The sequence below is a fragment of the Eurytemora carolleeae genome, unplaced genomic scaffold (assembly GCF_000591075.1).
Source record: "Eurytemora carolleeae unplaced genomic scaffold, Eaff_2.0 scaffold414, whole genome shotgun sequence".
Classification (NCBI taxonomy): domain Eukaryota; kingdom Metazoa; phylum Arthropoda; class Copepoda; order Calanoida; family Temoridae; genus Eurytemora; species Eurytemora carolleeae.
The window spans coordinates 69,489-141,577 of record NW_019396502.1 but is presented as its reverse complement, the minus strand read 5'-3'; the positions used below and the strand labels follow the sequence as shown (position 1 = coordinate 141,577).

The 72,089-nt window shown below is 32.0% G+C and overlaps 3 protein-coding genes across 3 annotated transcripts in view; 2 read left to right on the top strand and 1 right to left on the bottom strand.

Annotated features, from left to right (window-relative positions):
- Positions 1–9,465, top strand: part of LOC111704473 (zwei Ig domain protein zig-8) — a 20,928-nt gene extending 11,463 nt beyond the window's left edge. The window contains exons 6-12 of the mRNA XM_023476714.1: positions 814–938; positions 1,672–1,746; positions 2,987–3,105; positions 3,722–3,781; positions 5,545–5,618; positions 6,341–6,393; positions 8,935–9,465. Coding sequence (XP_023332482.1) covers positions 814–938; positions 1,672–1,746; positions 2,987–3,105; positions 3,722–3,781; positions 5,545–5,618; positions 6,341–6,393; positions 8,935–9,032 — 604 coding nt within the window. The 3' untranslated portion in view covers positions 9,033–9,465. The remainder of the gene's footprint in view (positions 1–813; positions 939–1,671; positions 1,747–2,986; positions 3,106–3,721; positions 3,782–5,544; positions 5,619–6,340; positions 6,394–8,934) is intronic.
- Positions 9,466–36,197: 26,732 nt separating this feature from the next.
- On the bottom strand, positions 36,198–37,196 carry LOC111704472 (troponin T, cardiac muscle-like). The gene is made up of 2 exons (XM_023476713.1): positions 37,192–37,196; positions 36,198–36,720 (listed from the first exon to the last, which is right to left on the bottom strand). Exons 1-2 carry the CDS (start codon positions 37,194–37,196, stop codon positions 36,198–36,200), a joined length of 528 nt encoding a protein of 175 aa, XP_023332481.1.
- A 1,663-nt stretch (positions 37,197–38,859) lies between these two features.
- LOC111704471 (uncharacterized) lies at positions 38,860–68,578 on the top strand. The gene is made up of 20 exons (XM_023476711.1): positions 38,860–38,934; positions 41,020–41,087; positions 41,344–41,460; positions 43,161–43,304; positions 44,662–44,807; positions 45,700–45,894; positions 45,980–46,046; positions 46,088–46,209; positions 47,625–47,681; positions 56,772–56,862; positions 60,033–60,158; positions 60,650–60,763; positions 62,591–62,707; positions 63,437–63,515; positions 64,806–64,948; positions 65,119–65,217; positions 65,646–65,716; positions 66,033–66,111; positions 67,644–67,727; positions 68,312–68,578. The coding sequence occupies exons 1-20, from the start codon at positions 38,862–38,864 to the stop codon at positions 68,576–68,578; spliced, it is 2,259 nt and encodes a 752-aa protein (XP_023332479.1). The 5' UTR covers positions 38,860–38,861.
- The last annotated feature ends 3,511 nt before the right edge of the window (positions 68,579–72,089 follow it).

The following is a 72,089-nucleotide window of genomic DNA, read 5'->3' as shown; positions in this document are numbered from 1 at the left end:
TTGCACTTAAAAAGTTTAATTTCAGGCTACTTTCTAACTATTTGCATAATAACAGCATCAAATACACGTACATGAGACTGCTTAGATATTCTTTTTATTCTACTGTGTTTTGGGTCATACTGTATGACAAAATTAAATTTTAAAATTCTCACTGTCAAATGAAATCGGAAAAAATGACCTTAAGATTAATTTTGTCCTTGCAGTTTTCAATAAAACTATTTTCCTAATCCTCAAGAAATGCATTTATTATCTTCGCACAGGAAACTAATTTTAGTTGTTTTGTCATTTATTGTTGAAATAACAATCATTATATAACGCAATTTATTTGTTTACTTTAAGCTTTATATCCCGCCAGGGGAGTATTTTATATCTTATACTCAGTGTTTTGTATCCTGTATCCTTTATGCTTAATCCCATATTCTTTATTCCATATCCTGTATCCTGTGTCCTGAGTTCTGTATCATGTGTATTTTTTCTTGTAAACTATATCATGTATCTTTTATCCTTTATAGTTTATCCTATATCTTATATCCTGTGTCCTGTATCTTGTATTCTGTATCAATCCTATATCTTGTGTACTGTAGCCTGTATCTTTATCATACATCCTATATCATATTCATGTGTCCTGTACCTTGTATCCTGTATCCAAAATTATGTGTACTGTATCATGTGTTCTGCATTCTATATTCTTTATCCTGTATCATATTTCATGTGTTCTGTATCTTGTATCCTATATATTGTCTCTTGTTTTTTGTATCCAGTGTTTCGTCTTGTATCATGCTGTATCCTGTATCCTGTATCGTGTTTATCTAGTGTGTTGAACAGTGATGATTATATCCTGGAGATATCCCGGGTTGGAAGACAAGATCAAGGATTGTATGAATGTCAGATAAACATGAGACCTCTTAAAGCATTCATTGTCAAACTAATCGTAAAAGGTCAGATTTAGATTTGTCCTCAACTTTCTTGTTAAAAACAACGATTTTACGAGTCATCAAATTAAAACGAAATTTAGACTTTTTTTAAGCAATCATCTATTTGTCTGTTCCACAATTTTTTTAAACTTTGCTTGTCTAAAACATAAAAAAACAATCTTCATAAATTATAGATCAAAAATATATATCTAATCTAATCTAATTTAATCTAATCCGTCTCAGAATTTTAATTTACAATTGGTCACTGAGACTTCAATTATGTCATGACACTCAAACTATTTGAAATAATTAAATAAAACATGTTATACATACACAATTCTGTAAAGGACTTGAGTCTTTGTTACAAACTCAAATTTTCTAATTCTTAGCAATTTGATGATGCAAAACTTTGATATCTCAAACTTAGATTATTTGATCTACCAGAATTCATATTTTGAAATATCTAAGGTCTACGGCATTGGGTTGCAAAGATATAGGAATTAGAAAATGTGAGTTTGGGGCAAAGACTCAAATCCTTTATATTCTCTTTGGATTATCTTGTAAATATTCAAACATACCCAGAGCCAGATTCTTGTTTGAATAAACTCCATCCTAATGGGAGAGAGGTCTACTGCTTGGCCGCTCCTATTAGCTTCTAATTGTATAAATAAATAAACAGTCGGAGACCTTTGGGCTCACAAGAATCAATATTTCGTTTTTAGGAAGCAGATGTTGTTTCTTTATTTTTAATGTTTAGACATTCCTCCTTCAACTGAAGTTGAGAGCACCCAACCTTCACCTATTCTGCCAGGTTTAGAGGTTCAGGATACAGGTATACCAGGTTTACAGGTTCAGGATACAGGTATGACAGGTTTACAGGTTCAGGATACAGGTATATCAGGTTTACAGGTTTAGGATACAGGTATACCAAGTTTACACGTTCATTATACAGGTAAACCAGGTTTAGGGGTTTAGGATACAGGTATACCTGGTTTAGAGGTTCAGGATACAGATATTCCAGGTTTACAGGCTCAGGATGCAGACATACAAGGTTAAGAGGTTCATGTTGCAGGTATACAAGGTTTACAGGTTTAGGATACAGGTATTCCAAGTTTACAGGTTCAGAATACACGTATACCAGGTTTACAGGTTTAGGATACAGGTATACCAGGTTCACAGGTTTAGGATACAGGTATACCAGGTTCACAAGGTTAGGAAACAGGTATAACAGGTTTACAGGTTCGGTATACAGGGATACCAGGTGTACAGGTTTAGAATACAGGTTGCAGGTTTAGAGGTTCAAAATGTTTTAATAAATAAGGTATTAAAGAAACAATGAAAAGATAAAAACATGTTTTTTTAAATTTAATTTTTAGATTAAAAGCAAAGCTCACCTATATCCCTAATAATGTTAATATGATTACATCCAGTGAGAACCTCGGGGTTTGTCATCTCTTTCATGTTTGTTTAATCTTAGAATTCCTTCCGTCACCCAGAAGATAAACAAATTAACTTTCAAAATATTCTACTTACTCACAAACTGAACCTAGAATAAAAATAGTTTAAACTTTTGAATTTTATCGAACTAGACTTTTTAATGTATATGTTTTTCCTTTTATACTTTTTCAATGGACCCTCTATTTATAGAGGGGCATTTTTCACGTCACATTTTCCCTTTAAATCTTGCTCTGATCATTGACAACGGAGAAATCCTTTTATTTTTCGATCATCAGTGAGTGAACGTTGTGAACTCCAAACGATACCATTACATTTTTCTAAACTAGAATAATTAGAACTCTGAAGATTTGTGTCAAGGATGGTTTTTAAAGATTTTGATGAAATGGAGGGTCAAGTGAAATTAAACGCCAACAGTCCCTTTAATAAAGAATTGTAGTAAAGAAACATTTAAACCCCGAAATAAATAAATAAATAAATCGTAAATTTGAACTGTTTGAGGTCTAAACTTGATGTTCTGTTCTGAAAGGTATTCGTCATTTGTAAAACATATTTACGAAGTTCTATTACATTTTTTAAATTTTTCTATAACTTTCAATAAATGACCACTGAACCAGGTTCCAGTACAAGCATCCTGGGAGCTCCGGATATATATTTCCATCCTGGAACCCTGGTCAACCTAACCTGTCTAGTCTCATCTTCTACAGATCCAGGACGGATATTCTGGTATCATGAGGTTAGTTTTCGGTAAGAGGAACAAGAGGAGTAGGATATGAGCAGTAGGATTAGGTTAGGAACAAGAGGAGTAGGTTAGGAACAGGAAGATTAGGTAAGGAACAGGAGGAACAGAGTAGGAACCGAAGATTTAGGTTAGGAACAGAAGGAGTATGTTACGAACAGGAGGAGTATGTTGAGAACAGGAGGAGTAGGTTGGGAACAAAAGGATTAGGTTAGGAACAGGAGGAGGTTAGGAACAGGAGGAGTAGATTACGAACAGGAAGAGTAGGTTACGAACAGGAAGAGTATGCTAGGAACAGAAGGATTAGGTTAGGAATAGGAGGAGTTAGATTAGAAACAGAAGGAGTAGTTTAGAAACAGGAGGAGTAGGTTAGGAACAGGAGAAGTATGTTAAGAACAGAAGGAGTAGGTTAGGAACAGTAGGAGTTAGGTTAGGAACAGAAGGATTACGTTAGGAGCAGGAGGAGTAAGTTATGAACAGAAGGATTAGGTTAGGAATATGAGGAATAGGACAGGAACAGAAGAACTAGGTTAGGAACTTGAGAAGCAGGTTAGGAAAAGGAGAAGTATTTGCAAAAGGAATGAGGAAGGATTATAAGTATTATTTTTTTCAGGATAAAGTTATCAGTTATTATTCAAGTAGACTTGGTGTTAGTATTTACAGGAATAAACAGGTAGGGTTCAATTCACCTACAATATAGGTAGGTTCAATTCATCTACAATATAGGTAGGTACAATTCACCTTCAATATAGGTAGGTTCTAGTCATCTACAATATAGGTAGGTACAATTCACCTACAATATAGGTAGGTTAAAGTCATCTACAATATAGGTAGGTACAATTCACCTACAATATATGTTGGATCAAGTCATCTACAATATATGTATGTTAAAGTCATCTACAATATATGTAGGATCAAGATATCTACAATATATATAGGTTCAAGTCATCTACAATATATGTAGGATCAAGATATCTACAATATATGTAGGATCAAGATATCTACAATATATGTAGGATCAAGATATCTACAATATATGTAGGATCAAGATATCTACAATATATGTAGGATCAAGATATCTACAATATATGTAGGTTCGAGTAATCTACAATATATTGTAGGATCAAGATATCTACAATATATGTAGGATCAAGATATCTACAAGATATGTAGGATCAAGATATCAACAATATATGTAGGATCAAGATATCTACAAGATATGTGGGATTAGGATATCTACAAGATATGTAGGATCAAGATATCTACAATATATGTAAGATCAAGATATCTACAGTATATGTTGGATCAAGATATCTACAGTATATATAAGATCAAGATATCTACAATTTACGTAGGATCAAGATATCTATAGTATATAGAACATTAAGATATCTACAGTATATATAAGATCAAGATATCTACAATACATGTAGGATAAAGATATCTACAGTATATATAAGATCAAGATATCTACAATATATGTAGGATCAAGATATCTACAGTATATGTAAGTTCAAGATATCTACAAGATATGTAGGATCAAGATATCTACAATATATGTAGGATCAGGATATCTACAATATATGTAGGATCAAAATATCTACAAGATATGTAGGATCAAGATATCTACAAGATATGTAGAATCAAGATATCTACAAGATATGTAGGATCAAAATATCTATAATATGTGTAGGATCAAGATATCTACGGTATATATGAGACCAAGACATCTACAATATATAGGTTAAAGTTATCTATTATAAATGTAGTATTAAGATATCTAGATTAAGATCTGCAAGTTGTGTAGATTAAAGTAATCTATAAATATATGTAAAAAAGATTCAATTTATTACATCAAGCATATTTAGATTTAATTCCAATATGTACATTCATTCCTGCTTAATACAAAGGAATTGATTCTTTGCCACAAACTTAAATTGTCTAATCCCTAGCTCGTTGTAACCTAATGGTGAACATCTTAAATATTTCAAATTTAGATTATTTGTACTTACATAGATCATAGTTTGAAATATCTAAGGTATACAGCATTTGGTTGCAAAGATATTGGGATTAGAAAATCAGAGTTTGTGGCAAAGAATCAATTCCTTTAATTTTTACCTCCTTCAAATGTCTTTTCACAATTTTCATTGCATTCAGCTCCAAGTTTTAAGACTTGGATAAACTTTTCAATGCAACCTCTTTAAAAAAGTTCATTTGTAGCAATATATGTAATTGAGAAGAAAAGTTTAAAACACTTGCCATCTACATATTTTCTTGAAAATTGGAAACACACTTGAAACTTTAATTTTCTTTTGCATAAAATTACATTTTCTTTACGCACACTTAAACCAGTTATTTTTCAGCAAAGTTTCAAGTCTATTATCTACTATTTAGACTAGTATGCTAACAGTATCAAGTCTATTATCTACTATTTAGACCAGTATGCTAACAGTATCAAGTCTATTATTACGGGAAGGAAGAAAAGAAGACGAAGGAACGTATATATGCAGGTAATATACTCACTCATGTTTCGAGTATTTTTTGTTTGTTAAGAATGGTTTGGGTTTGTTAAGAATGGTTTGGGTTTGTTAAGAATGGTTTGGATTTGTTAAGAATGGTTTGGAATTGTTAAGAAAGGTTTGGGTTTGTTCAGAAGGGTTTGTTTTTGTTAAGAACGGTTTGGTTTTGTTGAGAATGGTTTGGGTTTGTTAAGAATGGTTTGGATTTGTTAAGAATGGTTTGGGTTTGTTAATAATGGTTTGGGTTTGTTAAGAATGGTTTGTTTTTGTTAAGAACGGTTTGGTTTTGTTAAGAATGATTTTATTTTGCCAAGAATGTTTTTTTTTGTTTATAATGGTTTGGTTTTATCAAGAACTGTTTAATTAAAAGTGTTTGGTTTCTTAAAATTGTATGGTTTTAATGACAATTGTTTTAGTTTTGGACAATTGTTTGGTTTAGTGATAAATGTTTGGTTTTCTGACAATTGCTTGGTTTTATTGAGAATTGTTTGGTTTTGCAGTCATAGTTTGGTTTGGTGACAATTGTTTAGTTAGTAATGATAGTTTGCTTTAATGAGGCTTGTTTGGTTTGATGGAGATTGTTTAGTTTTGTGACGATAGTTTGGTTTTGTGACGATAGTTTGGTTTTGTGACAAATATTTTATTTAAAGATTGTTTGGTTTTGTTCCCAAAGGATTGGTTTGTGAAAGTTAATAGATTAATATATTATATAGGCCGGAGAAAGCATTCATGAAATCTGGAAAAGCAAGATTATTTATTGTTGACGGTAATACATTTATTTCATTTATTATAAACATCATCAATACAGAGATACATTTATTTAGCATTTAGTTTATTATGGGGATCTAAAAAATGCAATTTTTGAAGTTTAGAAAGAATTAATTTGTAATCTTTAAGTTTGACTTATATGGGCTGACTTTTAAGTGTCAAAGCGCCATGTAACCAATTCAAAACGTCTTCTAATTTAAATTATGTAAAAAATGTAATTTTCATTTTAAGTGTTTGTTTTAACTTTTGTGGAATTATAAGAAAGAAAATAAATTTAGATATCAATTTATTTTGTTTAAACGCGCGTGGGATATATTTTAAAATGCTCAAACGTTAAACATTACTAGAATCTCCCAAGAATAGGCTTGTTCATTGGGTGTACTGGTCCCGGTTTGCCTGATTATAGTCCGTATATGTACTGTACTGTTTGCTCTCCCAGCTTAAAAGTCGGCCCGGTACTTGAAGTGAACCAGTGAGGAAAAAGATAATTTTTTTTTTTTGTAAAAATAGGTATTTATATTATATTTTACAAATCATAAAAAATAACAAGAACTTTCTGGGTCAATGTTTTGTAATAAGAAATAAGAACTGGTGAAAGGGGTTTCTTCCACTGAAAGCGTTAAATAAAATGCATACTTATAGTTCATAAAGTATAAATTAGTTCAAAAATTACATTTATTGAAAAATACTAACAGCTTTTTGGTATCTTGTTTCTTTTAATGGTAAAGTAAAATAGATGAAATGTTTTTAAAGGGGGTTAAATTAAAACAGATCATGAAGCAAAATATCTTTTTATGAACAGCCTGGTGGTGTTAAAAACATAAACACATGTTTTGCCGGGATTTGTACTTGTTCCTCTTGTTTAAGATTCAAATTCCCAAACGAAGTCGGAATATAAATATCTTGAATTTAAACCCAAATTAAGTCCGAATGAGTAAAAAATACCGTCCAAAAATGCGGAAAATAATAATGAGAGAGAAAAGAATTTGCAACAAAATAAATCAGAAACCTTTCATCCCATTGGGACATTTCATAAAAAAATATATTTAATAGATAGGACAGTACATAGAAAAACATTTCATTGACGGACATTCATAGATAGGACTTTCATAGATAGTAAGTTTCATAGATAGGACATTTCATAGATAGGACATTTCATAGACAGAGGAAAAATTAAATGTCCTGTATATGAAATGTCCTATCTATGAAATTTCCTATCTATGATATGTCCTATCTATGATATGTCCTATCTATAAAATGTCCTATCTATGAATTGTTCCATCTATAAAATGTCCTATATATCTATGATATGTCTTATCTATGATATGTCCTATGTATAAAATGTCCTATCTATGAAATGTCCTATCTATGATATTCGAATCTATGAAAGGACTTTCTATGAAATGTCTTATCTATGAAATGTTCCATCTATAAAATGTCCTATCNGCGATTCCTCCGCCTCGAGGAAGACCAAGACTGAAACCCAAGTCCTTGCCTTCAGTTCCTCCGCCTTCTTCCGCCACCAAGTTACCCAAGAAGGTCAGGTTCAAGCTAGTTCCCCAAGTTCTTCCGCCATCTATTCCTGTTCGTCGGAACCCTCACAGGTCTTCCAGAGGTAGAAGGATCTGCTCCGCCATACCTCCGCCGTTCCTTCTGGGGGGACTCCTGTGGCGGCTATGAAAGTCGTCTTTCATTTGAAGAACTTCTCGCGGCAAGGATGAAGGAAGTGGGAGTTTGCTAATAGCCACGATATATATTTATTTATTTTAACTTTGTAACTTTAAAATCAAATATAGTGAGTCGTAAGTAAATACTCGTATTATTGCTATGTCCTATATATGATATGTCCTATGTATAAAATGTCCTATCTATGAAATGTCCTGTCTATGATATTCGAATCTATGAAAGGACTTTCTATGAAATGTCCCAATGGCGTAAAATTAGGAGTAAATGTGTGAGATAACAATTCACAATTCACATTTCTCTCAAAATATTGAATAAATTATATTGAACCCTTCTAATAATTATTATTGTACGAAATATTTGTCAAATTCGTGTGTTACCTTTTATTCTAATTTTACATTTTTACTAAAAAACATCAAATGCGTAGGACAGGAAAATGTGAATTGAATAAAGTTTGTTGATGCACCCCCTGCTTTCTTTACAACAATTTTTTATATCTAATAAACTCCGGTATTTCAAGGAATGCATCCTTCTATAAAAATGTGTCTGGCATCTTCTCGCAACACTTTTTATTTTGATATTTAAAGAAGAAACTGATTACTCGCCGCAAACTCTGATTTATGATCTCATTATTTTTTCAAATGAATTGTACCTTTGCTATTTCTATAGTTTGGAATATTAAAGGTTTACAACGTCAGGTGAATACACACCGCGCCGTAGAGGTTTGAATCCTGAATCACCAATTCAAAGTTAGAGATTGATGAATCGGTGATTCAGGATTTGAACCGGCGTTAGGTAGTTCAACGACATCGTCAATTTATTAAATTAATTAGTTAAAGATTACTATTGTTTTTAGGAACAAGATCCGAAGCAAGGAAAACTAGTGGAGCAAACCCAATCTCTCTTTTTTATATTCTTCTTCTATTCTCTCTTTCATCAATATTTATACCCTAGTTCTTATTGATCTCTCTTTCATTCCTTCGCAAGTTGAGGGGAAAACGTTTAAATCCTTAATCTGTGGCGTCAGCGCGAGTTCAATTTTGTTATCCTCTCTGCTGTGGTTTAAACTAAAACGCTAAAATACCTCTAATGGCAGATAAACTTTCCATTTAGATATAATTTTCAAATTTCGTTAAATTGTTAGATAAGATTTGTTTGTCCCCGCCCCCCCCTCTCTTTAATTATCTCTTAGAAACTTCAATGATGACGGCTTTTTCCCAAAAGGAGTAAATATGTTAATTTGTCTGAATATATTTAAATTTTTAAACATTAGAATTTGAATTTATCTCGTGCTCTATGCTGTGTATAGTATTTAATTACTTGTATGTATTAGGATGTACGCAAGATGCAATATTTTAGATTAAATAAATAAACTAGACACCTGGCAGGAATTGACTATTTGAATTTTAGTTTCCAAGTTAAACTAAGAGCTTAATTCTTAGGAATACTTTTGAAAATATTTTAATACTTTATAATTTACAGATTCTTTGTAAATCAACACTTTTCCCTCTATAATATAAACTCCTTAATTCTATATTATACTTTCTACACTATACACTCTACACTTTACATTCTGCATTCTGTACTCTATATTCTACACTACACTCTATAATTCTACAATCTAGTCTACACTCTACGGCCTTAGTTCTAAATTTTTATTTTCTTCATTATACAGGGTGTCCCAATAAACATGGGAATTCAGTGACGAATTACATATCGTCTTTTTAAATAATTCTTTGATTTAGTATAGTGATACCTACTGAGAAAGCTGTAATCTGTAAGAGTTTCGTCTGCTATGGTTCACATTTGTTTGTTTATGTTTTGACTGCATACGGTTGTACTTAGTAAAACAAGAAAATTGCAGTATTCAAAAAGAGTAAACTTGTCCGTCATCACTGATCATCTTGCGGAGACATTATAGACACATCTTTACAGTGTTTTACCCTTTTCATATAATAAACTCTAGCAGACATAACATTATTATAGGTTTTGAAATTAGGTATTACAATGCTAATTCATAACAAAGATATCAAATTCGTCTCTGAATTCCCATGTTTTTTAGGACACCCTGTACAGTACACTCTAGACTTGACATTATACATTCTGTACTCTATATTCTACACTACACTCTATAATTCTACAGTCTAGTCTATACTCTACGGCCTTAGTTCTGTATTTTATTTTCTACATTATACACTCTACAGTCTACACTTCACATTCTACACTCTGTACTCTATATTCTACACTACACTCTATAGTTCTACAATCTAGCCTATACTCTCCGGACTTTATTCTAAATTTTACTTTCAGATTATACCCTCTATACTTCACTGTCCTCTACAGTCTATACTCTATACAATTTACGTTCTTGGTCTATGATATATGTACAGCTTATACATTCTACACGCTACACTTCACATACTACACTCTGTCCTCTACAGTCTATACTCTATACAATTTACGTTCTTGGTCTATGATATATGTACAGTATACAATCTACACGCTACACTCTACACTCTATGGTCTTGTGTCTCTGATATACATTATACACAACACTCTACACGTTACATTATACTTACATATGCTACACTCTACTAACTACATGCTACACTCTACACACTACATGTTACACTCTACACTACATCTTACACTCTATACTATATGCTACACTCAACACTATTTGCTACAATCTACACTCTACACTACATGCTACACTCTACACTATATGCTACACTCTACACTACATTCTGCACTCTACACTACATGCTACACTTTACACTACATATGCTACACTCTACACTACATGCTCTACTCTACACTACATGCTACACTTTACACTACATGTTACACTCTACACTACATGCTACACTCTACACTACATGTTACACTCTACACTACATGCTACACACTACACTACATGTTACACTCTACACTACATGCTACACACTACACTACATTATAAACTTTTCCCATGCACTCTGTACTACTACTATATAACTCTGCACTCTACAGTCTACACTATACACTGAAAAGTTAATGTTTGCGGCCGAGAATCTTGAATATTAGTCAAATATATGTTCGTCCTTTTAAAGCAATAAACAAAAACCTGAGAGTAGAAAATGGACAATAGTCCTTAAGTATTTCTTTCATCTGTGCAGGTTTGTCAACTTTTTTAACCCGCTAGCTTTTAGTGCTTCGCCATGCTTTACCACCGAGATGTTTTCGTACATTCAAACCTCAAGATTTTTCTTAAATTGGCACGTTATGACTCCATATATTTGAGCTATATTATGATTTATCTTGATTAATAATCTGTTATTTATCTGGTTTTATAATTTGCATTTATCTAAGTTAATTCATTCTGTTATTTATCTGGGTTGATTATTGTTATTCAGCTTGGTTAATAATCTATCATTTTTTTGGTTTAAACTATTATTATTTAGCTGGGTAAAAAATTTGTTATTTATCTGTGTGAATAGACTATTATTTATATGAGTAATTTAGCTGTGTTAAAAATCTATTATTTAGCTGGGTTAATAATCTATTATTTGTTGGGTTAATAATCTATTATTTAGTTGTGTTAATAATCTATTATTTAGCTGGGTTAATAATCTATTATTTGTTGGGTTAATAATCTATTATTTAGCTGGGTTAATAATCTATTATTTAGCTGGGTTAATAATCTATTATTTAGCTGGGTTAATAATCTATTATTTAGCTGGGTTAATAATCTATTATTTAGCTGTGTTAAAAATCTATTATTTAGCTGGGTTAATAATCTATTATTTGTTGGGTTAATAATCTATTATTTAGCTGGGTTAATAATCTATTATTTAGCTGGGTTAATAATCTATTATTTAGCTGGGTTAATAATCTATTATTTAGCTGGGTTAATAATCTATTATTTAGCTGGGTTAATAATCTAATATTTAGCTGGGTTAATAATCTAATATTTAGCTGGGTTAATAATCTATTATCTAGCTGGGTTAATAATCTGTTATTTAGCTGGGTTAATAATCTATTATTTAGCTGGGTTAATAATCTATTATTTAGCTGGGTTAATAATCTATTATTTAGCTGGGTTACCAATCATCCATAAAAATCGTCTAGACATCCTGTAATGGTAAAACAACATTAACAGAAAGGAAAAAACCTAGTAATAGTAAATTATCCAGAAGATAATTTTAAGACACATTTATAGAAACCTTTAGAAAAAATGTCTGTTTTTGTTTGTTTTTTGCCTCGTAGCTTTGAAGTAATTATGTGTTGACCCATTTTTTTTAAATCAGAGTACAATAATATGCTGTCAGAGTACTGTCAATGTACTGTTTTCAATAATATGCTGTTAGAGCACTGTCAATGTACTGTCAATATACTGGCTTTGTTTATTCATACGGACACAGTACACACAAATAATGGAAAGTGTAAACATCTAAACATGTCCCCCCCCCCCGATCTTCTGTCTAAAGAACCTTAAACGCCCCTGAAAATGAAGTATGTGATTAAAGTTGGGTGAAAGGAATAAAGTAAGGCATGTAAATGTCGAAAACTCATTTTCTTCAATTCTTACGAGATGCATTTCGAATAATTGAGGCAGAAGCTCAAAGGAGTTACGCTCATGTTGCGTTGAATGACAAGAGAGAGAGAGTGCATGCGCTTAACTCCTTTGGGCTTCTGCCTCAGAGTTATTGTGAACGAAAAACCCCTAAATCTTGAAAAGACGACATCTAGTGTTTCATCTTTGTTATTTATTTATGAAAGTATAGTTTGCTATTTTCAAATAGTACAAAATATTACTTACTGTACACAAAGATAGAGAAAGCAAAAACATAAACACAAGCCAACATTATTTATTGCTTCCTTCAGTTATTTTAAAATTGGGAACAAAAGGAGAAAACTTGTTCTGTGAAAGCGCAAGAACATTGTTAAATATTTTAAAAACAATAAAATTTAATTTTTAATTTAAATACTTTAATATTTAACGATAGCTTCACAAGAATCGTGAGTAGTTTAAAGTAAATCGCGTGTAGGATTGATATATTAAATTTTTTCAGTCATGAACTCCATTTATTAAAGAGGTATTAAGAAGAACAATGTTGTTGAATCTCTAATATTCAATGAAATAAATTGTCTTTCCTCATACCTGAGCAAAAATTCAAGGCTAAAGAAGCTGCGAGGTCGCACAGTCCCACCAGTGATGTCGCACGAATTCTACCTTCTCTTTCTGTACGTATATATGATGTACAGTACTGTCTAGTTAACAATGAGCCAGTACGTATATATGCTGTACAGTACTGTCTAGTTAACAATGAGCCAGTACGTATATATGCTGTACAGTACTGTCTAGTTAACAATGCGTCAGCACGTATATATGCTGTACAGTACTGTCTAGTTAACAATGAGCCAGTACGTATATATGCTGTACAGTACTGTCTAGTTAACAATGAGTCAGTACGTATATATGCTGTACAGTACTGTCTAGTTAACATTGAGCCAGTACGTATATATGCTGTACAGTACTGTCTAGTTAACAATGAGCCAGTACGTATATATGCTGTACAGTACTGTCTAGTTAACAATGAGCCAGTACGTATATATGCTGTACAGTACTGTCTAGTTAACATTGAGCCAGTACGTATATATGTTGTACTGTACTGTCTAGTTAACAATGAGCCAGTACGTATATATGCTGTACAGTACTGTCTAGTTAACAATGAGTCAGTACGTATATATGCTGTACAGTACTGTCTAGTTAACATTGAGCCAGTACGTATATATGTTGTACTGTACTGTCTAGTTAACAATGAGCCAGTACGTATATATGCAGTACAGTACTGTCTAGTTAACAATGAGCCAGTACGTATATATGCAGTACAGTATATCGATATTGGTTAGGATATTATAAAGTACCAGCTTACTACCGTAATAACCATTAACCATGCACCCTTTATATGGTTTATACAACACCTGTTTACTTGAATAATTTTATCCTATTTAAACAAACTGAAATTATGATTAAAGAATTGAATGAATTTAAACTGCTTACATAGTCTCATATATTAGTCTGTGTAGTGTTTAAATCAGCAAACTATTTAAGGAATTTTACATAATATTCCAAAAATATTTTTCAATTCAAATATTTAGAATTGTTGACATTTTTCAATAAGAGAAAGAGAGAGAGAGTCTGGAGAAAGAGATTAAAGGACTGTGGATGTAATTTTAAGTGACTGGCCATTTTAAGAGGGTCAAGTCCAATTTACAACGATACCCTTGAAATCTACATTCAATTTTCTGCTTCCGTATTGCGCAAGCCACCTTCTAGACAAAATCAAATTCAAAATAATCAATTTTTAAAATCATTAACATGGATATCTAATTCATTCTTAATCAGTCAAAGCTTTTAAGGGTACCGTTGTAAATCAGACATGCCACTCTATATACTGGCAAACAGTCCCTAGTTCTAAGAATTCTTGTCATGTAACGGAGCAAAATTAAATGAAGCTGAAGCTGGGAATTCAAGAACAAACGTTTTTTTGTTGCGGTAAAAAGAATTTTGTGAAATGAGGTGCTGAAATACGAGGATTGTAATGCGTGAAAAAGGGGGCGGGAGGGGGGAGGAAGGCCCCGGTGAATACAAGTAGAAAATCCCAACATAATTGTCAAAAGTCTAACATGGGGCGGTATTGCTGACGCGGTAGTTAGAGGTCCTATATTTAAAATTTCAGTTAGTCTTTACTCTTTAGAACCCATTTTTACTCATTTAATGTAGGGTTTTCGTATTTGCTATGTCATACATTTTTGTTGGGCTATGTATTTTGAATATTTAAGTTGGGCTATGTATTTTGAATATTTAAGTTGGGCTATGTATTTTGAATATCTAGGTTGGGCTATGTATTTTGAATATTTTAGTTGGGCTATGTATTTTGAATATTTAAGTTGGGCTATGTATTTTGAATATTTTTTGTTGGGCTATGTATTTTGAATATTTAAGTTGGGCTATCTATTTTGAATATCTAAGTTGGGCTATGTATTTTGAATATTTAAGTTGGGCTATGTATTTTGAATATTTAAGTTTGGCTATGTATTTTGAATATTTGAGTTGGGCTATGCAATTTGAATATTTTTAGTTGGGCTATGTATTTTGAATATTCAATTTGGGCTATGTATTTTGAAAATTTAAGTTGGGCTATGTATTTTGAATATTTAAGTTGGGCTATGGATTTTAAATATTTAAGTTGGGCTATGTATTTTGAATATTTAAGTTGGGCTATGTATTTTGAATATCTAGGTTGGGCTATGTATTTTGAATATTTAAGTTGGGCTATGGATTTTAAATATTTAAGTTGGGCTATGTATTTTGAATATTTAAGTTGGGCTATGTACTTTGAATATTTAAGTTGGGCAATGTATTTTGAATATTTAAGTTAGGCTATGTATTTTGAATATTTAAGTTGGGCTATGGATTTTAAATATTTAAGTTGGGCTATGTATTTTGAATATTTAAGTTGGGCTATGGATTTTGAATATTTAAGTTGGGCTATGTATTTTGAATATTTAAGTTGGGTTATGTATTTTGAATATCTAGGTTGGGCTATGTATTTTGAATATTCAATTTGGGCTATGTATTTTGAATATTTAATTTAATCTATAGTGAGCCAAGTGTTAAGTGAACCCAGCGCATTTCCCGAATCAAATTTAAGCTGGCTGTGTACATGGAGTCTATGTTTTTGCTGTGACCTATTCCCCTCATAACGTAATAATCTTACACTAAAGTAATACATTAAAGGAAAGTCTAAATAACATTAACCCTTTTTCTTTGGAAAGTAAAAAATAACAACAGAAAATCATTAATCTATGTATAAGAAAACAAATATATTCGATCATTTTTTCTAATGTTTCGATTTATTTCTAGAAATTGATCAAATTTTGAATACATTCCCTTTATGCCAATCTAAATTCATTTTGAATCGTTGATATTTCTCAGTTATAATTGAATTTAGAATCTTGATGTTTCATTGAATATTTCAACAATATTGGCAATATTTTGAATATCAGATTAGATTTGCAGATTTTGATTCAATTCTACTTAATTAAAAATCTGTTTTAAAATTTCAAAATTTTGATTTAATTGACATTTTTGGGATTTTTGAAAAGAATATGAAATCTGAGTTTACTGTTAGTAGAGTCGGTGGTTTTAAAGGTTTCTAGGATTCTGCGGGTTTCTGAACTTTCAGGTTTCCAGGTTGCTAGTTTTCCAGGTTTCTAGGTTTCTAGGTTTCTCCAGGTTTCTTTACTTTCAGGTTTTCAGGTTTCCAGGTTTCTAGGTTTCTAGTTTTCTCTAGGTTTCTTCACTTTCAGGTTTTCAGTATTCTACGTTTCTAGGTTTCCCCAGGGTTCTTCACTTTCAGGTTTCCGGTATTCTACGTTTCTAGGTTTCTCGAGGTTTCTTTACTTTCAGGTTTCCAGTATTCTAAGTTTCTAAGTTTCTCCAGGTTTCTTCACTTTCAGGTTTCCAGTATTCTACGTTTCTAGGTTTCTCCAGGTTTCTTCACTTTCAGGTTTCCAGTATTCAACGTTTCTAGGTTTCTCCAGGTTTTTCCCCTTTCAGGTTTCCAGTATTCTACCTTTCTAGGTTTCTCCAGGTTTCTTCACTTTCAGGTTTTCAGTATTCTACGTTTCTAGGTTTCTCCAGGTTTCTTCACTTTCAGGTTTCCAGTATTCAACGTTTCTAGGTTTCTCCAGGTTTTTTCCCTTTCAGGTTTCCAGTATTCTACCTTACTAGGTTTCTCCAGGTTTCTTCACTTTCAGGTTTTCAGTATTCTACGTTTCTAGGTTACCCAGGTTTCTTCACTTTCAGATTTCCAGTATTCTACGTTTCTAGGTTTCTCTAGGTTTCTTTACTTTCAGGTTTCCAGTATTCTACGTTTCTAGGTTTCTCAAGGTTTCTTCACTTTTAGGTTTCCAGCTCCAGGTCTCTTCACTTTTGGGTTTCCAGGTTTCCAGATCTCTAGGTTTCTCCAGGTTTTTTCACTTTTAGGTTTCCAGGTTTCCAGATCTCTAGGTTTCTCCAGGTTTCTTCACTTTTAGGTTTCCAATTAAATTTATCCAATTTATTATGAGCATGTTTGACACAAAAATCAATTATAATTTAGATAGTTACTTCTTTTAAGCTTTAGATAGAGATATTGTGCATGTACGTCAACGACTAAAAAATATCCAACGAGATTTACTAAACCAAAGCTCAAGGCATTGAAACGCTACAAAGTAGGGATTCCATTTTTCCGGAACAAAGTTTCCATATTGGAAATGGAATGATCCGGAAATTTGTTGAGGAACCTTTTCACGGAAAAGTCCAGAACAATTTTTCCGTAAACTGGAACAATATCTAGAACGTTCCCTAATTCCGGAACAACATTCCGGAAATTTCCAGTTTTTGACAATTCGTCCTGGAAATCGTTTCGGAATTCCGGATTTCCTAAACCTTTGCCGAAATGGAAATATTTTCCGAATCATTTGCGTACGTAAACATTAAACCCGGAATTCCGCTGGAAACCCTACAACAAAGTCGATAGCCTTAAAAACTTATGCACAATTTGATTAGCTTTCTGTATCTCTATGAGGTGCTCTTAAATAAAATCATTCAAAATAATCAACTAGTTTTAACAAATACAAATATTTTCTATGTGAAATTTTTTTGTTGCCTGTAGTCATAGGATCTAAATCACTGGTAATATTGTGATCGAAAGTAACAGGTATCAAACCGGGACCAGCAATACTTTCAACAGTTTTATTTTCTTAAGTTTCTAAACTATGAATTTATGTAAACTGTGTTTTTGTTCCAAATTCTGTCATGTCTTTTGTCTTTAAAATTTTAGATAATTGTCACATATTGTTATTGATTGGAAATTTTTAACTTTTTATCCAACTCATTATTTTCAAGTGATTGTTCAAATATTTGAAGAAGAAAGATTTCTTGAAATGTATTTTTATAAGAATAAATGACATTTCTTTGTAAAAAGTTAGATTTAAGACAGAAGAGAAATGCATAAATACGTTTTTACGTTTTTTTTAATTAGCGGGATTCAATTAGAATATTTGCACAAAAAAAAACTGCTTTTTCGGTAAGAACGATCATTACTTTAATTTATTTAAATTTGGTATGCAAAAATTTGCATTTTATTTCACTGATCTAGTGGTTTAAATAAAACAATAAATCATCGTTTTACAGCACTTATTCCACACTTCTTCTTTGGTAGCGTAGAATGAGAACTAAGAAATATATTCTAAGCTAGATAATAAAGACGACATTTAATCAAAATAATTTGTTTTTATTTGTATTGTTTTTTTTAAATCATCAATACATTATATTTTAAAACGAACCCATTATAATTAAGAAAAATAGCTCAACATTTAAAAAAAGGAACCTGTTTTGTATATAAAATCTATTATTATACTATTCTGAAGAATTGAGACAGAAAGGAGTTGAGTTTTTGTATATAAAATCTATTATTATACTATTCTGAAGAATTGAGACAGAAAGGAGTTGAGTTTTTGTATATAAAATCTATTATTATACTATTATGAAGAATTGAGACAGAAAGGAGTTGAGTTTTTGTATATAAAATCTATTATTATACTATTCTGAAGAATTGAGACAGAAAGGAGTTGAGTTTTTGTATATAAAATCTATTATTATACTATTCTGAAGAATTGAGACAGAAAGGAGTTGAGTTTTTGTATATAAAATCTTTTATTATACTATTCTGAAGAATTGAAACAGAAAGGAGTTGAGTTTTGTATATAAAATCTATTATTATACTATTCTGAAGAATTGAGACAGAAAGGAGTTGAGTTTTTGCCACAAACTCTAATCTAATCTCTACATATTTGTAACCCAATGCCGTAGACCTTAGATATTTCAAACTATTAATACTTATAGATAAAATAATCTAAGTTTGAAATATCAAAGGTTTGCACCATAAGGTTGCAAATATATTGGAATCAGAAGAATTTAGTTTGTGGCAAAAACTCAATTCCTTTGTATTCTAAATGGACATCACTTTAGAAAATTGAAAAATCAAGAATTCCTACTCATTTATGCAAACCTTCGTTGTGACTTTTGCCAACTTGAATATTTTATTTTTGCAACATTCGTCGCAAATATTTTGATTGTGCAGACTTGCATTTTAGTTTGAAAACTGTGTTATCTAGAAAGGGTTGTCAGTGTGATTAAAAGTGATCCCATACATGTCTTTGAGTGATCAACGATGGCAGAGAACTTCGTGTGTTTTTTCTAAAATGACGCTTGCCGAAAAAACTATTCAGTAAATCTTAATATTATATAAATATTGAATATAAGTATCAACAATTAAATCAATTAAAGCGTTTCTTTGGATAATTAAGGATAATTCCTTCATCTTTGATCAGTCAAAGGTTTAAAGGGACCATTTTAAATCAGACATTTTACTCTACACATGGAGGGTCACTTGTATTTACATCAACAGTCTCTTTAACATGTTTGGAGAAATTATGATCAAACATACTAACACATCATTTCGGATCGTTAATGGCTCAAAATTCCGATTCTCGGGACTAATAAATAAATTTAAAAAGGATGAATCATTAAAAAAAAATTGACAAGCCCAATATCAAACTCATGCAGAAACACTAGGTTTTTTGAGCATTATGTGCGTATTATAGCGTTAAATTTTGGAGATAATCCAATTTGATATGAGACGCTCTGTATTTCTTACATGATAATCACTAATGCATATTTTACTATATTCAGAGTTGCGAACTATTCGTATACGAGATAATACAAAAAAGTTTTGATGTTTTGATAAAATTTCTCTCTGATTGTTAAACGTTTATTATTTTGTACGTTCAGTCCCTTTGAAAGTGACCCTTCATTTAAAAAGAGAAGAGCATGATTGAATCCCAACAGTGCCCTTTATCTGATCTATAATATGGAAGATAGCGTCGTTTTATTTAGCTTGAAAAGCGACTCTTTGTGAAGCAAACATGACACTCTAGGGACACTTTAGCTTTACCATCTACTGCTATTTCATCTACTGCTGATATAGAACAGAACCATAACCAACCAGCTACTTGGTATGAAGGTTAAAAATTTTGTTTATGAATTTCAAAATTAGAATAATACGCTCATTTTGAGATTAAAACACAATTTTTTCCAGCTTACCTCTCAAAGATACTCCTGAGGCTCAGAATGATAAAAATGTTAGCAAAAAAATTTATCATTTACCTTTTTCTTATATTCTTAGTTTTACTCTCAAAGGTTCTTGGGAACGATGTCTTTTGTATAATCCGAAAGCTGAAAGGATAATTAAGTTCATCATACCAATTGACCAGATTCAGAGAAACAGATAAATAAAAAAATGGATAAAATATCAAAATTTTGGAATTGATACCGCGATTCTGATTTTTGCATTTAGACGAACATCCAAAAATGGTCCCATATTAAAAGAAAACCCGCAAACGTCAATAAATACAACAAAATACAGATGGAGAGTTTCTAGTTAAAAAAATTGTATTATGTTTTATTTAACGTCATACAATGGATCCCAAGGGTTTGAATTTTCTGAGAAAACAAGATATTTATGAGAAATGCATCTCAAATGTTTTCATCTTGGGAAAAATATTTCAAGGAACTTCTTTTCTAAATACTTTCTCAGAAGTATTCAAAACTTCGACTTCATCTTTTGTAATATTTTCAACAACAAAAACACAAGGATTCTTACACCCATTCTTTTCAGATCTGTTTTAAGTTTATTTCTCAAAAAACGTGTCACGTAAAAGATTTGAAGAAAATTGTACCTTGAAGATTGAAATCCTGTATGTTTTCAATTATAACTCCTCTTATTGAAGACGTATTGAAATGAACAAAATTGCACCGAAACTAAAGCTAAAAGCTAGTGGAGCCATGAGTTCACAAAGTCAAACCAGTAATGTAGCATAAAGTTTTTGCTACTCCTATATCCTTAGCAATGTGTCGCAGACCTTTGATATTTCAAACTATGAATTATGTTAGATCAAATAGTCAAAGTTTGAAATATCAAAGGTTTACACCATCATATTACACAGATATAGGAGTTAGAAAATTTGAGTTTCCGGCAAAAAGTCACTTCCTTTGACCTTTTCCTTCAGTTATAGGACTAAATGCATGTACAATACTGTTTGTACCGGCTCGGTTCATGCAACTTTTAGAGTGGGGTTAACGACATAATATCATATCTGGCAAATATTCATTGTTTTTATTTGATTTGGTATTGTGGAAACCAAAGACTACAAAAAGTAATAATTCTGAAATAAAAGGAAGATTTAAAATTCGGTATAAATAGCAGTAAGATAAGAAATATAGTTATTTAGAGATAGGACTGGGTTCAGCAAGATTAAATAGTTTCAACACTGATTATTTCCTAGATAAAGTAAAGACACTTTATTTTCTGTAATTGTATTACATTGACAGGTGCATGCATATTGCATATATTTAGAAAATATTTAGAAAAGTTTCCTTTAGCATCTATATATCTTATATATATACTTTGTTTGTTTGTTTGTCTTTATTCAATCGTCGAAACGGGTGAATCGTTCGGGCCCGATTTTTTTATGACTCTGCACAAAGCTTTATGGACGGTCAAAACTCAAAATATTACTTACGTAACACAGGAAAGCTTTTTGGACAGTAAAAGTTAAACATTTTGACTAGAAAAAAATTTCGACTTTTATTATTCATGAAAATGCGCCAATTTAAACAGATAAATCCCAGAAAAGGAATTGAGTTTTTGCACAAACTTTAATCTTCTTATCCCATTATCTTTGCAACCTGATGGTGTAAACCTTTGATATTTCAAACTTAAATTACTTTATCTATAAGTATTAATAGTTTAAAATATCTAAGGTCTACGACATTGGTATTGAAAGATATAGAGATAAGAAAATCAGAGTGTGGCAAACACCCAAAGCTCCTTTTGGAGACTGATTAGAAAGCCCCTCTTTTTTTTAAAAATCATCTTAAAAAAATAATTATATCCTTCCCTGAAAAAATGTTATTTTTTCTTTTAAACATTAAAGACCGGAAATAAGTGTCTTTGCTGATATTAGCTTTGATTTTTTGTAAATATCTTAATGTTGTTTGTTTAAAGAGTAAAATAAACTAAATATTGAAAGGAGTAAAAACATAAATAATTAAATATTAACCAGAACAAATTTGTTGAATGCTTAAAAATACCTTTTTTTCCAAACGTATTTCTTTTCCACACAAACACATATTTTTTTCGATTTCAGTAAAAATGTAAATTTTGTTGTAAAAAAAAAACCAATAATTCATCATCAATTAATTTATAAATGTAAACAATTAATTTTAAACTTTATATTTTAATCTTTGTTATATTTAAAAAATAAAATATTTATTTGAAATATTTATATATTTATCGTTTCTCCAAGTTGTGAAGGAAATTCTTTAATTTAGATCAAAGCAAAGATTTTTGTAGAAAACTTGGAATCTTGGTTCTCCACAAACTTCATATATGGTTTGAGCAAACATACAGAAATAAAATAAATATAAATCTTTTCCTCACCATACACTTCTTTTCCAGTTTTTCCACTTTTTCAAATCACATTAATTTTACATTAGTTACATAATGTCAATTTCTTCTCGGTCATCTTTTTTTATTCTCTTTTTCTTCCTTACTGCATCTATGTTTACAATCCACGTAATGTTTTTGTTGAGTTTTCCAGCTCTAACTAACTCAATTTTCATTTTTTTACAGTGCTTTTCAGATTTGAAATCAGCATAAAATTTCCAAAAAACGATGAGTAACATGAAATTTTCAAAAAATGTTTTTTTTTCGGTGATTTCTTCGATATTAGATCGTCAATTCGCCAATAGAGTTAACTGTATGGACACTTTTGAAATATCATTTATTGCAATATTTTTACTAAGGAAAACGCAGCAACCTCTTGCGGTTAGCTGATTTTTAAAAAATTGGAAAAAAGTCACAAATCAATTAACCGGTTAATAAGCGCTCTAATAAGTGCTTATTAGTTTTGTGACAAAAAAGTGTTTTTGGGGATACAATTTTTAGCTAGAAAAATAACGTTATCTCCACCATTCTTGATCACTCTTGTGAATCAGACAAAGCCATATAAAGATTAACTTTATATTACGTCTGCAGTACACTAAATATGAATTACGTCTGCAGTACACTAAATTTGAATTACGTCTGCAGTACAATAAATTTGAATTACTTACGTCTGCAGTACAATAAATTTGAATTACGTCTGCAGTACAATAAATTTGAATTTCGGCTGCAGTACACTAAATTTGAATTACGTCTGCAGTACACTAAATTTGTAAACCTCTTGCTTTCTTTTTTTCCTTTTTCATTTTAGCATTCCTGGTCGTTTTTCTGAAATACCCGCCTTAATGTGAATTATTATTGATCTTCCACACTGAATTAAACTTGAACTTTGAAGGGACTTGCGAGCCGTCACATTCAATGATAAAATCTTATTTTTATTAATTCAGTTTTGTCTAACTAAAAAGCTGTAGTTACTATTAAAAGATAAGGAGAATATTGATCTGTATAAGCTTAAAAAACCATGCTGCACGTCCAGCCTCCACGCCCCGCATATTTTTAAGTTAAAGCACTGTGCTCCCTGGTATTCCTGGTGAATTTATATTTAGCTGGGAATAGTTTTGTAAATATGTTGAACCCAGTTCTCGTTCTTTACATTTTCCTTAATTTCTTTACGAATCTCTGACCATTTTCTATTTGCACGTCATAAAACTTGGATACTAAAAAAGTATATTATCTTCTGGAATCTGGAGTATCTTTGAAAGAGAAAAGTGTTTGTAAAAGTCACATTTGTTTTACTTCAACCTAGACAAAAACCTTAATTTGGCCTAAAACCATTCCTTTGGTCAAGATCATTCCTGGTTCCAAAAACATCTTTTGAGCAAATAACCATCTATGTAAAAGCTAAAACCATCCCTTTGCACTACAACTATCCCTTGGGCCAAGATTATTCCGTAGGAGCTAAAACCATCTCTGGGGCCAAAGCGATCCCTTGGACCTGAACCATCACGTGAGCCAAAAACCATCCCTTTGGCGTCGACCCAACCCATGCGTTGTGCCAAAACCATCCCCTGGGCCAAAATAAACATCCATAACCTAAAACTTATCCCCCAGACTAAAACCATCGCGTGGGCCAATTCAGAACCCGTTCATTGGGCGAAAAAATATTCTTTGGGTCGGCCGTGCTTTCAGCCATGTCCACTTTTGATATCACTGGGATTTCCTGTGTTCATTACCTAGCTTTGGTTTGTATTATAATCAATAATTGTTTTATAAGAGTTAGATCTCTTCTTATTCACATCATTTATAAACTGTTTCAAGAGACTCTCCATGCAAAGAGGTTAGAATGCCTGATTTACAACGGAACCCTTTAAAATTTAGACAGATCATCGCCTTAAGAGAACTCCGTGCGTTTATCTCTAAAATAGTGTTTAAATCGCCGTAAAAGTGCTGGTGTGAACTTAACTCAAAAGTTACAAAAACTTCTGGAAATTAGATATGTATAATTCTTAAACATAAAAAAGCTTGCAAACAGTTTTCAACAATTACGTACCAGTACATGTCTTTATGTAGATAAATAAGGATACATTCGTCTTCCTTAATTAGTCAAATGCTTATAGGGTACTGCTGGAAATCTTCCATGCCACTGTACAAAGGACGGGTAACTTGAAATAAAGCCAACAGTCTCTTAAAACCAAATAAATGTCCAACCTAAAGGAAAAAAACAAGGTTTATTTTCTTCGTTTCTACATTTTGTTAAGGTAAATTACAATTAATTAACTATAGTATTTATGGATGACAATATTTTGAATACAACACCGTGCCGTCTCAAAGATACATACTTTATGACGAGAGAAAAAGATTGCTTAGTGCATAAACTAATAAAATCTATTTTGTATTATAAACTCTTTTGTATGCTCTCAAATAATGCAATCTGAACTAGACTTTCAGAGCGCTTCAAAATATTATTTTATCTTCAAAATATTTCTTTTAATGTCACCATTTCTTTTGTACATCTTTTTCTTAAAATGTTCGGAGATATTATATTAAAGGGAGTGTTCGCAGATATTATATTAAAGAATTTTAAAATGTTTTAAAAATCTAATATTTTTAACCTTTTCCTTAAAACAGTGTCGTCAAGTGAGAGAAGAATCTGAAAAGGATGCATCAAATAAAAACAAATTATGTTAACATCATTGCAAAACAAACAACTTCAAATCATGTAAAATAGAGAAAACCCTGATATGAAAGCAAATTAAGAAAAGAACAAACAAACTAAATGTTGATCCATCCTATGCCTGATTTTTTTTTTAAATTCAAGTATGAACTGGGCTGAAAACTTTAGAATGGTGGATATCGAGATCAATGCTTGATCTCCTCTTTATCTCAATCTGCAGATCAAATATGCTTGTTCTCCTCTCGTTATTAATCTTCAGATTAATTAACCGATCTGGATTAAGGATATCCCATTCTAAAGTTTTAGCTCAGATTACTCGACGCAAACTGTAACTTTGACCTGATGGTGTAAACTTTTCATTTTTAAAACTTTGACTGTTTGACCTAATATAATTCATTTTTGCTATATCACTTTGTTGCAATGTTTAGGATTAGAAAATCTGATTTTATGGCGAGTAATTAATTCTTTTACTCAAAGATTTTGTAATCATATCATTATATGGTCGGGCAGGGTGGCGGTACCAGTTCTCGTTAGATCACTGTCCGCAGCTAGTAACTAGATTGGTATCCAGACTGGTGTTTACGGGTTCGATTCCCGTACTACTCACAAGGGTTTCCAATCGGAATTCCGTTGCGCGGAATTGCGCACAATGGTTGCTTCCGCTTGTACCATTTCATTCCGCGTAATTGCGCTATAATTGCGAAAAAAGGAAGAAATTAAATATTCGCGGAATTGCGCGGAACTGCGTGCAACGGAATTGGTTTTTGCAACAAACTCAAATCTTCTGATCCCAATATTTTTGCAACCAGATGGTGCAAACCTTTGATACTTCAAACTTAGATTATTTTATCTTTAAGTATTAATAGTTTGAAATATCTAAGGTCTACGACATTGGGTTACAAAGATATAGAGATTAGAAAATCAGAATTTGTGGCAAATGCTCAACTCCTTTATGCGGCCTATACAAGAATGAAAATATCTCGGTAGATTTTAAAATAATCGAGGCCCAAGTTTCACGCTTGTTTCAACAGTTTTCAAATTTTTAAGTTTCTATTAATTTTCTAGGTTATTAACAATTTTAATTCGTTCACATTGGATGAACATTAAAATGGAAATTTGTCTTGGTTAAAATTGTAAGGTTAGTTTGATCAAAATTAGATATTTTGCTACAGTGAGCACCAGAAAACGTTTTGTGACAGGAAACGTTATGTGACAGGATAAGTTTTGTTACAGGATGCGTTTTTGACAGTAAACATTTTGGGACAGGAAACGTTTTGTGACAGGAAAAGTTTTGTGACAGGAAACTTTTTGGGAAACGTATTGAGACAGGAAACGCTATGTGACAGGAAAAGTTTTGTGACAGGATGCGTTTTGACGGGAAATATTTTTTGACAGGAAACTTTTTGTGACAGGAAACGTTTTGAGACAGGAAACGTTTTGTGTCAGGAAACGTTTTGTAGCAGGAAACGTTTTGTGACAGGAAACGTTTTGCGCCTTTTCCATATTTGATGTACAATCTCTTTAAAGTTTGAAATATTAACTTTTTATCATACATACATCAATGTAAATGTTGTCTATATATAAGTAGCTTTCATATGTAAATCCATCACTTATATTTCGGTAGAGTTATTTATTTTAGGTTTTCTATTTGTTATTCTTTACATATTGAATATTCATCCTTTACCAACTTTAAGGTTTATGTTAATTCGTATAAAAACCGAAAATGAAGATTTATTTTTTTTTTGAACAGGAAAAAGTTGAGTGAAAAAGAAAAAACTCTTAAAACTCTATCCTCTGTCAGAGTCCACATTTTGAATGATAATGAATTCAAAATCAACAAGAGAATGTGAATGATAAATGTAAATATTTGTAAGAAATTAGACTTATTTTATAACAGTGTTCCTATCTAACTTGCATGCATAGTAATGCGTAATGTTCCTTCTCATTAATAAAAATTATATCATTGTTCCTAATTTACGTGCATATTACTTTCCTAGTAATTTCTTTGTGTTCTTAACTTTAATTTTCCTATTATTGACTATTGTTCCTAATTCATGTACAGTATGAAATATGAATGACGTGATTCCTTTTTTTGTTCCTTACTTGTAACTTGTTTAATATTCATATTTTTGTTTCTATTCATAACACTGTATCCCTAGACCCTAAATCCTTTATTTTTCAGAATTTTTTTATCCTATTTTCAGAATTTATTGTACCTAAAAATCTCGCCCCCCCCCCCCCAGCTGAAAAGGAGAGAGAACCTTCGTTAAGTCTAATTCTGTAGTCCAAGTTGATTATAAGGATCCAGTTTCTAGCTTATTGTGTTATTTATGATGTCATGGCTATATTAGATTAGACGACAGGATGGAAATATGTTAATTCTAATTCCATTTTTGAATATTTGACATTTGAGTCATTTTCTGCTACAGGGTGTCTTACACTTACTATCTTCTGATTGGTACAACTACAGGGTGTCTTACACATACTATCTTCTGATTGGTACAACTACAGGGTGTCTTACACATACTATCTTCTGATTGGTACAACTACAGGGTGTTTTACACATACTATCTTCTGATTGGTACAACTACAGGGTGTCAAAGAACTTGTATCCAAGGTTCAGTTAAAATCTAATTTTAAAGATTATTCATATCTCTCTTATTGACAGAGGAAGGAGGATTTATGGATTTGGAACAACATAGAAGAGAGAGGGGGTTAAAGATTACCCCCCCCCCCCCTCCTTCTAATTTCTAGACAAGGTATATTGGGATAATTCAACCCCCAGAAAATATGTCTCAGTTTTTTAAGGAATCGAGTATTTTCTACTAACTCTGATTTTCCAATTCCTGTAGTAAACAACTACTCCATAACCATTTCTTTCTTAAGTTTTACCTACATTCCTCGTCGTTATCTATATCACATGATTATTACAATTATGTAACGTATTATTACAGCACAGTTGAAATAGGCGCAATTAAGATGTACTTCATTATATATATATCACATGATTTAAGCTAATCATGCTACGTATTCATTTGAAACAAAGTTCAAATAAATAATGGGTTCTATGTAAAAGTTTACAAACGTAGATTGCTAGTTTTGTGCAACGTGCTGCAGGTTTACAGAATATCATGTTTACCCAATATTTGCTACATACCTAAATATATCTTTGCAACCCAATGTCGTAGACCTAAAATATTTCAAACTATGAACTCTGTAATATCAACAAATCTAAGTTTGAAATATTAAAGGGTTACACATTCAGGTTGCAAAGTTTGAGTTTGTTGCAAAGACTCAATTGCTTTCTGGTTTGTTTAAAAATTAAATTGGAAAGTGGGAATAGAAATGAGTCCCTCGTGAAAAAGGATCAAATTATCTTCTCTTTGCAAAAATGAAAAACAATTTGAAGATTATATTTGAGTTCAAACAATATATTTGATCTCTGTATAAAGATGAAAAAAATTTAAATCCTAGAACACTTTTTAATAATTAAATTTGTGGGAAAGCTTTGTTTTTGTAAAATGCTTTCAAAAGCTTGACATTTTTTATTTAATTTACGAAAAATGACAATTCAGGGAAATTAATGTCTCCTGAAAAATTTGTGACGCAGATATTTATTTTGCGAAAAATCCTTGAATAAATGATATTTATTCTCTGATTTTTCACTTTATGAGAATAGTTGAATACACTTGGGTAAAATTCTACATTTTTGCCCACTATTAATTCAATATTATCTGGACAGGGCATTATTCTTAAATTCCTGAATTCATTTAATGATACTAGATAGAAAGAAAAAGCTGGGAAAATTATAAAAATATAATATTGTAAATGTTAATTATTTTATTCTTTGAACTGCATATTTTTACGTGATTAAAAAAGTGAATGTGTATTTTTCTAAAACATTTTTGTCTGGGGGGGGGGTAAAAACCATTAATCTCACTGATCCAACCCAACAACTATATAAATATATTATTTACATGGTGTTAAGTACTTTCCCAAAGGCATTTTCTCAAAGGCGACATCCCAAGTGACAATTTCCCAAGTTCAATTTTCCCAAGCGGCAACTTCCCAAACATTAGGTTAGGAATTCTGAGGCGCTACAGGCTAGGATGGACCAGAGGGCATCATTAGTTTGGACCTGCATATATCTATATTCATCAAGCTTGCTACTTTAGTTTTGAATGATATATTAGTTGCAACGTTTTGTTGGAGTATTTATGCACTATATATTGCATTAAGGAGGATGCACTATTAAGGATGCATTAAGGAGGGTGCACTATTAAGAATGCATTAAGGATGATGCACTATTAAGGATGCATTAAGCATGATGCACTATTAAGGATGAATTAAGGAGGGTGCACTATTAAGGATGCATTAAGCATGATGCACTATTAAGGATGCATTAAGGAGGATGCATTAAGAAGGATGCACTATTATGGATGCATTAAGGAGGAAATACTGTTAAGGAGAAAACAGTATTAAAAATGCATTAAGAAGGATGAACTTTTAACGATGTATTAAGGAGGATGCACTAATGAGGATGCACTATTGAGGATGCACTAGAAAGGATGCATTAAAAATGGTGCACTATTAAGGACGCATTAAGAAGAATGCACTATTAAGGACGCATTAAGAAGGATGCACTATTGAGGATACACTATTAAGGATGCATTAAGAAGGAAGAACTATTGAGGATGCAGAAGTAAGGATGCATTAAGGGTGATGCACTTTTCACTAGTACGGATTATCAAGGATGTCAAAAAACTGTTCTGACACACTGAACCTCAGAAGAAAGAAAATGAGATGGGATATGGAGGTTCACACTGTACCTTACGAGAAAAAGGTGGATTGCACCTAAAGAATGCATTCTCTGCCATTTATAAACTAGTTAGAGCTCTATCTTCAACAATTTGAAAACTTAAAATTAATCTACAAACTTGAACGGAAACTTTTACCGGCTTTCAATGGATGGAAACTACCGAATGACGTTAGATGTATCTAATATGGAAACTAATGAATGATGTATTTGATATGGAAACTAATGAACGATGTATTTAATATGGAAACAAATGAATGATGTATATAAATAGAAACTTATAAACGATGCATCTAATATGGAAACTAATAAATAATGTATCTAATATGGAAACTAGTAAATGATGTATCTAATATGGAAACTAATAAATGATGTATCTAATATGGAAACTAATAAATGATGAATCTAATATTGTAACTAATGAATGATGTATTTAATATGGAAACTAATGTAAATGATGTATCTAATATGGAAACTAATAAATGATGTATCTAATATGGAAACTAATAAATGATGAATCTAATATTGTAACTAATGAATGATGTATTTAATATGGAAACTAATGAATGATGTATCTAGTAAGGAGACTAATAAATGATGTATCTAATATGGAAACTAATGAATGATGTATCTAATATGGAAACTAATAAATGATGAATTTAATATGGAAACTAATAAATTATGTATCTAATATGGAAACTAATAAATGATGTATCTAATATGGAAACTAATAAATGATGTATCAAATATGGAAACTAGTTAATGATGTATCTAATATGGAAACTAATGAATGATGTATCTAATATGGAAACTAATAAATGATGTATCTAATATGGAAACCAATGAAACTATTTCACGTTTTAATTGTGACGCAATCTGTCAGCATCATCGCTATGTACAATATAAAACAATAGCAAAAAACAGTTCGCGGATATAAAAATATTTTTTTCTTGATTTTCAAAATTTTACAAAAATAAAAAATTTTATAGAAAAATGTCGAGGTCCCTTGAGCTTGATTGGTTCAGCTTTTTTTACGTTTATTGGATACAAAAAAACAGACCGGCAAAGTATATATATATATAAAAGGTAACGTTGTTTTTTTTGGATAAAAATCTGCAAATTCGCCAGGGTTGTGGTTTTATTTAAAATAGGATCTTTTTAACCTATTCGGATAAAAGGAGTGTTTAACGAGGAACCTGCCGAAAGGGTTTCCGAATGAATCTATTATAAAGAGTTTCAACTTTCAATTATTTTTATTCTAAAGAGAAAATACAAAAATTATACGCAGTCTGCTCCTGCGTGGAAAATATCTCATTAAAACTTAAATGAGAAACTGATAGATTGTGTTAATTTTTTATTTAAATTTTGAGGTAAATTATCATTTTATTAAATCTAGAGGGAAAAATTACTTAAATGTCTTACATACACACTAAAATCATTGTTACCTTTACTTCAGAGTCGACTGGACTGAATTTACTCCGTCTTTTTCTTACAGTCTTAGTTCAAGCCAAAAAGGATATATTTTGTCTGTTTAGAAAGAATAAGTTAGGTATAATGATCGACTGTTTAGAAGGTAGGAATGCCCTAGATATTTAATTTGAAAAATTTTATTTGGATACAAATTTGGAACGGAGTTCTTGTAACAACTTCATTTTTGTATTTCCTATATCTCTGCTACCCGATGTCGCATGAATTCCGATAAAATCGAATAGTCACAGGTTGAAATATCAAAAGGATTACACAATCAGGTCGAAAAGTTATAGAAATTAGAAAATTTTAGTTTGTGGCAAGCACTCAATTTCTTGCTCGGTATGAAAGTGCCATTGAAAATGGGCGAGATTTATTAACCTGTTTTTCAAGATGAATATAAAAAATCATAAAACCAGCCTTTTTTAGGAAATGCAAGATTTATTCCCAATTTACATATTTGAAAAATAAAATAAAATAAATAAATAAAGTAAAATAAAAGAAATAAAATAAAAATAATAAAATAAAAAAGATTAAATAAAACTGGACCACAAAGAAACTGAGACTTTGCCACAAACTCAAGTTTTCGAATTCCTATATCTTTTAAACCTGATGGAATAACCCTTTTATATTTCAAACTTAGTTTGACATATCTAAGGTCTACGACATTGGTTTGCAAAGATATAGTGATTCGAGTTTATGGCAAATACTGAATAACTTTTTAACTTTTACATTAATATGGGTTGTGTAAGCAGACCACACTCCAAAATTCGCAAATTTTTAAAAATTCAAAGAATTTTTTATTGTTTAAAAGCTCTACAAGAATACAAAAGTATTTTAAATAAGATTTAAACCTGATTTACATCGTTGAAAAATATCTGAGAACCTCACTCAGTTTGTTTAAATAAATGAAATTAGATCCTTTTGTGATATAATTTAAACAGAATCTAACTTACTCACTTATCCGCGTCTCATCAATTCAGTGAAAACAGCGTTGTGTGGCCTTGTCTTGTTCTTATTCTTTCTTTTACTCTCACTGATATCCAGAATTCCAATCCTGTATTCCTCCATCTCATTCGTCACTTGTGCTGTTTTGGTGTTTCAAACATGGTTCTGACATTTCATTGGTCCTATTCTGATGTTAGTTGTAGGGCCAAGTATGTTCCTTCTCTAAGAAGTAGGTTCCGACTGGATTTGTTTTCTTTTCCCTGGTGATGCGTACCTGACACCTTCTTCCTCATGTAGGGCTGCGCTTGTGGTTTATGTAAAAAAGTGAATTGAGTCTTTTAAAAATTAGTATTCGCGTATTTAAAAAATTAATATATTTTTTCTTTGTCATCCATATACATATTAAGGTCTTCTGTCTGCCTGTCAGTTTGTATTTAATAAACGCCAAACAGTTGAACTGAGCGGGCCCAATTTGTGTGTGTGAATTCACATGACCCGGCCCAGGAAAGGTTTAAGGACGAACAAATTTGACAAATTTTCTGTGGAAAAAGTGTCAATATTTATCATTTTTAAATAAACCAATTGCAAGAAAAGGGGCGCTAAGCCTGATCCTAAAAGTCTAGTTATATAGATTTAAAAATACGGACCAAACTAATTTGAAAAGGTTCCAGATAAAACCAGGAGCTTAGTAAGCATCCTGGAATCAATCTGGGAGGGTTCAATTTATTAGAAAGGATTAGTTTGGGACCAAGCGGGGACAACTGATGGAAGCAGAAAGGTTTTAAAACGTTCCAACTCCAGTTTTGAATAATTTACAGCGTGATATGTTGAGAATATATTGATGACTGGTACTTCAACAGGGGGTATTACGCTTATTATCTTCTGATTGGTACAACTACAGGGTGTCTTACACATACTATCTTCTGATTGGTACAACTACAGGGTGTCGTACACATACTATCTTCTGATTGGTACAACTACAGGGTGTCTCGAAAATATTTGAAAATGCAAATAGAAGATTCATTCTTATCTTTATCTCAATTTATATTATCTCAGGTATAGTTGGAGCCAAGAAACACAAGGGATCTTTTTCTTTCAATTCTTCTCCTTCTTCTTCTTCTTATATGATTAAACAGGGCACAGGTCCAGCTGGTTGCAGTTCTAATGCAAAGATAAATGAACTAATGAGAAATAATTAATGACAGAAGAAAGGTACTTAATATATTCATCTATTCATCTATTTATCTATTCATCTATTTATCTATTCACCTATTCATCTATTCATCTATTCATCCATTCATCCTCGCACCTATTCATCGATTCAAAGTCAAACTGGCAAAATAATGAAGGGATTACTTATTTTTTGGTTATTTTGTTGATTTTTTAGTTTGTAATTTTTAGTAATTTGTTTGTAAAATTGTTCTATTTTTAGCTTTATATAAAGATAAGAAGTAATATCCTGACTGTTCCATTATTTACTTTGTATAAAATTTAGATGGTCCCCAACTGTTCTACTATTCACTTTCATTAAAGTGAAGAGGTAAGGTCTCCAACTGTTCTACTATTCGCTTTCATTAAAGTTCTACTTTTAGATTTATATAAAGTTTAGAGGTGTGGGCCCAACTGTTCTACTTTTAGATTTATATGAAGTTTAAAAGTGTGGTCCCAACTGTTCTACTTTTAGATATATAGGTGGGGTTCTCAAATGTTCTACTATTAACTTTATGTAAAGTGTAGAGATGTGGTCCCCAAATGTTCTACTTTTAGATATATAGGTGAGGTTCTCAAATGTTCTACTATTAACTTTATGTAAAGTGTAGAAGTATGGTCCCAAACTGTTCTATTATCAGCTTTATATAAATGTGTAGGTATGGTCCCTAACTGTTATACTTTAATCTTAATTTAAACTTTAGAGTTACGTCCCCTTGCAATGGTTCTATTATTAGCTTCATATAAGGTTTAGAGGTAAATCCCCATACAGTTCTACTCTGGTTCCAAACTGTTTTATTAGTTTTATACATATGTAGAGGTAAAGTCTCCAACTGTTTTCTTTATATAAACTGCAATGGGTATGACCCCCAACTGTTTCCTAGCGACAATAATACAATGGCTTTCTTAAAATAAGTTTGATTAACCAGTGTCCAGTATGTTGGTACCTACACGCCATTATTAACTTAAATAGAGAGCCAGAAATCATAGAAACACAGTAACCCACTTGACAAGTGAAATAGGCAGTAACTTATTAAAAAACTTTTTTCCACTTTTAAAAAGTACAAAAAAATCTGAGAAGGTTCAAGAATTATTTTTCCGATGCACTTTAAAATATTTATGCATTTTGCATAAAGTATATGCATACAGTTTACTAGTTTTTAACCTGAAATAATAACACTGCAAAATAAGTGTTGTGTCCTATAGTTATACTTTATATTCGGTCAGAGCAGTGCAGATTATTGCAAAATAAGTGTTGTGTCCTATACTACTTTATATTCGGTCAGAGTAGTTTGATTTTGACATGTCTTTAAACACCTGGAGCAATTTCAGGTTTCATGGTTTGGCATTTTATTTCTGTCAATTCTGGCTTTTTGGGTTATTTACTTCCATCTTGGTAATCCTTCATTACCAGTATATCACATGATGATTATAGTTAACAAAACAACCTTTAAATATTTTAGATTTCACTAAAAGCTCCAAAAAACTTTTTTAGTCAAAAGCCTTTACTAAGTCTAATCTAGTGAACAACGGTTAAATAGAATATTTTCAAAATGGGCTCCACAGGGATTTCTAATATTTGGTGTAATATCTTCAATTACACTGCCAAAGATGCCTGAATTGACAGAAATAAAATGCCAAACAATCAAACTTGAAATTGCTTCAGGTGCACAATCTATCTATCTATCTATCTATCTATCTATTTATCTCATCATTAAATTAGAAATGAATCTTGAAATCAGTACTAAGTGTATACTTCACCTTAAACAAGGTTGTGTGAATAGGCCAGGCCGGTACCAATAGTGGTTTATAGTAAAGCACTATTCTTTAATACAGGAATATCTGGCAAAAAGTATTTAAACTTTGAATGTTAAAGAAAGGGTGAAAATGTGGAAAGTTTTTCTATAATGTTTAGTACTTCTAAATTTTATTTTGCTTTATGTAGTGTGCACAGCATAATGTCCTAATTTCAAGTCATAGTACAGTACTTCCTTAGTTTTAGGCAAATATTCAAAAATTCGAGTCCAGTCTTTTTTTATTTCTAATTTAGATTTCTAGTTTGGATTTCTAGTTTAGATTTTTAGTTTAGATTTCTGGTTTAGATTTCTAGTTTAGATTTCTAGCTTAGATTTCTAGTTTAGATTTCTAGTTTAGATTTCTAGTTTAGATTTCTAGTTTAGATTGCTCATTAATTATTATTGTCAGTCAAGCAATCTAAAGTTGTCCCAGGGGAACTCTAGAGATGGAGTTTACATGGGGGAGAGGATTACTGTTTTCTAATCTCATTTATTCCTGTTCACCAGACTCTTTGTTCCTTATTTCCTGTTCTCTAGACTCTTTGTTCCTTGTCTCCTGATCACTAGACTACTTGTTCCTTCTTTCCTGTTCACTAGACTCTTTGTGCCTTATTTCCAGTTCACTAGACTCTTTGTTCTATATTTCCTGTTCACTAGACTCGTTTTTCCTTGTCTCCTGTTTATTAGACTCTTTTTTCTTATTTCCTGTTCACTAGACTCTTTGTTCCTTGTCTCCTGTTCACTAGACTCCTTGTTCCTTATCTCCTGTTTACTACACTCATTGTTTAATATCTCCTGTTCACTGGACTTCTTGTTCCTTATCTCCTGTTTATTTGACTCCTTGTTTCTTATTTCCTGTTTACAAGACTCTTTGTTCCTTGTCTCCGGTTCACTAGACTCCTTGTTCCTTATCTCCTGTTCACTGGACTCCTTGTTCCTTATCTCCTGTTCACTATACTCCTTTCTTCTTATCTCATGTTCAATAGACTCCTTGTTCCTTATCTCCTGCTCTCTACAGTCCTTGTTCCAATTTTCCTGTTCACTGGACTCCTTGTTCCTTATCTCCTGTTCACTATACTCCTTGTTTCTTATCTCCTGTTCAATAGAGTCCTTGTTGCTTATCTCCTGTTCACTACAGTCCTTTTTTCAATTCTACTGTTCAATGGACTCCTTGTTACTTATCTCCTGTTCACTACAGTCCTTGTTCCAATTCTCCTGTTCACTAAACTTCTTTACTGTAATCCTTGTCCCTTTAACCCTGTTTCAAGTCTCTTTTTTATCTTTATGGCTTTTCAAAAATCCTTATTTTTTGCTTTCTGGATTATTATTTTCTGTGTGTTGTCCTCTAATTCTAGTAAGTATTTTTAATTACTTATTTGAATATAATTTTTACCAATTTTTGGGATTCATTCCTCCAAATAAAAAGATTTCCTGTTTTCTACCTCCTGATTCCCACCTCCTGTTTCCTACCTCCTTTTTCTACCTCCTTTTTCCTACCTCCTGTTTCCTAACTCCTATTTCCTGCCTCTTGTTTTTTTATCTCATGTTTCTTACTTCATGCTTCCTACCTCTTGTTTCCTACCTCCTGTAACCTGTCTCTTACCTCATCATTCCTATCTCCTGTTTCCTACCTCCTGTTTGCTGAAGAATAAACAGAGGCAGTTTACAAGTTCCCAGATTTCTAACTATATGTATATTCAAAGTGCACAATGCATAATGCATAATGCACTCTACAGGGTTACCCATAAAGGAATAGATTTTAGAGACGACTGTACTAATTCTTTTTAGAAATATTTCTTAAATTTATGGTTCACTTTACCGGTACACTGTAAAGTACATTCATTCATTTTTACAGTGCTCTATCATAATAAGCGTTCATGCGATTATTTTTTATACAATTGAATTATTTCAACCTTTAGATCTTAGTACTTACAATTTCCAAGTTTGCGTAAAAGTGTCATTTTTTGTGGTTCCCCCTGTACGGTCCATATTCTAGATTCTAGATTCAGAATCAGTAAACCGGAATACTTACTTATTCACCAGCGTCAAAACCGAAGGAGAATAATAAAAGATTTCAAATATTTCAGAGTCTAAAACTAAAGAATGCGCGAATTTTAAGTTCGAGGTTAAAAGTTCTGTAAAATAATGAGTAGATACTTAAATATTAAACTTTCTTAATTTAAAATGTGAATTTTCCGGGAAAAATCTGAACCAATCAGAGAAAAGGATTTACGGAGAATTATTACGTAACTATCGGTAATCAGCTGTTTTTTAAATTTTAAATTATTTACGTGACGGAAAACAAAACATATTTCCAGTTACAACCGTATTTTGGGTTTATGTGTAAACATTAATTAATCTAAAGCGTGAAATTTATTAAATCAAGGTTTTTATTTTTGAATATATCGTAATTATAGTTGAATGCCGCTTACTCAGCTGAATGATGATAGACAAACAGGGATTGCGGGATTTCACGATTTTAACCCTGTGCTTAAATTTTATCTCGTTGATTTCGGCGAGTTAAATATTTAATCACAGGGTTAAATATTTAACATAACGGTTAAAGTTCAGGTTTAAATTAAGTCAGAAGTGGCATTTAACCATGAACTTAAAATTTAAGTCAAAACTTTTCGTTCTTTAGATTTAGACTCAGAGTCCGAATTTAATTAAGTCGCGTTTTAAATCCCCCAAAACCCGTTTTCAATTGAGCGCTGGCTTAAATCATGAAACACTGAATTGAATGCGATTTTAAGTGGAACCAACCATATTTGAGCCGCGGCTTAAATTTAAGCCTCGGCTCAAATTATCTAAATTCGTTAAGCCCCGTTAGCGGTAGAACCTCATAAAAACTATAGTTTTCACTCTCAAAGCACCACCCCTCTCTCGGCACAAGCCCCTGGTAAAATAGGGATTGTATTCAATTTATTTTTATTTTTAAACGTCTAATATTTCTAATAAACCCAAAATAAACAGCTGATGCAATAATTTGAAGAAACAGGAGAAAAAGATTATTCTAAGAATAGTTTTTTTTAGACTTGAAGAAAGAAAGCCTTAAATTGACTTGACTTGATTTAGCTTAGAACGGATGCTTTATACAATTACGAAACATTAAAACCAAAATATTTTAAAAGACTGTTTGCAAAATGACTTGAATACGTAATTTCCTTATAATTAAAGGAAAACCAATATTTCAAACAATGCATCATATCCACTATAAATTGAAAGATTTAAATAATAAACATTTTCAATTCGAAAAAAAAATTTCAGAATTAAATGAAATTTTCTACCATAGCCATGGTTCCTGAAATAATGATCACGGATGAGAATGCTCCACTATTTGACCTGGGTGAGAACTTTTAAAAATGATTTTAAAGATAACCTTAAAGATGATAAGGTTTTCATGAACTTTGACCGAGCTACTTATCTGTTTTTAAGGATCAAAGAAAATTCTAAAAAATCTGAGCTGAGCTGAAAACTTTAGAATCAGATACCCTTAATCCCGATAGCTTAATCTGAACATCCAATGTGGACACTTTTAATTTCCTTCTTAATCCGCTCTTTTTCTATCTCTAGATGTTTTCGACCAATGAGAGTTCACTCATTAAAAGGCGCGCAAAATTTCAAATTTTCCGGCTTCTCTGATTGGGTGTTTGCATTGTTTCTCAAACTCCACTCGATGGTTGAGTTATATATACTTTTGATGATACAAACTTAACGACGATTTAAAAAATATTTAGTTTTTTTCTTTTTTTCCAGCTCTTTTATCTAAATATTTAGCAAAAAGAAATAAATGCAATCTTATGAGCATAATATTGGGAATAAATATGTCAGATTATGTAGTCCCCTGAAAGCCAAAAACCGATGTAAAAACGTAATAAAGCAATGTGCAGATCAGGGGCGTATTCAGGAATTTGTCCATGGGGGGGGGCTAAAATTTTTTTCTCTTCCCAGGAGGGTGGGGCTCAGCGCCCGTTGGGGCCTGAAAACCCCCTGAAATCAATAGATTTCGTTGGTCCAGGGGAGAGCCTTAGCCCCCATAGCCCCCCCTGAATACGCCTCTGGTGCAGATCTTTACTGTTCCATCGTCTGTAACAGTTTTTTTATTCATAACAACCCGTTTTACACTATGAATGTTAACATTTTGAATTAGAATTCAAAAAGCTAATTTTTGAAAATAATTTACTTTTGAAACAATAGTTTTGTTTTTAATATATTATTTCAACTGTCAGGTTCAGGATTAAATACTGCGTATATCAAAGATTAAAAGAATACAGTACACAGTATCAGCGATCTAAAGGTTGCATACGTTTTCACGCAAAAGTCAAATGAGAATTTTGCTAATTACTTCTAAAACAATCTTAAATAAACTGTCAAATTGAGCCCAAGGCGTTGCGACACTTTAAAGTTGACACATTCTTGAAAATCTAAGTAACTTTTCATGACAGTCCGGATCTATGTGAAGTGTGTATTTAGCTGTTTTTTTCGGAGCAAACTATATGAAGAAATAAAATGTTTTTTAATTAATATGTGAAAGTTATGAAAGATTTGAGGTTTAAGAAGTTTTTAATTAAAAGTCGAATTATAAAGTTTATAGTTTACAAATTAATCAAAGGTTTGAGAAGAAAGGGTTGGTAGAATACTTCAAAATAGTTTTTATTTCTGTTTAGACTTGTTAAACAGCAAAGTAAACGGGAAACTGATATTTGTTGCAAAAAATGTGCTGGGTCGATTATACACAGTGTAGTCTTACTGGACAGTACCGACTGAATGCATATACACTCTTAGCAGTACATGTCCTACCAGCTCGGATCATGCAACTTTTAGACTGGAGTGGTGACCAGTATTTATAGTTCTGTTAGTTTTAGACTGGTTGATCATTACTGCAAAGAAGTCAATATAATACCTGCAGAGAGGTTTATCATTATAACTAATAAATCTCTAGTTTAGACTGGTTGAATAGTACAGCAGAGCAGATAAATCTATACTTCAATTATAATTAGACTGGTTGAATAGTACAGCAGAACAGATAAATCTATACTTCAATTATAATTAGACTGGTTGAATAGTACAGCAGAACAGATACATCTATAATTCAATTACAATTTACAATTAGACTGGTTGAATAGTACAGCAGAACAGATAAATCTATAGTTCAAATATAATTAGACTGGTTGAATAGTACAGCAGAGCAAATAAATCTATAGTTCAATTATGATTAGACTGGTTGAATAGTACAGCAGAGCAAATAAATCTATAGTTCAATTATAATTAGACTGGTTGAATAGTACAGCAGAACAGATAAATCTATAGTTCAATTATAATTAGACTGGTTGAATAGTACAGCAGAACAGATAAATCTATAGTTCAATTATAATTAGACTGGTTGAATAGTACAGCAGAACAGATAAATCTATAGTTCAATTATAATTAGACTGGTTGAATAGTACAGCAGAACAGATAAATTTGGCGGACGGCAAAATAGACAAATTCTTAACAGAGGTATTTATTCTATTATTCTGTGTCTTAACTGTACTGACACGATTAATGCTATTTTGTACTCCACTGAAATACTGAAAAAAATATTGTTTTATCTTGAAATTTTCAAAATCAATATAAAAATATTTTTAAGTGTCAAAAATTAAAAACAATGCAATCATATTTTTTAAAAGCCCTTCATCAATCCCCCAAAATACAATGCTATTCCAAATAAAGCAAAATTTCAAAAACTATTTTTATTTTCCAAAATTATTTTTAGATAAACAAAACGTTAGCGCATAGGATGCGTGGTGAATTTACAAATAAATATCGTCAGCAAGCTGTTTTTGAACTCCTTGGACAGGATTATACAAAGGTTCATTTCCCACACCATGAGGTTAGATATTTTGACCAACATTACTGACCTACGATTTTCCCAACAGGGGGGAGGTAAAGTTAAATAACGTCCTTACTCCCTTGGGACAGCTTTGTAAAATAACCAGCCACTTTAGGGAGTTTTAAATCACGCATTTTAATCTTAAAAGACGATAAAATTGTGTAAGACCAATTCTGCTTAAAAAAACATCCCTCGCTGCGCTCTGGATGTTTTGTATGCAAAATTGGTCTTAGGAACCGTTTATGAAGTAAAATTCCCTTAACTTCCTTGTACAGAAGTTGTAAATAATTATTCATACACGAGATACTTTATATTGTACACGTAATTTCAAGCGACTTCTAATATATATATATATATATATACTAGCTTGGGAACCCAGCTCTTCCCAGGTTACTCATATTTAATATGCTACACTTTTTGTCTGATGCAAGTCATTAAATCAGAAGAAAACCAAAGTTCAAAATTTTCTATTTTAAGATAGAAAAACTAGGATATTCATTATTTTTGCTTAAACGAAGATGGCGATTTGGAAGCGCTTGTTCACTTTTTAAATAGTGGGTTACTTGAAATATAGTCGACAGGCTCTTTTAGTTCAATATTCTCGATATGTTTGCAAACCTCACCAACTTTCTTTTTCTGGACAAAATTTCGTATCCACACAAAGATGTTAACGACATTATGTATTTCAATTCAACAGGATTTTTTACAGTACGTAAATATGAATATTGAATATCTAAACTACTCTGATATTTTAGAAATTTTTATTCCTTTGCGGTTTTCCTTTGCTTAGTAATGAATAAAGTTCTATTTCAAGATAGATAGTCTTTCATCATTCTTAAACATTCATATCTTCCTTTAGTTCTTAATATTGTATGCATCCGTTTTATCTCATTATATTCTTCCCAATCTTCTTCTGTCAAAATCAATTCAAGATATTCTCTCATCCTACCAGTTATATTGTATATATATTAAATAAAGGTTTTATTCTCCGTAGTGCACTTTTCTTTGCACCAGGTTTCTCACATCCCTCGTGCTTTAATGCAGCCCAGGCCTTCAGCCTAGATCTGGCAACAAATATTTTGACAGGGATGGGGGGGGNTTGTTTAGTTTGCCCCTGAACTGATTTGTTTAGTTTGCCCCTGAACTGATTTGTTTAGTTTGCCCCTGAACTGATTTGTTTAGTTTGCCCCTGAACTGATTTGTTTAGTTTGCCCCTGAACTGATTTGTTTAGTTTGCCCCTGAACTGATTTGTTTAGTTTGCCCCTGAACTGATTTGTTTAGTTTGCCCCTGAACTGATTTGTTTAGTTTGTCCCTGAACCGATTTGTTTAGTTTGCCCCTGAACTGATTTGTTTAGCTTGCCCCTGAACCGATTTGTTTAGTTTGCCCCTGAACTGTTTGTTTAGTTTGCCCCGGAGCTGATTGGTTTAGTTTGCCCACGAGCTGATTAGTTTAATTTGCTTTTGAACTAATTTGTTCAGTTTGCCCCTAAACTGATTTGTGTAGTTTGCCCCTCAGCTGTACTGATTTAATTATTTCACCCATGAACTGATTTGTTTAGTTCACTCTTGAACTGTACTGCTTAGATTGCCCCTGAGGTGATTTGTTTAGTTTGCCCATAAACGATTTGTTTAGTTTGCCCATAAACTGATTTGTTTAGTTTCCCCTAAACTGATTTGCGCCTGAAATGATTTGTTTAGTTTGCCCCTGAGCTTATTCGTCCTCCTCAGTTTCCTCCAAATAAACGTGAAGAGTTGATGGCGGAGATGCGAACTCTTCTAGATGAACAGATTACAGAGAGTTTACAGGAGCTAGGATATCCAACAGATATATCCACCTACCAGGTACAAGAGCTGGGATATTCAACAGAAATATCCACCTAACAGGTGCAGGATCTAGGATATTCACCTCTCAGGTACAGGAGCTAGGATATCAAATAGACATAAACAGATATATTCACCTACCGGTTTAGGAGCTAAAATATCCACCCACAAAGAAGCTAGGATATCCAACAGATATATCCGCTTTACCAGGAACAGGAACCAGAATATCCAACAGATATATCCACCTACTAAGTACAGGAGCTAGGATATTCACCTTCCAGGCACAGGAGCTAGAATATCCAACAGATATATCCACTTACCAGGTATAGGAGCTAAGATATCCACCTTCCAGGTACAGAAGCTAGAATATCCAACAGGTATATCCACCTACCAGGTACAGGAGAAGGATATCCACCTTCCAGGTACAGGAGCTAGAATATCCAACAGAAATATCCACCTACCAGGTATAGAAACTAGGATATCCAACAGATATATCCGCTTTACCAGTAACAGGAGCTAGAATATCTGACAAATATATACACCTAACAGGTACAGGAGCTAGGAGCTCCACCTTCCAGGTACAGAAGGAGCTAGATGAATAGAGAACGTATGATGATTATTTCTCAATCGAATCTGAAGATCTATTTTTTACATTAATCTATTTACTTAGAACCTGGCAGATGATTCGAATCGACACACTCTCAATAATTGGAATGGATTACTAATTGGAAACGTCAGATGCTGCATTTAATTATACTTTGATATTCAGAGGGCTTGGAGAACAGGTTTTCTCGAAGTCTAGAACTTTTGGATGACCGGAACTAACTTAAACTGTTTTTACAAGTAGTTTACCGTTTTCTTATTGGCGCTTGTATTGAACCATTCATATAAAAAATAAGTCGTCTTTACACTCCTGTTTTTTTAATGAATAATCTAGCTCTGCCATATAACTTGGTTTAGGATGAAACAAACTTTTATTGATTTTATAAGGAGTTTACCGGTTTTTCACTGGCCAAACCTTATTAAACCTTTGAAGAATTAGTTAAAGTCATTTATCAGATTTTAAAAAATTCCGTTTATTGAAAAGTTTCATGTTCATCTCAGATTAATCATTATAAAGTTAAAGATTAAAGTAATATACAGCTTTTAGAAGAAGTGCAGCATGCCTAGCGTAGAATGCAATGGTTGAAAATATAAACCTTCCAATGTCCGAATTTGATGAATTTAAGCCACGTCTCAAATCCCCCAAAAAGCGGTTTTAATTGACCGCCGGCTTAAATCTTGAAAAATTTAATATAAATAAACAAACCATATTTAAGCCGCGGCTCAAATTCTTTAAATTCGGCCACAGGTCGTCTTTAAAGTCTCGTTCTTTTAGGATGATACCCGTTACTTTCAGTCCTCTCTAGGCTACTTTCAGTCCTCTCTAGGCTACTTTCAGTCCTCTCTAGGCTACTTTCAGTCCTCTCTAGGATACTTTCAGTCCTCTCTAGGATACTTTCAGTCCTCTCTAGGCTACTTTCAGTCCTCTCTAGGCTACTTTCAGTCCTCTCTAGGATACTTTCAGTCCTCTCTAGGCTACTTTTTTATGCTGGAATTTTCACTTGATATACCTTGGTTTATGCTAATTTATCACTCATTTTATAAGAAAATAAGCTCTTTTTAGTCAGTTATGTTAAAGAATTTAATATTAAAGCTTTACTAGAATTTTTCGAATTTTTTTTGGTTGACTAATCTGCTTAAACTTGATTCTTAGAACCATAAGGTTATGAGAAGCTTAAGCAGGGGCGGATTATAATGTTTTATCCCCCTCCTGGAAGTTTTTACAGGGCTTTTGGTAATTTTTATGATAAAATCAAGTTGGAAGGGGGAAGGTGAGTTACCAAGATTTGGATTTGAATGAAAAATTTAATTTTGAGATATAATGTGAATATCGCAGGCCAAAAATCTTTGAATCTATTCTTGAAAATTAAAATTATAAATGGCTAGAAGGCGCCTTCTCTCTCTTCTTGCACTCCTAATTCTCAAGGGGTGGCTAAAGGCTACTTTTAGGCCAATAATTAAGGCAACCAATGCAAAAGGCATTCTGAAATTTGATTAAGCTACATTTGTGAAAAGTGGACTTCTACAAGGCTACCTGGCAACCATGGTTACATTAACAATATCAACATTTAGTCTTAGAAATGTATTCATTTTTTAAAAAATTATTCTAAATTACATTGTATTACAAAAACATGTAATAACTAAGGTACGATACTGTGACGGAAAATCTGTTGTTAAGGCCACTAACACCGATATTAATTTAAAAATAAAATAATTTTTTACCTTAAATACTCTTATAAAATGTAATAATTGAAGTAATGAAAACTAACTCTTAAATATATATGAATATAAAAATTCAAAACCATCTATTTAGACTTCAGGAGTTCGACAGAGATGGTGATGATATGTATGATACTCCTGATAAATCATCTATTCAAGGTTCAAGAGATGGTGATGATATGTATGATACTCCTGATAAACCATCTATTCAGGGTTCAGGAGATGGGGATGATATGTCTGATACTCCTGATAAATCATCTATTCAGGGTTCAGGAGATGGTGATGATATGTATGATACTCCAGATTAACCATCTATTCAGGCTTCAGGAGATGGTGATGATATGTATGATACTCCTAATAAACCATCTATTCAGGCTTCAGGAGATGGTGATGATATGTATGATACTCCAGATTAACCATCTATTCAGGCTTCAGGAGATGGTGATGATATGTATGATACTCCTAATAAACCATCTATTCAGGCTTCAGGAGATGGTGATGATATGTATGATACTCCTGATAAACCGACTAAGCTGAAGTTTAGACAAAGTGATGTGATTGGAGAAGCTCTGTGTGCTGTTATAATACGGGATACTACTGCAAGGTATCAAATATCAAGTATTTTGGGTCTGCAATGATTAAGGGTTGCTAAGCTTTTTTTATGTCTTCCTAAACACTTCATCTGTAGATGAAACTTGTAAATGGACTAAATGAGTTAAACTAGTACTTTCAATTGCCAAAATCTTTGAGAGTTAGAAGACATTGAATCCATCAAAACTTTGTTGGGTTGACTTCGAATCGGCCCATTTATAAGTTTAAAAAACAAATAACTCTCAGGTCAGATGTAAGTTGATCTAGCTTTTATTAAAATCATGAATATTAAAGTCCATATTTTTATAGCGTAAAGAAACTGAACACTTGCCTCAAACTCAATTTTTCCAATCCCTTTATCTTTGCACTTTGATGTTGAAAACCTTTAATATTTCTTAGTTTTCAATACCAAAGAATCTACGAAGTCAAATGGTTCTGGTCATAAACTCAGATTTTTACATCCATACGTCTTTGCAACCCTGTGCTGTAAAACTTAGATTTTTTAAACTGCAAATTCTATTAGACTTTAGTCTGAAGGAACTGAGTTTTGTGGAAAACTCAAATTTTCAAATCCTTTAATCTTTGCAACCTGATAGTGTAAACCCTTGATATTATTTGATTAAATGCCAAATGGTTTGAAAAGATATAGGAATTCAAGAATAGGGTTTGTGAGAAGAACTACGTTCCTTTGAAATATCCCACTGTTTTGTTGCAAAGATATAGGAAAGAGTGAGTTTGTGGCAAGAACTCAGTTCATTGGTGTAACTGCATCACTCCTATTGGTGTAACTGCACCACTCCTATTCGGGTTTATGAATATATCAATTTGACATCTGCGGTTTGAAATCCGTACTTATTGTTTTAAATCTCTGGAATTTGTAAGCGATAATTATGGTGAAAACACTAAAATAGAAAAATGTATTAGAAATATCTTTTTTTAGCATATTTTTTATATATTTCAGACGTCTTCCCCCAGATTCTGTTTCTTGTATCCCTGCATAAAAAAAACATCCAACTTTTAATGATTTTTAGAGAAGTTATGTTTACCTTTAAGTGTTAAGTAAATGTATGAAAGTATTTATAACTTGATTACTGGTCTCTAATGCTCTTTCTCTAGGCTATAGTTTTTCCTCTATTAAAGGGATTGTTTACAGTTAGAAATGGGCATCTTTTTTGCGAACAAAACATATTTTTTACTGAACGATCATTCAGTGAGAAAACGAACGAAATCGATGGAAAATGAACGAAAATTTTAGAACGAACAAAATTATTTTTTTTGAACGATTGAATAAAAACACGAACAAAATAGGTCGTTCACAAACGATAAATGAACGAAATTAAAAAAGCCGAACGTTCCCATCTCTTTAATACACACTTAGAATTCTTAATGAGTTGCTAAAAAATAATCATAATCCTTTTTAATGTTTAGAGAAACCTTACTTGAAAGTTTCCGGGAGAAGTGTCTTATGTTTCCTAACCCACTCAGGTAGCATTTATTTTAGAAACCCCTGTATTTTTTAGTTTTCTGGCACACCCTGTATAATGTCCTATGCGTAAAAAGCTTGGGAACCTCCAGCGTTGCCCATATTACTCATAGATACTCCCGACGTTTACCCGTGCTTGGTTTTAAACTATGATATTACAGATAGATAAATAGATAAGATATATAAATATGTATATTTCACCCAATGTATACGTATATTCTGAACCAGCCTGTATATCTTTGTATTGTATATTTTATATGTATATATTTCAGATCTGTCCTCTATTTATCACTTAATTTGGGATTTTCTGGCAAGGAAATGTATCTATGATTGAGGACTTAATATCATTATTTTCTATGTCTGGAGGATGGACGGGACGGGGGGGGGGGGAGTTCATACGAAAATTAGTTTTTGCGCTATTTTTTAAATCTTATATTTTTTCTTCAAGATTAGCAGAAGGCTCTTTTTAAAAGAGTATAAGAATTTATTTCTCTAAGAGACTGAAAGATTATTGAAAAAGACGGGTTTTATTTTAACATTGATCACTTTCTATACTTATTGTTATCGTTTTCTTTTTCTTTAGTTAAAATACACATACATGGCCTCCATCTTATTGAAATCGTTTGCTTTCTTATATGGTTCAAAAATCTAACAATGATAAATATGAAAGAGTCATAAGAAAATGATAAGATAATTAATTGAACTATCATTCAATTTCAGTTTTTGAGATTCGATCATTGAAATTGTAATTTGCATCTTCCTGAGGAAAATATACTAAATTTAAGCGATAGGGTGAAAGAAAAAGATAAAACAACAAAATAAAACAGACGAAATGTCACGAAGAAACAAAAATATTTACTTCTTACAGGGACTGTAGATGAAATTTCAAGTGGCTCCTAGATTTAAATTTACAAATAACCGTTATCTGAGTAAAAATGAGAAAGATATCCTTGTCTTTTATCTTGAAAAGGAATCGAGTCTTTGCCACAAACTTAAATTATCTCATCTCTAAATATTTCCAACCTGATGGTGTAAATCATTGATATTTAAAACTTAGATTACCTGATCTACCAGAATTCATAGTCTGAAATATCCAAGGTTAATGACATTTGATTGCAAAGATTTAGGAATAAGAACTCAGAGTTTGTGGCAAAGACTCAATTACTTTATCAAATCTGTTTACATTAGCAAAAATCGACCAGTATTCCTTTTCAAGAATATCTTTATCTATTTGCTCTTAAACAAAGATTTAAGTGGTTCCATTAATATTTGTAATATTCTCTTATAAATTATTTGAAAGGTAATTAAAGATCTCTTGGATTAGATATCAAAGATTCAGACTGATATAGAAGAGGGGGTGGGGGCTGATGAGGAAGTAGGGAAGGGATGGGGGATGGGGGAGGATAATTAGTTATTGAAGATGACATAACAATAAGAAAGGTTGGCTGGTGTGAATATTAAATACTTCTTCTGTTAATCAGTGTTTGTAAATGAAGACTAAAGGATTGGACTTTTTACAAAAGAGTTTTTTAGATCTTAAAAAAGTTAACGTTTACATTATGTACCATAATAAATCGGTTTGTGTAATATGTTTCATATGTAATTTATTCCATCATTTCTGAATATTAAATATGAATATTGTAAAATTCTCGCTGTTGTCAATCAAATGATTATGAGACAGAAAGGGGATCTTTAAAATGATATATCAGAACTTGGAAGTTGGGGACAGATTTTTTTTTTTTTTTTTTTTGATGAAAATCCGCAAAATCGATTATCTGCGCGCAGCTGTTCAAGTATTGTCTTTTTTTAATCACATATAATATCAAAATATAATTTTAATGATAAATATAATAAGTTATAGGAATAAAAATATTGTTGTAAATTGAACATAAAATCTTCTGTTATTTTTACTTTCAACCCAAAAACCAGACTTGAAAAAAATCCCTCTTTTACCCCCTCTCTAAACAGTCACAAAAAGAATTCGCCCTCCCTTCCCCCCCCCCCCCCCCCCCCCCCCTCTCCTCACAAAAGTTGCTAGTTAGACTCCAGGACACAGAGATCACCCGAACTTTATTGAGTTTTTATTTTTCACAAACTGAATTTATTCTTTTCTGTCTGAATTGGAAAAATATTATAGAATGATAAAAAGGAGAAGATTACTATTAATGGTTGGATGATATTGATCCTAGGTCTTGGATAGACCAGGGATTATACAGGGCTTCCCAATAAACATGAGAATTTAGACGACATTAAGCTAAGATCGGTTTTTATCGTCTCATGTGAGTTTCCAAACGTTTAGGGAAAACTTCTTTTATATCTTTAGTTTAACGGAGGAACGAGATATTGAAAACTTTGATTTTTTACTTAATAATTGATCAATTTTAAAGGAAGAACAATTGCAGAATACAGTTTAGAAATCCCAAGAAATATTTATTTCGTTGTTAATTATTCGATTTTGAACTGGAATGCTACAATATCATAGCATTTGAGCAAAGACTTTTTTTATCATTTTAATTTCCGGGACATCTTGTATAATCTCAGGGAATCCTATAATCGAATAATTTGTACAATCATTCACAACCATCAAAACCATTGATATGAACAGATTATAGAAATGATTTGATAATATGGTTCCAGGGGAAGCGGGAAATAAAAAGAGAACCATTGAACCTAGGTGTTGGTGAATTGGTTAAATATTCCTGTCCGCAAACCAAGATGTGCACACTCAAACAAACAAACATCGAGCAGTATTTTGCCAATTACTTCTTTTCAACTTTAGCTGAAACAAGCTCGTTTCATTTCTAAAATGAAAGTGCCTATGGGGTTCCATGTTAGAGGATAGATTAGTGGTTTCATGTACTTCTTTTCAACTTTAGCTGAAACAAGCTCGTTTCATTTCTAAAATGAAAGTGCCTATGGGGTTCCATGTTAGAGGATAGATTAGTGGTTTCATGTTAGAGGATAGATTAGTGGTTCCATGTTAGAGGATAGATTAGGGATTCCATGTTAGAGGATAGATTAGTGGTTCCATGTTAGAGGATAGATTAGGGATTCCATGTGAGAGGATAGATTAGTGGTTCCATGTTAGAAGATAGATTAGGGGTTCCATGTTAGAGGATAGATTAGGGGTTCCATGTTAGAGGATAGATTAGGGGTTCCATGTTAGAGGATAGATTAGTGGTTCCATGTTAGAAGATAGATTAGTGGTTCCATGTTAGAGGATAGATTAGTGGTTCCATGTTAGAGGATAGATTAGGGGTTCCATGTTAGAGGATAGATTAGGGGTTCCATGTTAGAGGATAGATTAGGGGTTTCATGTTAGAGGATAGATTAGGGATTCAATGTTAGAGGATAGATTAGTGGTTCCATGTTAGCGGAAAGATTAGGTTCCATGTTAGAGGATAGATTAGGGGTTCCATGTTAGAGGAAAGAGATTAATTTAATTTAAGGTTGAAAATATCCTGTTGAGAGAGCATGACTGGCGAAAAAATTCTGAGGTGTAGGAATTGAGAGAATTTTAGAATTATGCAGAGATGAGAAAGTTTTTCTGTGGATTTTAGAATGATAAGTTAGCAATGAATATCAACATTCTAACGTATGAAGATATTTTGAAGTCAAAGCAATAAAACTTTTAATTCGCAACTTAGTTTTGTTCAGTCTTTAACAAGATAAACCCCGGCACTTTTCTTGCTCTACCTCGCTGTACAAATCCACGTCACCTACCAGACCACCAATACTTAAAAATGTTTTGCCTTGCAGCTGGGTGAGCTTTACTTCTTTGGTATATTCATTTGCAGTTTGTGAGATCATTTTTCACAAGATATTTTTCAAACTTTAAGATCGTCAGTAAAATTTCAAAGACTTATTTTCTTTTCTTCAATTTTTCTAGAACATCTTGTTTAGTTTGCCTAGCTTGCCTAGTATGAAGTTTTTAACCTCCCAAACCGTCCATTAGAGTAAAGTATACTACCCCACTGATGCCAGTATAGAGTAAAACAATCTTCCAAGTTTAAGTTTCCACCTTGTTTTCAGTTTATGTTCAGTATATTGTTCTAACCCTTCATGTTTTCACTAATTTATACTTAAAGAGAGAGGTTTACAAATATAAAAACTTTTAAAGATTTTAAGTGATATAATTATACTTAACGTTTCCACACCTTTTCACGTCAAACTAAAGAAAATTGTCGCGTGAGATTGAAATCTTAAATGTTTTCAATCCTAACATCTCTTTTTGAAGATCTGTTAAGAAAAACAAAGCTGTTCAGAATTAGTATTTGTAACTGTAAAAAATTTGATTTTCTCATATTTCTGTATAAAATTAAAACTAAAGGAGCTAAGATCAGACACATAGTCGTAGCAGTAAATTTGATCTTCTCCTTTTGTCTAATAGTTTTTGCATTTAAATAGATTTTGTTTTAAAAACGTACCTAAGTCATGTGGATTTTAAAGAGATTATTTTTAATTTGCTCGGGGGAGGAGGAGAGCGGAAGGTCCGGTGNATGGGCGGTGGGGGTTAGACGATAATCTATCTTTAGTCCAATTAATGGTATTAAAGAATCCCCCTGGAGGAATGAGAGGGGGGGATAAATATATAAAATCATCAAATTTTCTCCTTTATTGTGAACAGATAAAAGATAAAGGGATTATTAACAAAATTGTTAATGTTTAGCAATTTTATGTTAAACTTGTTCATAATACTCTATAAGTAGGCTAATTAATATTATGAAGAAAAAAACTTTGCTTCAGAAAAAATATTTAAAATCATTTATTTAATATTTAATATTTAATATTTAAAGGAATAAAGTTCTATGCCACAAACTCAGATTTTATAAACCATATATGTTTTCAATCTTATGATGTAACACGTTTATATTTAAACTTAGGCTAATTAATCAAAATAGAATTCCTAGTTTAAAATATAATAGATCTGTATTTTTCTGGCCGCTGATATAATTCATTCTAATAATTGCAAACAGTCTCTTCAAATTCCTTCTAAAATGACCAAGTCAATATCAAAAATGGAATTAAATATACTTAACTTTGAAATGTTAAATTCCAATTTCTTTAAATACAGCTTTTGACGTTTTTGACTAGATTCAGACAATTATCAAAGTTATAGATGGAGTTATAGGACCGGAGCTGAAAACTTTAGAATGAGATATCCTTATTCCCAATTACTTAATCTAAGTATCCAATGGATACACTTTTGATTTTCTTCTGAAACCGCACTTTCTTGTATATAGTAGAGAAAAATCAAAAACCGTTTTTTTAATTGAGAGAGTCCCTCCCGTTTCTGTATATAATCTGAAATGGAAATGAAAATTTCAAATTTATCGCCTTCATATATGCGACTCTGATTGGTTGAATTTTATACACTTTTCAGTATACAAATACAAGATTAGGTTAGTTTCGATTTTTAGAAAAAGAGAGGATCCTTTAAGAAGGAGCCTGTATATTTTTTTGTGTAGCAAGATAAAAAAATGTCAAACATTAAAGAATAAACAAACTTAAAACTGTGAAATATATCTTGCTGATTTTATTTTCAAATTGTCGATAGTTCTTTATTGTTGAATGATTTGAGTAAAGATTAGGCTGAGTATATAAGGACCAATAAAGATTAAGTGGAATTAGTTTCTCTACAATAGAGTTCGTGTTGTAAACAAATATTCTGATCTCAGATCAAATATAATTTTAGAAACTTTTAACTGACAATATTTTTGGAATACCTTCATTTAATATCTTTGATTTTACTATCGCCTGAACCTACCTAACCCTACCTGAACCTACCTGAACCTACCTGAACCTGCCTAACCCTACAAGAGCCTACCTAAACCTACCTGAACCTACCTGAACCTACCTGAACCTACCTGAACATTCCTGAACCTACCTAAAACTTCCTGAATCTACCAAAACCTACCTGAGCCTACCTGAACATAACTGAACCTACCCGAATCTACATAAACCTACCCGAACCTACTTAACCCTAAGCAGTAGTTTATAGATCAAATAAGGAAAATTCGAAAAGAGTTTTAGATTTGTCGGTAAAAATTAGATTAGGAAAATTCGGAAGAATAATATATATCTAGGTTTTTAGCTTTTTAGTTTTTTATCTCAAACTTTTAAAACTTTTTAATAGTCGTAAATTAGTTTTTCAAATTCTAGGGAAAATATTGGATTTTTAACATTTTTACTTTAAAAGCTGAAACCCTGGCTATATAAAATAAACCCCCAACACTTCGTTTTGTATTCTCTAAATCCAGAATACATTTTAGGGTTGAGATATAGGATACATTATCTTGTCGATACATAGTGAGACCCTAGATAGATATTAGATAAAGAAGGAAATACGGAGGGAAAGAAAACTATCAGAAGGGCAATAAAGAAACACCACTGACAAGAAGAACTAGAGAACTATACGTAAGTAACTGTGAGAAGTAGTTAGAACAGAAAGTTGAACTAGTTTTCAGGTTTTCCAAGAAGAAGAAATTAGGAAAATAGAAGGAGATACATGAATTGAAATATTGAAATATAACCCGCAGGTTGACTGGTCTAAGGAAGAGAAAAGAAACCTCTAATAATTATGAAAATTATCTGAGAGAAAAAAAACAAAAAAAGAGAACCTGGAGAACCCAAGAAACCCGAAGAAATCCTTAACCAGGAAATCAGGAACCCGTGGACATCCTAAACCAGGAGAAAGTCTGAACAAGAAAGCCCGGAACCCGGAGAAATCCTTAAACAGGAAACCAAAACCCGGAGAAATCCTGAACTAAAAAACCAGGAACCCGGAGAAATCCTTAAACAGAAAACCAGGAACCTGTAGAAGTCCTAAGCAAGGAAACTAGGAACACAGAAAAATCCTAAACCAAGAAATTAGAAACCCAGAGAAATCCTAAACTTGGAAACCAGGAACCCGAAGAAATCTTAAACCAGGAGTCCGGAAAGATCATGAAACAGGAAACCAGAAATCCAGGAGAAATCCTAAAACAGGAACCTGGATAAATCCTTAGCCAGGAAACTAGGAACACAGAAAATTCCGAAACAAAGAAATTAGAAACCCGAAGAAATCCTAAACTAGGAAACCAGGAACCCGAACAAATTTTAGGCCAGGAAACCAGGAACCCGGAGAAACGAAAGTAAGAATATATTTTGTAGAACAGAAGTCTTTCCGATAGTTTATAGAAGATGTCTTGTATTGACAACATATAGAAAATATTGAGAGGGTTATTCTTTCACCTTAACCTAGCTGCTCAACTTCTTCAATCCTTTCCTATTTCTTCCCTTTCTAGTATTTCATGCAGAGAGAACCGAAAAAAATTTGAATGAGAGTCGTCTTTGTTCATCCTTTTATTAAGAAATGTCGCGATTTTGTAATTGTTGCAACTGAGAAAACATCTGGTTCTTAATATAAACATATTCTATATTCACGCTGTATATTAATAAAAATAACACAATTTTTATAAAAATAAAGTCGGTTAAGGATTGTTGTAAATGGCAAATGTCATTTCTCTTTGTAATGTTTTCTTACTCCCTGCTGTTTAAACCATCTTTTGGCGCCTTTAGAAAACAAATAATATCAAAACTAATATCTCTCTGCGCCATTTAATATAGTCGGATTCTTTTATTTATACCCTGTGTATGTAAGTTTGCCAATGTTTGAGTTTTGGTGTTGGGAGACATGGTGGAATGTCTGAATCATAGTTATAGTTGAAATATTAAACATCAGCTGAATCATAGTTATTGTTGAAATATGAAACATCTGCTGAATCATAGTTATTGCTGAAATATGAAACATCTTTTGAATCGACTCTTGCTACAGCTTTTTTGCCCTTCTTGGAATTAAAACAGAGGAAAGCTGTCAAAAAGCCATCGTTAAATAATCTCATATCTTCATTTTTGACCTCCTAGTAACTACCTTGAATTCCATTGTTTTCTTCAGATTTCATTTTCTTTTTGCTTTTATATGTAATCCGCGGTAATCTGACATTTCCCACGTGTTAAAAGTTGAAAGCAACAACAGAGATTCTTTATGTTCTGAATTTTGACTTTAAAAGATGAGAAAATAATAATAAATTGTTAACCTTTCTTAGGAGACTGATTTTACATATGATTTTTAACAAATTTGCTTGACAAATACTGTGTGATGTAAGAAAGCTGAAAAGAAAAGATAAATTTACATATTCTACAAGAATAATTTTTCCCACCATCTATTCTTTGGCACTTATTTTATACATCTATTTTACATTTTACACTATACATCTATTTTACATATACACTATTCATATATTTTACATTATACATTATTCAAATATTTTACATGTACAGTATTCATATATTTTACATATACATTATTCATATATTTTACATATACATTTTTATATTTTATATGATACATTATTCATATATTTTACATATACATTATTCAAATATTTTACATGATACATTATTCATATATTTTACATGTACATCATTCATATATTTTACATGATACATTATTCAAATATTTTACATGTACACTATTCATATATTTTACATGATACATTATATGCATGTATTTTTCATATACAAAATAGAGCCAGCCCCAAAAAACTCTTTAGAGGCAGAACTCAATATATTCCGAATTAGACATCTGCATGATTTGGAATTTCTTTCAAAGGAATTGAGTCTTTGCAAAAAATCCCATTCTAATTGAGTTTTTGCAACAAACTCTGACTTTCTAATTCCAATTATTTTGCAACCTGTTTTCCTAGACCTTTGATATTTCAAACTATTAATTCTGTTAGATCAAATAGTCTAAGTGTGAAATATCAAAGGTTTGCATCATCAGGTTGCAAAGATAAAGGGGTTAGAAAATGCGAGATTGAGGCAAAAACTCAATTGCTTTCTAATACCTATTATATCTACAACCAGTTATGCAAACCTTTGATATTTCAAACTTTGATTGTTTATATATCAGAGTTTGGGGCAAAGACTCAATTCCTTTGTAAAATATATTCCGTAAAATACTTTTCCACGCAATTTAACTATCATAAAAGTAACAAATCCATTCTATTTTATTTAGGTTTTTTAAGTTTTAGTTTTTGATCCTTGCTTAGGAAGTTTTTCTGGGAAGGATTTATCGGTGAGAGTGAGGAGAAGGATACGGGGAAGAAAAAATCGAAAAAGAAAGCTGCACGAGATTTCAAGGTCACAAAGAAATCGAATCTTTGCCACAAACTCATATTTTCTGATTCCTATATCTTTGCATCCTGATGGTGCATACCATTCATTGTTATAAATATCCCTGAATTCTATGACACCAGGTTGCAAAGATATAGGGATTTTAGTAAATCTCAATTTGTGGCAAAGACTCATGATTTCTTTGCTGGAAAATTAATTACTAACCTCAAACTCGAATTTTCTGATTTTTTATTTTCCATTGTGATCTTGTTATTGACCTTTGATATTTCAAATTATAAATTCTAATTCAAATTGGAGATTCAGTTGGAGATATCAAAGGTTTACAATATTGCAGGTTAAAAAGAAATAAAGTTTGGCGAGACGTTTCTTATCATTTGTGTTTCCGATGTCAGAAAATCTAAAAAATTCAATTTGTTGGATTTGGTCTAAAGTATAGTTATCCAGTCAGAAGGAAAAACTGAGCCAAAACTAAACATTTACTGAAAAAGTCTCCTAATAAACTCAAATTCTTCGTGCAATATATATTGGATTTGATTTGATTTGATTTGATTTTATAAATTTGAAAGGTTTAAATCATCAGATTGCAAAGATATATGCTTTACATTTGTTGCAAGAAAAAGCTGAAACTCAAAATATGAAAAATAATTTATTTTCGGACCCAGTAAAACAACATTTTCAACGCAAATTAATAGTATACTTGGGCCACCGTGATTTAGAACTTAAAATTCAACTTTTTTGGGAATAAAAATCTTTTTTTTGTAAATTAAACAAATGAATTAATGAACTATGTTCACCCCTGTCTCTGCTCATTAGTGCTCAAGTTGTTTTTACTTGGCGAGAAAACAATTTATAAAAACAGTTTCCTTGATGACAGATTCTTTCAGAAAGGAAGTTTTACAACCTTGTGTTTTAGATATTGGTTGTTCATCCTTTTTAAAGTGATTTAAAATTTTTTTTTGTGAAATGTTTGTAATTTAAGTTTAGAAGTGTAGGATATTTGGAGTTTAGGCTTAGGGGTGACGGATATTTGGAGTTTAAATTTAGAAGTCTAGAATATTTGGATTTTAAGTTTAGGGGTGTAGGATATTTGGATTTTAAGTTTAAGGGTGTAGGATATTTTCAGTTTAAGTTTAGGGCTGTAGGATATTTGTAGTTTAAGTTTAGGGGTGTAGGATATTTGTAGTTTAAGTTTAGGGGTGTAGGATATTTGTAGTTTAAGTTTAGGGGTGTAGGATATTTGTAGTTTAAGTTTAGGGGTGTAAGATATTTAAAGTTTAAGTTTAGAAGTGTAGGATATTTGCAGTTATGGTTTAGGGGTGTAGGATATTTTTAGTTTGGGTTTAGGGGTGACGGATATTTGAATTAAAATCTAGGGGTGTAGGATATTTGCAGTTATGGTTTAGGGGTGTAGGATATTTGTAGTTTGGGTTTAGGGGTGTAGGATATTTGTAGTTTGGGTTTAGGGGTGACGGATATTTGAATTAAAATCTAGGGGTGTAGGATATTTGTAGTTTGGGTTTAGGGGTGACGGATATTTGAATTAAAATCTAGGGGTGTAGGATATTTGTAGTTTAAGTTTAGAGTTGTGGGATGTACAGGGTGTCCCACGAAACATGACAGTCGGTGAATAGTTTTGAATGCCTTAATTTATTCCATAAAATCCGTGATCTAGTTTAAAGTCTAGGGGTGACAGAAACCTGGTATTTTGATTCACTACTGAAGTGTAAACTTTCTCCGTTTAAATCATAATTCATCAGAGCTGGAAACTTTAGAATGGATAACCTTTAATCCCAACTATTTTATCCGAATATCCACTATGGATATGGATTAGTCCTTAATACACTCTTTTTTTCTCTCTTTGGATATCCTTACATTGTTTTCTCCAATGAGAGTGCAGCAATATAGTTTGTAAATTGTATTGACCAATGACAGCCTTGAAAATAAATTCTATTCCATGAGAGAAATCCACATTTGCTAAAAAATTAAGAATTTGTTGGCAGCCATTTTGTAGATATCGGTGAAGAAAAATATTTTATAATACCTTTAAGATTCTTTTTTAACCAATTTAACCATAAAGAAATGGGTGAGAAATTAAGTGAATGCCCTTCTAGTCATGAACACGAGCAAATCTGGCGTTATTAGAATCAAACTTGTTGATCTAAATATTTAGTCTCGAGACAAACATAATCTCGAGATTTTGTTAGTCTCGAGATTAGCAAAAAGAGAGGATTAAGCATTCATCCAGATATCCACCATTCTGAAGTTCCCAGCTCAGGATAATTACAGAAACTATATTAGTTCACAGCCGGACCATTAAGGGTTAATTTTGAATATATTTTGAATAAGCTGCTATGTACTGTAAATACTATCAGTTGTTATACGTTAACGATACAATATATTATACAAAAAAAACTTCTTGGTTTAAATAATTTCATTAAGTTGGCTGGAGGATCTTTTAGTTAAAGCTAAACAAAGATTTGATTACAAATAAAATGAACTTGAAAAGTTCTAGATCAGAAATATATTAAAAATTTTTAACTTGTTTTTATCTTTCAAAGATTATGTTTTTTTATTAAATAAATTGTTTTCCCATCAAGCATAAAACAGTAGACAAGGCCTAAAAATTCAAAATTAAATAAAAAATTCAATTTTTCGATTTCCAATTTATCGTGATATGTAAAAACTGTGAAAAGTTTGTTGTCGTGATTCATTCTTTTTAAGAGAGAAACATCCTTGTTAACATTTGATATAACTGAGATATGACTAGAAATTTGAATTATAACAACACATAACTTAAATTAGAAAGCAATAAAGAAGACATTATTTCATTGTTTTGTAAATAGGGTTTCTAATCTCTCCCGGATTAATGTGGTTTCGGAACACAATTGTAATCCAATCAGGGTTCAGCCTTGTGTTTAGTGTCTATTCTGAACCAACAGAAATTGCATGGTGGTAACATCTATCTTTCTATCTATCTCATCATCCAATTAGAGATGGATCCTTATATCAGGGCTAAACCGTAAAAGGAAATATTTACTTCTCCTGAAACTATAGTGGGAAATGCATTACGAACCTTTCCTGAAGCTGGTATAAACAGTTTCAGAAAACTGTAAGGCCTTTACAAAACCAAAATTTTTATTGTTATTAAATTATTATTAACTGTAGTGTTTATCTAGGCTGAGATAAAGAAGAAGCTGAAGGGTGGAACACAGCGAGCAGTTCAGAGTTCAGATTACAAGAATATATACAGTGCTGTTATAGATACCTATCACAGTAATAATATTCTCAAAACATATTCAGAGGAACCAACATATTAAATATATAAACTGATTTACAATATAAAGTACAGGGTTATGATTAAGACATGAAAGACGACTATAGAAAATGTATACAATTCTTTTTATCTTATTTGCCACACACTCAATTTTCTAATCCTTATATCTTTGCAACCTGATGGTGCAAAAGTTTTTATATTTTAAACTTAGATTTTTTTAACTTAAAGTTTGAAAAATCTAATGCGGCAAAGACTCTATTCCTTAGTCGGTTTCTGTTTAAAAAATCATTCTAAAAAGCAAAATTAAACCTGTCTTACCTGTTACAGTTTTAGCATGCTACACAACTTGCATAAATAGGCAAAATTAGTTATAAAGAACTAAAACTTATGCAAAACTATTCTTTGAAAAGGTCAATGTTGAATTTTTTTCCGTTTATTAAGAAGTTTCTAGCTTTGTTGAGTTAAATTCCATTGTCCCTGCATTAGAAACTGCCTGATATATGTCTGGTTGACTGGTAGGACACCCACATGCTGCAGACCGCCCACATCATCAACATCCTCAACGTTGTGGACAAGGAGTACACCAACGCCCAGATATATTGGGCTCTACCATTCCAAATTCTTTATGAAAAGGAACAAACCTTGACAAGATTGAGACTTAAGACACTTTAAAAATAATTCTCACACTTTAAGTTATTTTCCTTAGAATAGAATTATATTCTAATCTAAGGTTGTCCTTGGAATAGAATTATATTCTAATCTAAGGTTGTCCTTGGAATAGAATTATATTCTAATCTAAGGTTGTCCTTGGAATAGAATTATATTCTAATCTAAGGTTGTCCTTGGAATAGAATTATATTCTAATCTAAGCTAAGGTTGTCCTTGGAATAGAATTATATTCTAATCTAAGGTTGTCCTTGGAATAGAATTATATTCTAATCTAAGCTAAGGTTGTCTTTGGAATAGAATTATATTCTAATCTAAGGTTGTCCTTGGAATAATTGTCCTACATCACGTTTTTTCCACAATCCACAGTTTATTGGCCGTCGGGCGCTTAATATCATTCTAAATTTAAGCATTAAAATATTAAACTTAACTTGTCCTACGCTTCATGTGTCCTGCGCCTCATTTTTCCTAATTTTTATTTGTCTTACACTGTCTTTGTCCTGCACTTTATTTTATTGTCCTTCACTTTATTTTTCCTGCACTTTATTTGCCCTGCACTTTATTGGTCCTGCACTTTATTTGTCCTGCACTTTATCTGTCCTGCACTTTATTGGTTCTGCACTTTATTTGTCCTGCACTTTATCTGTCCTGCACTTTATTTTTTCTGCACTTAATTAATCTTGCACTTTATTGTCCTGCACTTCATTTGTCCTGCACCCTATTTGTCCTTCACTTCATTTGTCCTGTACTTCATTTGTCTTGCTCTTAATCAATCCTACACTTTATTGTCCTGCACTTCATTTGTCCTGCACTGTATTTGTCCTTCACTTCATTTGTCCTGCACTCTATATGTCCTTCACTTCATTTGTCCTGCACTTCATTTGTCCTGCACTTCATTTGTCCTGCACCCTATGTGTTCTTCACTTCATTTGTCCTGCACTTCATTTGTCCTGCACTCTATATGTCCTTTACTTCATTTGTCCTGCACTTCATTTGTCCTGCACCTCATTTTTCCTTCACTTCATTTGTCCTGCACTTCATTTGTCCTGCACTGTATTTGTCCTTGACTTCATTTGTCCTGCACTTCATTTGTCCTGCACTGTATTTGTCCTTCACTTTATTTGTCCTGCACTCTATATGTCCTTCACTTCATTTGTCCTGCTTTCAATTAATCCTACACTTTATTGTCGTGTATTTCATTTGCCCTTCATTTGATTTATCCTTCACTTTACATATATTTAATAAAAATCTAGTTTCCTAGTGCTATGGTAAAGGAAAAAGAATAAAATGTATGAAGATCCGAGATCCAAGTTGTAAATTCAATACTAAAATTGAAATTAGTAATAAAACAAAGTTACCCAACTACACTCACTAAACTTACTACATAGTTCAATATAAAATGAAGATAAAACCATCGCTGTTAAAGTACAAACCAGCAATTATCAAACATTAAAGAGACAGATTAAATATTTAAATACATATCTTACTGGTGGTTAAAGTAAATCATGAAACGGCAGGAAATTACAAAATTTTAAAAAGGATGCATACTTTAAATTCTCCAGAAGGAATATTTTACACTTTTTATACACGACTTTTATCTTAAATTTGCAATATAGCTTAGATAACGAATTTTAAAAAAAGAGAATTTAGAAAATATCCATTGTATATTTTTTCTGATTAAATCTCTTAATGTTACGGAATAAAACTGTACAACTTGTTTGAATATGTTAGAATTTAAGATTGTCAGATTGTTTTTAGGTTTTTTTCATATATGAAGAGTAAGGTTTGGTTTAGGGTGAAGAGACTAGAGAGAACGAAGAGAAACAGATGATTGAAATTTCGTCTTTTCTCGAGAAATTCTGTAGACATGCGCCTCTATCTTTCAAGGATGTCAGTCAGGTCGCTGACAAGGTAAAGACATGCTCCTCGTTGCTTTAAAGGTATTAGGCAGGTCGTAGACCGTGCATAGACATGCTTCTCTATTCTTAAAGGTATAATCAAGAATGCTGAATACATGCTCCTCTATCCTATTACGGGTTTATTCAGGTCGCAAAGTGAAGACAAGGTAAATATTACTGTAGACATGCTTCTCTATCCTACAAAGATGTCAGTCATGTCGATAACAAGGTAACCCCAATCTTCTGTATCCTGTAAAGCATAATTTCAAATGACCCTCCGCAAAGGCAATGCCCGATTCACAACTGTACCCCTAAAAGCTTTGTCTGATCAAGTATGAATAAAATATCAATGTTTTTGTTTCTTTAAACCGTTGTAAATCGGACAATGCCATCTTTGCATGGAGTGTCACAATTGAAATTACGCCTACAGTCCCTTTAAGGTAAAACAAATAGTAAGATGCACTTCCTAAGCGAAAAGTTTGATTGGTACTATCGTGATTGGTTGGATTTCTGGCTCTTGACCGAAGAGGACTCAGTAAACCTCGCTTTAACAAACCAAAAATACATATGAGTTTCCGAATAGTACAGTGAATGTGTAGACCAAAAGCTGTTTTTGACAGTGTTAAAGTGCACAATTAAGGTTGTAAGGCCGTTGCTTAATCTGGATGTGCTCCAATGTACGGTAAATGTCCTGTATAAACACCAAAGAAGTACTCTACACTATAATGCTAACTAACTATAGGTACTGGCTGAACTAAAGGTAGATGAAGAGCTGTACAACGGAGTAGTTAAACCACTTGATCAGAGTATTCATGCTTCAGGCACATAGTTTAGAACATAGAATTAAGAAAATGGACAAAATTAAAAATTTCCCAAATGTCTGGGAATCTGGGGAAATCCCAAATTCCTGGGAGTCTTGGAAATTCACTAAATTATAGGAAAGGAGTTGAGTTTTTGCCACAAACTCTGATTTTCTAATCTTTATATCTTTGTAATCCAACGTCATAGACCTTAGATATTTCAAACTATTAATACTTATAGATAAAATAACCTAAGTTTGAAATATCAAAGGTTTGTACCATCAGGTTGCAAAGATATTGGGATCAGAAGATTTGAGTTTGTGGCAAAACCTCAATTCCTTTCTGAAATGCCTAGTTATTTGGGAAATTTCCCAAATACCCAGACATTTGGGGAATTCCCCAAATATCTAGTCAATTGACATATTTCCAAAATTTTAAAAATATCCCATCCCTCGAATTTCTACAGGAGTTTGGGAAATTTCGGAAAGTCCTCAAATGCCTTGGAATCTGGCAAAATTACCAAAATACCTATGAATCTGGGGAATACCCCGACTTTCTTATGTCTAAGGGTAGTTTATTTTTCAAATGTAAGAAATTTCTTAAATCCCTAACTATAATTTGGTAAATTTTCCAAATACCCATTTATTTTGGGAATTTCCAGATATCTGCATTCATTTGAGATATTCACAAAATCTGTTTAAGAAATCTAAAAAATTTCGAAATTTCTTTAAAAATTTGGGAAATTTCGGTAATTCCCCAAATGACTGGGAATCTGGGAAACTTCCCAAATACCTTGGAATCTGGCTAATTTCCCAAATTCCTATTTTCTTCAAAAAATTGCTGTCGGGTCATGGATAAATCTTAAAAATTTTTATTATAAAATATAAAGATATATAAAATATTAAATGTAATGTATATTATATCTTAATGTTTAAAAGAATATCCTATTTTACTTGAGCTGAATTTAAGAATGTGATAACCTTAATCCCCATCCGGAGATTAATAACAAGAGGAGAACAAGCATTATTTAATCTGGAAATTACGAAAAAGAGGAGTTTAAGCATTGATCTCGATATCCACCTTTTCTAAAGTTTTGAGCTCTGATCAACTTTAAATACATATTTTTACATATAGAAATTGAATTTCAATAATAAATTTAAATGGCAAATATTCAATTTAATTGAATTCTCCCTTTTCCTTATCTAATTTTTAATTTAAGAAAACGTCCAAAAAATGTCAAATTAACGCAAGAATCCATGTGTTGAATTCTTGAATTCTTGTAATTTATCTGATATAAACTATGAAATAAAGGATTATTGTTCTCCATTGTTCCTGAAATCCTGATAAAGGAACATCCAAACAAAGCAGAAAAAACCTGGAACGAACTAAAGAAGAAGAAGAAGAAAGAATGGAAACCAAAGGACCACGAACATTTTGGAAAACTGGATCTTTGGGTATTCTTAAAATGAATTTTACAGAACAGAAAAAGATTTTCTTCATTTTAATTTGCTTGTTTTGTTATCCTAATTATTATTACCATTGTTGTTATTATTATCATTATTATTATTATAATTTATTTTCTGTATTAAATCTGCAAGCAATTATTTCTGATTGTTTTTTATAGATTCGTAAGTGGATATCTGAGGGGTTTGTTGGTGTTCTACCCTATCCTGTTATTTTCTATATATGGGATGTGCTATTCCTCTATAACTGGAGCGAAAAGGTATAAAATTTGTTTAAAGAATTATTCCTCATTTTCCGGAAAAAAACATTCTCTTTAGAAGCAAAAGTATTTTATTTTATATTGAAAAGTTTTTATTTGAATAATTGAAACCATTAAAATTCATTTGTATTCAAGTCAGAGGCAAGTATAAAATGTTTGTTGATAAAGTAACTTGTTCAATCCAAATCATGAAAAATGACAACTTGATAGGACTTCTTAAGCCGAACAACGTAGGATCCATACGGATTCATGGAGTTGCATTTCAGATTGTGAATAATAATTCGTGTTTAGCCATTTTCTCCTTTTAGAAGCAACAGATAAAAGTAAAATAAGTATTGATCGATGTCGAATTCATGTTCGATATCGATATCGTTGTAGAAAATCTTAAACAGATTTTGTCGGTCTATTAATAAAATGTATTCCTTCAGGCGTTTATTGCTCTTTCTGTGATGATCTTTCGCCTTATATCTCCTTGGTTCAAGAATGCTAAAAATAACAGGGACATATATCTTCAAAACTTGTTTTTCTTCTTGTTCTTGTCATTGTTGTTTTCTTTCTTGTTGATGATCTCCTTTTTGCTCTTGTAATTATTCTTTTTTCCTTCTTGTTTATATGCGTTTGTTTTTGTTCTTGTTCTTTTTCTTATTTTTGATTTTTTTTCTTGCTTTAGTTCTATCCTTATTTTTTTGGTTTGTATTTTTGTTTTCTCCTTTTTCTTTAATGTTTCGTTTAAATTCTTATTAATTTATTTGATTTTTTTTTTTTTTTTGTCGATTTTGTTTTTGTTTGTTGTTGAAGCTGATGTCTCTGTGCAGGGAAGTAGTAGATGTACTGCTGGAGGAACCAGGGAAACTGTATATACAGGATATCCGGTCTGCACTGCTTCTTCTTAGGGTAATATTCAATTGCATAATCCTGGGTATAGGATTTGAGTCTTTGTCACAAACTCGAATTTTTCAATCCATATATCTTTGTGACCTGATGATGTAAACCTTTGCTATTTCAAACTTAGATTATGTAATCTGACAGAATTCAGCGTTTGAAAATTCAACGTTCTAAGACAGTGCGTTGCAAAGATATAGGGGTAAGCAAATCAGAGTTTGTGGCAAAAACTAAACCTTGGTCAATTTCTAATGGGCCAAATCCGCAAAGTTACATTTTTTAAGCGTATAAATCACTAAACCATGTAAGTGTTAGTGTTTGATCTAATGTCGCCTGTAAATTGTAATCATATTAATTTTAAAGAAATCATGCATGACGCCATCAGTGTCAAACAGTTTCGACGCGTTTTTTAGCGCATGAAGGCCATTTAATAAATCATTTTTTACACATAAAACTGCACTAATTTCACTGCAAACTGAAGCACTTTAATCTAAACTTTTCACAATTGCCGAATATTTTTTGGGCATTGAGAATGAAAATGTTACCAGTAACGTACTTAAATACAGCTGTTCTACATGTATAATTAATGGAGTGAATACAAAACGCCCAAAAACAAAAAGTCCAATAACAAAACACCCAAAATTACACATCACCCAAAAACAAAACGCCCAATGTTACAAATCGTCCAAAAACAAAACACAAAAAAAAAACACCCAAGATAACAAAATGTCCAAAATTACAAAATGTCCAAAGTTATAAAATGTCCAAAATTACAAAATGCCCAAAATTACAAAATGTCCAAGTTTATAAAATATCCCAAGTTACAACTTTGTGGTTCTTTTGTACATTTGACCTGGTCTATAACATTATTGACAAGGTCTTGAACATTGATGCAACTTTTCATAGCTGTATCTATGTTGGGGTTAATCCTTACTTACTAACAAACTACTAAGTTACAAAATGTCCAGAGATAAAAAATGCCCAAAGTTACAATTTGTCCAAAGTTAAAAAATGTCCAAATTTCAAAATACTAAACATTGGATTTCCTGACACTACTAAAAGTTTTGACGCTAAAAGAACCAAACTATCGTTTTTAATCCAATAGTTTGCTTTTCCTTTATACTTTCTCTCAATATAAAAATATCGTAAAGTTGGCAGAAGCAAACTTTAAAAAAAATAATTTTTAAAATATTGGAGCTTTTAATAAAAGTTTTTTTTTAATAAGTATGTATCTAAAGGAAGAGGGTTGAATGAGTACAGAGGTCAGGTTTCTCTTGATGGAGGAGGGATATATGAGATACAGGTCATTGTATCTCTTGATGTACAGAAACAGCTAATCATGTACTCATTGAATATAATCATGTGCAGGAAGATGGATTTATGAAAACAGGTCAGGTATCTGTTGACGCAACATATATAGCGATGTACTTATTAATTATAATTATGTAAAGCAGGGTTGTATGAGTACACGCCAGGTATCTCTTGATGTACAGATACAGCTAATCAGATAATCATGTACTCACATGAATTATAATTATGTACAGGAGGAGGGTTGTATGAATACAGGCCTGGTATCTCTTGATGTACAGAAACAGCTGACCCTGCTCAACACTAACTGTGAGATAATGGTAATTAGTTTTACATTAATAATAATTTGATGTGAGGTGTTATCAAGTTTTTTTCAAAACATGGCTTTATTAATATTTGCATAATTCATTAATGGTACTTGACCCTTATAACTCCTCAAAGAGATTTAATCTAGCAGATTTTAACAAAATTTAGCATTTACCGATATTTAGCAGTTTTTTACCTTTAGGGTTATCATAGTCGTTACAATCATTACGTAAGTACGATCAATTATGACGAGAGTGTTCCTGAAGAACCATCAAGAAAGCTCTCTGAAAAAATGTTTTCGGAAATTAATTCCTAAAATTTGGTCCTATAAAAAGAACTGTGGAAACAAGTCCATGCCATTTTGAATATCTTTTTAAGAGCTTTACTATTTTATATTTCTATTATATATATCTTTCATACTATTTTAAAGGGGAAAAAGTCCCAAAAATCGAAAACTCAGGACTTTTTAACCAGTGACATTTTATCTTGGAACATTTTTCCCGTTACTTTCATACATAGTTTGTCCCAAATAAGTAATCTAAACTGTTCTTCTAAAATGTTAGAATAAAGCAGTTGAACTGTGTACATTCTTGTTCAGGAGACCGCAGAGGAGCCTACTGATAAGGTAGGAGAACCTTCTGCTCAGGAGGAAGGGGCTGAAAAAGAAGAAGGCGCAGAAGGAGAAAAAGAGGAAAAGAAAGAAAGAGAAGAAGGGGAAAAGAAAGAAGAAGAAGTGGGTGGTGAAGATAAAAAAGAAGATGAAGATGGAGAGAAGAAAGAAGAGGGTGAGGAAAAGAAAGAGGAGGAGGAGGATAAAGAGGAAGATAAAGGTTTAGTTGAGCAAATTGTTGATGCTGTGTTTTAGAAAAGTAAAACCATGCTTTATCTGAATAACAACACAATGCTCTCAGCTTACTATAATTACATACAAAATATATTGTGTTATAGTCTTTTTCCATTCATTTATTTTATCACAAAAAAAAGCTGGACAAAAATTAAGATTAATGATGCACCAAAGACGACTTCAAGTTTGTATTACTGTCATAATCAGCATGAAAGACCCGGAATTTATTAACAGTTAATCAGGCGGATTAACATATATATCTCTTTCAATTTTAAACGCTCAAGGAAAGCAGACCGCATTTATAAGATGGCAGGACTAGGGTGACTAGGGTAATGATTATCGTTTCATCCATCATATTTGTAAAATTAAACTCAGCTGATCAATTGTAAATGAATTCCGGGTCTTTCTGATTATGCGTTATGAGTGTTCTTAGATCTGTTTTCAGTACAGTTGTAACTAACGACGATTTACGTTCTTACCATGTCCGATTCATAATTTGTATACCCTTCAAACATAATCTGGAGCAAATTGCGGTTTCTCACTCTTAGAGACTTGCCAATTTACACAGCAAAAACAAAGAAACAACAGTTCCTTAAAGATCCTGCATGTAAAGTGTATCCTAAGTCGTCTTTAGAGAATTATTTATGGGCTATATATAGAGTTTCAAATATAAGCCTAATCGATTGCATACGCATTTTTGTGTACACGTGTGACGTACGTCGTACAGTAATATTTGGAATAAAGCGAAATGAACAAGTAGTCGTCGTTAAATCTTCTAATAAAAATAGTCCCTGAATAATGTATTTGTTATGATTGATTGTGTATATCAGAAATATGACGGAATTAAAGAATACTAGAGAATTCTCGGAGTTTTATTAGTATTAATAAACGAAGACGACTTGGTCTTTTTTTAGTCCACTTACTAATGTGTGCATTGTAAAATGTACCCTTTTAATTGCACTTAACGTTCACTTTTTATCAAATTGTGATATTTTTTTTCTGTGCAAATATTTTTAGTCGCCAATTTATTTTAGATTTTTAATAAATCATTTTTTCTGTTGACAAGTTATAGTTCAAATTCAGGTTCCAGTAATTTTTTCCAGAATCTTTAAAAATGATAAATGCACAAAAATGATTTTCAAATAAACTGATAAAAAGCCACAACTATAAATGTAACTCAAGAGCAGGGGCAGAAATAGGAATTTTGTTTGGGGGAACATACGGTGGTTGACGAATAAATCAATATAATAAAGAAGACTTTTTATTTAATTGTTAAAAAGTTTTTTTTGAATCACATGTAATTAAAGAAAAGCTTTTGATTGACAGCTTCTCTTTATTTCGATGTTTTTGTGTATCCACTATCCACTATCCACTATCCACGCTATTTAAAAGCTTGACAAAAATTACAAATTAAACCGAAAGTCGTTTTAATTATTTTGATATAATCGCCTGTACCACCGCATTTGAATTCTGAGGTCTCGGTAAGAAAAGAAAACATTTACTCAAACGAGTCTTTCATTTTTATTGATTAGGTCAATGTCATTCAATAGTAACAATATAGATAAGATCTAGGGGGTTTTCGTTCACAATGACCTTGCAAGGCAGAAGCCCAAAGGACATGCGTATACTTACTCTCAGTTGTGTATTTCAACGCAGGCTGAGGCTTCAGTCTCAGGGATATTGTTAAAGAAAAACGCCTAAACCTTGAAAGACGACATTATCTAGCGTTCTATCTGTATTGAACTATCAATCTATATTAATGTGCTTCCCTGTTGCTATTAACTTCTTTCTTAACTATTTAATAAGACATCTAAATCTTAATTAAAATGTGATATCGCCATATTTGACTAATTTCAGGTCAATTTACAGTCTCATCGTTTGTACATAGGTAACCCTGAAGGACTTAACAACTTTCTGTCAAAGAAAAAAAATCTTATATCTGCCAGATTGATAACTCATACGAGACACTGTCGTCCACCACGAGTACGTGAAGAACACGACCGTCAAGACCGTGGACCACTGCTTGTACATTATTAGAGAGAAAACGGGCTCTGAGCTGGGAACTTTTGAATGGTGCATATCGGGATTAAGGCTTAATCTACTCTTTTCTTAATCTCCAGATTAACATAATCTTGCAAGATTATCTTAAAAGTGTATGAAAAACGATAAAATTCAAATTAATATTTAATCATCTGAGAAACTGTAGCAGCCAATCAGAGAAAAGCGGGCAACCAATGAGAGAACAGAAATATTCTCATTGGTGAAAACAATTAACGGATATCCAAGGAGAGAGAAAAAGAGTGGATTAAGGACTAAAATGAAAAGTTTCCACAGTGGATATTCGGATCAAGAAGTCAAGATTAAAGTTTATCCATTCTAAAGTTTTCAGCTCTGGTCTTTTTTACATTTGACGAAGAGGAGCAAGGTTTGGTAAGTCGTCTTTTGAATACTGGATATTACATTTAGTTTAAATAAGAACAAAACACTAATCTAAGTCATCTAGGGCAATTTACCAAAATACACAAATTGAGACTTTCCTCTGTCAAGATATCACTTAATCAGGGATCTTTGTGTGTAAATTTTGAAGAATAAACTTCCAACATAACTTTATTAATAACTGGGAGGAAAAAGTTTTAAACAAAACTTAGAATTACAAAATTTTACTACCGATTCAGTCTTTGAAGACTGACGAGGGAGGGAACCCCCGGACGCCATGAGCACCTATGCAGACATGAGCCTCCAAGAGTTGCTAGGCAGACCAAGCCTCCGCTTTACAGAAATGAGCATGCGCAACACATCAAAATGTGCTGTGTAATACAGGAGGTTTTTTTAAACATGTGTTTTAAGTTTAAATAAAAGATTTTTTTTAAATTTTTAGGCATAGTGCCTAATTATGACTAAGGGTGGTATCTAAAACTTCAAACATTTTTTACACGAAAAGGTAAATATTTAGAAAAAAAAATTGAATTGAATTTCATTTAATCTTTGATTTTAGCAATACCTTTTTTTGAAGGTCAAATTAAATCTAAAAAATTTGTATTTATTATTTAAATCTCAACAATTTTTCAAAAAAGGTATTGTTTAATTCAGAGATTACAACAAAACAAACCAAGTTATTCCAGAAATATTTCTCCAAATATCTTCCTTTCTGCGTAAGAAACGTTTAAAGTTTTAATATAAATCTTATAAACCACTTTCGAGTCCATATATGTTTCTAATCATGACAATCAATGAACTACTCTAATCTTTAGTAAAATTCTTATGACACTACATCAAAAAATGTTAAGTTTTCATCACGAGGACAGAACAGGTCATCAAAGAAAAAGTTTATCCCTTCAATGATGTACCCGTGAACGAGAGAGGGTACTCCGGCCACCATGCAGATACAACCCTCCCGACATACAGTAAGAACTCCGCTATGGAATTGGAGGGAGACCAAACCTTTGCTATGCCGACCGTGCCTCCACTATGCAGTAAACGAGCTTCCACCATACATACAGCTTTTTTCAAATCTTGGTTTTAAAGTGTGATG

Excerpts from the sequence above, each read along its gene's own strand:
- LOC111704471 (XM_023476711.1), top strand. The coding sequence starts at position 38,862 with ATGAAATTTTCTACCATAGCCATGGTTCCTGAAATAATGATCACGGAT. Across the intron at positions 47,682-56,771 it reads ATGTTTCCTAACCCACTCAG|GAAGTTTTTCTGGGAAGGAT; the intron begins GTAGCATTTATT and ends ATCCTTGCTTAG. Across the intron at positions 62,708-63,436 it reads TCAGTCAGGTCGCTGACAAG|GTACTGGCTGAACTAAAGGT; the intron begins GTAAAGACATGC and ends AACTAACTATAG.